Here is a 72,089-nt window from a genome sequence, read left to right as displayed (position 1 = left end):
TGAATCGCGACGCAATTTCTGTGTTGCATCGTCATTAGGATGGTGGGAATGTCGCAATTAACTGTCAAATTTGCGTCGGATTCCCGAAACTTTACTCGTAGGACAACGTTCATGTGGTGACCCAGGCAGTAATAGATGCTTGGAGATAAATCTGCTGGTAGACGATGTACTGAAAACCATCGCAGTATGTGTTCTATCGTCATTGAGAGGATGAGAGAAAATAAAATTAACTGTCAGTTTTGCGTCGGATTTGAAAACTAGATGACAAAACGCGACCATCCGGTGACCGAGGCACCAATAGACCCTTGTAGATAGTTACGCTGGACATCGATCTATTGAATCGCGACGCTATTTGTGTGTTCCATCGTCAATACCAGGATCTGACGGTAAGAATTAACTGTGTGTTATGAGAGGGAGAAAACAAACTTGACTGCCAAAGAGTACGTCCATCTGGTATGAGGCAGCGATAGACCCTCGGAGATAAGTCGGCTAGTGACCAATGTATTTAATCGCGACGCAATTTCTGTGTTGCAACGTCGTTAGGATGGTGGGAATGTCGCAATTAATTGTCAAATTTGCGTCGGATTTGAAAACTAGACTGACAAAGAGAGAACATCCGGTGACCGAGGCACCAATAGACCCTTGTAGATAGTTACGCTAGACATCGATGTACTGAATCGCGACGCTATTTGTGTGTTCCATGGTCGATACCAGGATCTGACGGTAAGAATTAACTGTGAGTTACGAGTCGCAGACAAGAAACTTGACAGCCAAATTGTACATCCATCTGGTATGAGGCAGCGTTAGACCCTCGGAGATAAGTCGGCTAGTGACCAATGTATTGAATCGCGACGCGATTTCTGTGTTGCATCGGCATTAGGATGGTGGGATAGTCGCAATTAACTCTCAAATTTGCGTCGGATCCCCGAAACATTACTCGTAGGACATCGATCATGTGGTGACCCAGGCAGTAATAGATACTTGGAGATAAATCAGCTGGAGGACGATGTTCTGGAAACCATCGCAGAATGTGTGTTCCATCGTCATTGAGAGTATGAGAGGAATAAAATTAACTGTCAGTTTTGCGTCGGATTTGAAAACTAGACTGACAAAGCGCGACCATCCGGTGACCGAAGCACAAATAGACTCTTCTAGATAGTTACGCTAGACATCAATGTACTGAATCGACACGCTATTTGTGTGTTCCGTCGTCCATACTAGGATCTGACGATGAGAATTAGCTGAGAGTTTTGAGTCGGAGACAAGAAACTTGACAGCCAAATTGTACATCCATCTGGTATGAAGCAGCGTTAGACCCTCGGAGATAAGTCGGCTACTGACCAATGTATTGAATCGCGACGCAATTTCTGTGTTGCATCGTCATTAGGATGGTGGGAATGTCGCAATTAACTGTCAAATTTGCGTCGGATTCCCGAAACTTTACTCGTAGGACAACGTTCATGTGGTGACCCAGGCAGTAATAGATGCTTGGAGATAAATCTGCTGGTAGACGATGTACTGAAAACCATCGCAGTATGTGTTCTATCGTCATTGAGAGGATGAGAGAAAATAAAATTAACTGTCAGTTTTGCGTCGGATTTGAAAACTAGATGACAAAACGCGACCATCCGGTGACCGAGGCACCAATAGACCCTTGTAGATAGTTACGCTGGACATCGATCTATTGAATCGCGACGCTATTTGTGTGTTCCATCGTCAATACCAGGATCTGACGGTAAGAATTAACTGTGTGTTATGAGAGGGAGAAAACAAACTTGACTGCCAAAGAGTACGTCCATCTGGTATGAGGCAGCGATAGACCCTCGGAGATAAGTCGGCTAGTGACCAATGTATTTAATCGCGACGCAATTTCTGTGTTGCAACGTCGTTAGGATGGTGGGAATGTCGCAATTAATTGTCAAATTTGCGTCGGATTTGAAAACTAGACTGACAAAGAGAGAACATCCGGTGACCGAGGCACCAATAGACCCTTGTAGATAGTTACGCTAGACATCGATGTACTGAATCGCGACGCTATTTGTGTGTTCCATGGTCGATACCAGGATCTGACGGTAAGAATTAACTGTGAGTTACGAGTCGCAGACAAGAAACTTGACAGCCAAATTGTACATCCATCTGGTATGAGGCAGCGTTAGACCCTCGGAGATAAGTCGGCTAGTGACCAATGTATTGAATCGCGACGCGATTTCTGTGTTGCATCGGCATTAGGATGGTGGGATAGTCGCAATTAACTCTCAAATTTGCGTCGGATCCCCGAAACATTACTCGTAGGACATCGATCATGTGGTGACCCAGGCAGTAATAGATACTTGGAGATAAATCAGCTGGAGGACGATGTTCTGGAAACCATCGCAGAATGTGTGTTCCATCGTCATTGAGAGTATGAGAGGAATAAAATTAACTGTCAGTTTTGCGTCGGATTTGAAAACTAGACTGACAAAGCGCGACCATCCGGTGACCGAAGCACAAATAGACTCTTCTAGATAGTTACGCTAGACATCAATGTACTGAATCGACACGCTATTTGTGTGTTCCGTCGTCCATACTAGGATCTGACGATGAGAATTAGCTGAGAGTTTTGAGTCGGAGACAAGAAACTTGACAGCCAAATTGTACATCCATCTGGTATGAAGCAGCGTTAGACCCTCGGAGATAAGTCGGCTACTGACCAATGTATTGAATCGCGACGCAATTTCTGTGTTGCATCGTCATTAGGATGGTGGGAATGTCGCAATTAACTGTCAAATTTGCGTCTGATTTGAAAACAAGACTGACAAAGAGCGAACATCCGGTGACCGAGGCACCAATAGACCCTTATAGATAGTTACGCTAGACATCAGTGTACTGAATCGCGACGCTCTTTGTATGTTCCGTCGTCCATACCAGGATCTGACGGTGAGAATTAGCTGAGAGTTTTGAGTCGGAGACAAGAAACTTGACAGCCAAATTGTACATCCATCTGGTATGAAGCAGCGTTAGACCCTCAGAGATAAGTCGGCTAGTGACCAATGTATTGAATCGCGACGCAATTTCTGTGTTGCATCGTCATTAGGATGGTGGGAATGTCGCAATTAACTGTCAAATTTGCGTCGGATTCCCGAAACTTTACTCGTAGGACAACGATCATGTGGTGACCCAGGCATGCTCGGAGATAAATCTGCTGGAAGACATTGTTCTGAAAACCATCGCAGTATGTGTGTTCCATCGTAATTGAGAGTATGGGAGGAATAAAATTAACTGCCAATCTTGCGTCGGATTTGTAAACTAGACTGACAAAACGCGACCATCCGGTGACCGAGGCACCAATAGATCCTTGTAGATAGTTACGCTGGACATCGATCTATTGAATCGCGACGCTATTTGTGTGTTCCATCGTCAATACCAGGATCTGACGGTAAGAATTAACTGTGTGTTATGAGAGGGAGAAAACAAACTTGACTGCCAAAGAGTACGTCCATCTGGTATGAGGCAGCGATAGACCCTCGGAGATAAGTCGGCTAGTGACCAATGTATTTAATCGCGACGCAATTTCTGTGTTGCAACGTCGTTAGGATGGTGGGAATGTCGCAATTAATTGTCAGATTTGCGTCGGATTTGAAAACTAGACTGACAAAGAGAGAACATCCGGTGACCGAGGCACCAATAGACCCTTGTAGATAGTTACGCTAGACATCGATGTACTGAATCGCGACGCTATTTGTGTGTTCCATGGTCGATACCAGGATCTGACGGTAAGAATTAACTGTGAGTTACGAGTCGCAGACAAGAAACTTGACAGCCAAATTGTACATCCATCTGGTATGAGGCAGCGTTAGACCCTCGGAGATAAGTCGGCTAGTGACCAATGTATTGAATCGCGACGCGATTTCTGTGTTGCATCGGCATTAGGATGGTGGGATAGTCGCAATTAACTCTCAAATTTGCGTCGGATCCCCGATACATTACTCGTAGGACATCGATCATGTGGTGACCCAGGCAGTAATAGATACTTGGAGATAAATCAGCTGGAAGATGATGTTCTGGAAACCATCGCAGAATGTGTGTTCCATCGTCATTGAGAGTATGAGAGGAATAAAATTAACTGTCAGTTTTGCGTCGGATTTGAAAACTAGACTGACAAAGCGCGACCATCCGGTGACCGAAGCACAAATAGACTCTTCTAGATAGTTACGCTAGACATCAATGTACTGAATCGAGACGCTATTTGTGTGTTCCGTCGTCCATACTAGGATCTGACGATGAGAATTAGCTGAGAGTTTTGAGTCGGAGACAAGAAACTTGACAGCCAAATTGTACATCCATCTGGTATGAAGCAGCGTTAGACCCTCGGAGATAAGTCGGCTAGTGACCAATGTATTGAATCGCGACGCAATTTCTGTGTTGCATCGTCATTAGGATGGTGGGAATGTCGCAATTAACTGTCAAATTTGCGTCGGATTCCCGAAACTTTACTCGTACGACAACGATCATGTGGTGACCAAGGCATGCTCGGAGATAAATCTGCTGGAAGACAATGTTCTGAAAACCATCGCAGTATGTGTGTTCCATCGTAATTGAGAGTATGGGAGGAATAATTTTAACTGCCAATCTTGCGTCGGATATGTAAACTAGACTGACAAAACGCGACCATCCGGTGACCGAGGCACCAGTAGACCCTTGTAGATAGTTACGCTATACATCGATCTATTGAATCGCGACGCCATTTGTGTGTTCCATCGTCAATACCAAGATCTGACAATAAGAATTAACTGTGAGTTATGAGAGGGAGAAAACAAACTTGACTGCCAAAGAGTACGTCCATCTGGTATGAGGCAGAGATAGACCCTCAGAGATAAGCCGGCTAGTGACCAATGTATTGAATCGCGACGCAATTTCTGTGTTGCAACGTCGTTAGGATGGTGGGAATGTCGCAATTAACTGTCAAATTTGCGTCTGATTTGAAAACAAGACAGACAAAGAGCGAACATCCGGTGACCGAGGCACCAATAGACCCTTATAGATAGTTAAGCTAGACATCAGCGTACTGAATCGCGACGCTCTTTGTATGTTCCGTCGTCCATACCAGGATCTGACGGTGAGAATTAGCTGAGAGTTTTGAGTCGGAGACAAGAAACTTGACAGCCAAATTGTACATCCATCTGGTATGAAGCAGCGTTAGACCCTCGGAGATAAGTCGGCTAGTGACCAATGTATTGAATCGCGACGCAATTTCTGTGTTGCATCGTCATTAGGATGGTGGGAATGTCGCAATTAACTGTCAAATTTGCGTCGGATTCCCGAAACTTTACTCGTAGGACAACGTTCATGTGGTGACCCAGGCAGTAATAGATGCTTGGAGATAAATCTGCTGGTAGACGATGTACTGAAAACCATCGCAGTATGTGTTCTATCGTCATTGAGAGGATGAGAGAAAATAAAATTAACTGTCAGTTTTGCGTCGGATTTGAAAACTATATGACAAAACGCGACCATCCGGTGACCGAGGCACCAATTGACCCTTGTAGATAGTTACGCTGGACATCGATCTATTGAATCGAGACGCTATTTGTGTGTTCCATCGTCAATACCAGGATCTGACGGTAAGAATAAACTGTGAGTTATGAAAGGGAGAAAACAAACTTGACTGCCAAAGAGTACGTCCATCTGGTATGAGGCAGCGATAGACCCTCGGAGATAAGTCGGCTAGTGACCAATGTATATAATCGCGACGCAATTTCTGTGTTGCAACGTCGTTAGGATGGTGGGAATGTCGCAATTAATTGTCAAATTTGCGTCGGATTTGAAAACTAGACTGACAAAGGGAGAACATCCGGTGACCGAGGCACCAATAGACCCTTGTAGATAGTTACGCTAGACATCGATGTACTGAATCGCGACGCTATTTGTGTGTTCCATGGTCGATACCAGGATCTGACGGTAAGAATTAACTGTGAGTTACGAGTCGGAGACAAGAAATTTGACAGCCAAATTGTACATCCATCTGGTATGAGGCGGCGTTAGACCCTCGGAGATAAGTCGGCTAGTGACCAATGTATTGAATCGCGACGCGATTTCTGTGTTGCATCGACATTAGGATGGTGGGATAGTCGCAATTAACTCTCAAATTTGCGTCGGATCCCCGAAACTTTACTTGTAGGACAACATCATGTGGTGACCCAGGCAGTAATAGATGCTTGGAGATAAATCTGCTGGAAGACGATGTTCTGGAAACCATCGCAGTATGTGTTCTATCGTCAATGAGAGGATGAGAGAAAATAAAATTAACTGTCAGTTTTGCGTCGGATTTGTAAACTAGACTGACAAAACGCGACCATCCGGTGACCGAAGCACAAATAGACTCTTCTAGATAGTTACGCTAGACATCAATGTACTGAATCGAGACGCTATTTGTGTGTTCCGTCGTCCATACTAGGATCTGACGATGAGAATTAGCTGAGAGTTTTGAGTCGGAGACAAGAAACTTGACAGCCAAATTGTACATCCATCTGGTATGAGGCAGCGTTAGACCCTCGGAGATAAGTCGGCTAGTGACCAATGTATTGAATCGCGACGCGATTTCTGTGTTGCATCGGCATTAGGATGGTGGGATAGTCGCAATTAACTCTCAAATTTGCGTCGGATCCCCGATACATTACTCGTAGGACATCGATCATGTGGTGACCCAGGCAGTAATAGATACTTGGAGATAAATCAGCTGGAAGATGATGTTCTGGAAACCATCGTAGAATGTGTGTTCCATCGTCATTGAGAGTATGAGAGGAATAAAATTAACTGTCAGTTTTGCGTCGGATTTGAAAACTAGACTGACAAAGCGCGACCATCCGGTGACCGAAGCACAAATAGACTCTTCTAGATAGTTACGCTAGACATCAATGTACTGAATCGAGACGCTATTTGTGTGTTCCGTCGTCCATACTAGGATCTGACGATGAGAATTAGCTGAGAGTTTTGAGTCGGAGACAAGAAACTTGACAGCCAAATTGTACATCCATCTGGTATGAAGCAGCGTTAGACCCTCGGAGATAAGTCGGCTAGTGACCAATGTATTGAATCGCGACGCAATTTCTGTGTTGCATCGTCATTAGGATGGTGGGAATGTCGCAATTAACTGTCAAATTTGCGTCGGATTCCCGAAACTTTACTCGTACGACAACGATCAAGTGGTGACCAAGGCATGCTCGGAGATAAATCTGCTGGAAGACAATGTTCTGAAAACCATCGCAGTATGTGTGTTCCATCGTAATTGAGAGTATGGGAGGAATAATTTTAACTGCCAATCTTGCGTCGGATATGTAAACTAGACTGACAAAACGCGACCATCCGGTGACCGAGGCACCAGTAGACCCTTGTAGATAGTTACGCTATACATCGATCTATTGAATCGCGACGCCATTTGTGTGTTCCATCGTCAATACCAAGATCTGACAATAAGAATTAACTGTGAGTTATGAGAGGGAGAAAACAAACTTGACTGCCAAAGAGTACGTCCATCTGGTATGAGGCAGAGATAGACCCTCAGAGATAAGTCGGCTAGTGACCAATGTATTGAATCGCGACGCAATTTCTGTGTTGCAACGTCGTTAGGATGGTGGGAATGTCGCAATTAACTGTCAAATTTGCGTCTGATTTGAAAACAAGACAGACAAAGAGCGAACATCCGGTGACCGAGGCACCAATAGACCCTTATAGATAGTTAAGCTAGACATCAGTGTACTGAATCGCGACGCTCTTTGTATGTTCCGTCGTCCATACCAGGATCTGACGGTGAGAATTAGCTGAGAGTTTTGAGTCGGAGACAAGAAACTTGACAGCCAAATTGTACATCCATCTGGTATGAAGCAGCGTTAGACCCTCGGAGAAAAGTCGGCTGGTGACCAATGTATTGAATCGCGACGCAATTTCTGTGTTGCATCGTCATTAGGATGGTGGGAATGTCGCAATTAACTGTCAAATTTGCGTCGGATTCCCGAAACTTTACTCGTAGGACAACGTTCATGTGGTGACCCCGGCTGTAATAGATGCTTGGAGATAAATCTGTTGGTAGACGATGTACTGAAAACCATCGCAGTATGTGTTCTATCGTCATTGAGAGGATGAGAGAAAATAAAATTAACTGTCAGTTTTGCGTCGGATTTGAAAACTAGATGACAAAACGCGACCATCCGGTGACCGAGGCACCAATAGACCCTTGTAGATAGTTACGCTGGACATCGATCTATTGAATCGCGACGCTATTTATGTGTTCCATCGTCAATACCAGGATCTGACGGTAAGAATTAACTGTGTGTTATGAGAGGGAGAAAACAAACTTGACTGCCAAAGAGTACGTCCATCTGGTATGAGGCAGCGATAGACCCTCGGAGATAAGTCGGCTAGTGACCAATGTATTTAATCGCGACGCAATTTCTGTGTTGCAACGTCGTTAGGATGGTGGGAATGTCGCAATTAATTGTCACATTTGCGTCGGATTTGAAAACTAGACTGACAAAGAGAGAACATCCGGTGACCGAGGCACCAATAGACCCTTGTAGATAGTTACGCTAGACATCGATGTACTGAATCGCGACGCTATTTGTGTGTTCCATGGTCGATACCAGGATCTGACGGTAAGAATTAACTGTGAGTTACGAGTCGCAGACAAGAAACTTGACAGCCAAATTGTACATCCATCTGGTATGAGGCAGCGTTAGATCCTCGGAGATAAGTCGGGTAGTGACCAATGTATTGAATCGCGACGCGATTTCTGTGTTGCATCGGCATTAGGATGGTGGGATAGTCGCAATTAACTCTCAAATTTGCGTCGGATCCCCGAAACATTACTCGTAGGACATCGATCATGTGGTGACCCAGGCAGTAATAGATACTTGGAGATAAATCAGCTGGAAGACGATGTTCTGGAAACCATCGCAGAATGTGTGTTCCATCGTCATTGAGAGTATGAGAGGAATAAAATTAACTGTCAGTTTTGCGTCGGATTTGAAAACTAGACTGACAAAGCGCGACCATCCGGTGACCGAAGCACAAATAGACTCTTCTAGATAGTTACGCTAGACATCAATGTACTGAATCGAGACGCTATTTGTGTGTTCCGTCGTCCATACTAGGATCTGACGATGAGAATTAGCTGAGAGTTTTGAGTCGGAGACAAGAAACTTGACAGCCAAATTGTACATCCATCTGGTATGAAGCAGCGTTAGACCCTCGGAGATAAGTCGGCTAGTGACCAATGTATTGAATCGCGACGCAATTTCTGTGTTGCATCGTCATTAGGATGGTGGGAATGTCGCAATTAACTGTCAAATTTGCGTCGGATTCCCGAAACTTTACTCGTACGACAACGATCATGTGGTGACCAAGGCATGCTCGGAGATAAATCTGCTGGAAGACAATGTTCTGAAAACCATCGCAGTATGTGTGTTCCATCGTAATTGAGAGTATGGGAGGAATAATTTTAACTGCCAATCTTGCGTCGGATATGTAAACTAGACTGACAAAACGCGACCATCCGGTGACCGAGGCACCAATAGACCCTTGTAGATAGTTACGCTATACATCGATCTATTGAATCGCGACGCCATTTGTGTGTTCCATCGTCAATACCAAGATCTGACAATAAGAATTAACTGTGAGTTATGAGAGGGAGAAAACAAACTTGCCTGCCAAAGAGTACGTCCATCTGGTATGAGGCAGAGATAGACCCTCGGAGATAAGTCGGCTAGTGACCAATGTATTGAATCGCGACGCAATTTCTGTGTTGCAACGTCGTTAGGATGGTGGGAATGTCGGTATTAACTGTCAAATTTGCGTCTGATTTGAAAACAAGACAGACAAAGAGCGAACATCCGGTGACCGAGGCACCAATAGACCCTTATAGATAGTTAAGCTAGACATCAGTGTACTGAATCGCGACTCTCTTTGTATGTTCCGTCGTCCATACCAGGATCTGACGGTGAGAATTAGCTGAGAGTTTTGAGTCGGAGACAAGAAACTTGACAGCCAAATTGTACATCCATCTGGTATGAAGCAGCGTTAGACCCTCGGAGATAAGTCGGCTAGTGACCAATGTATTGAATCGCGACGCAATTTCTGTGTTGCATCGTCATTAGGATGGTGGGAATGTCGCAATTAACTGTCAAATTTGCGTCGGATTCCCGAAACTTTACACGTAGGACAACGTTCATGTGGTGACCCCGGCTGTAATAGATGCTTGGAGATAAATCTGCTGGTAGACGATGTACTGAAAACCATCGCAGTACGTGTTCTATCGTCATTGAGAGGATGAGAGAAAATAAAATTAACTGTCAGTTTTGCGTCGGATTTGAAAACTAGATGACAAAACGCGACCATCCGGTGACCGAGGCACCAATTGACCCTTGTAGATAGTTACGCTGGACATCGATCTATTGAATCGAGACGCTATTTGTGTGTTCCATCGTCAATACCAGGATCTGACGGTAAGAATAAACTGTGAGTTATGAAAGGGAGAAAACAAACTTGACTGCCAAAGAGTACGTCCATCTGGTATGAGGCAGCGATAGACCATCGGAGATAAGTCGGCTAGTGACCAATGTATTTAATCGCGACGCAATTTCTGTGTTGCAACGTCGTTAGGATGGTGGGAATGTCGCAATTAATTGTCAAATTTGCGTCGGATTTGAAAACAAGACTGACAAAGAGCGAACATCCGGTGACCGAGGCACCAATAGACCCTTGTAGATAGTTACGCTAGACATCGATGTACTGAATCGCGACGCTATTTGTGTGTTCCATGGTCGATACCAGGATCTGACGGTAAGAATTAACTGTGAGTTACGAGTCGGAGACAAGAAATTTGACAGCCAAATTGTACATCCATCTGGTATGAGGCGGCGTTAGACCCTCGGAGATAAGTCGGCTAGTGACCAATGTATTGAATCGCGACGCGATTTCTGTGTTGCATCGACATTAGGATGGTGGGATAGTCGCAATTAACTCTCTAATTTGCGTCGGATCCCCGAAACTTTACTCGTAGGACAACATCATGTGGTGACCCAGGCAGTAATAGATGCTTGGAGATAAATCTGCTGGAAGACGATGTTCTGGAAACCATCGCAGAATGTGTGTTCCATCGTAATTGAGAGTATGAGAGGAATACAATTAACTGTCAGTTTTGCGTCGGATTTGAAAACTAGACTGACAAAGCGCGACCATCCGGTGACCGAAGCATAAATAGACTCATCTAGATAGTTACGCTAGACATCAATGTACTGAATCGAGACGCTATTTGTGTGTTCCGTCGTCCATACCAGGATCTGACGGTGAGAATTAGCTGAGAGTTTTGAGTCGGAGACAAGAAACTTGACAGCCAAATTATACATCCATCTGGTATGAAGCAGCGTTAGACCCTCGGAGATAAGTCGGCTAGTGACCAATGTATTGAAACGCGACGCAATTTCTGTGTTGCATCGTCATTTGGATGGTGCGAATGTCGCAATTAACTGTCAAATTTGCGTCGGATTCCCGAAACTTTACTCGTAGGACAACGATCATGTGGTGACCCAGGCATGCTCGGAGATAAATCTGCTGGAAGACAATGTTCTGAAAACCATCGCAGTATGTGTATTCCATCGTAATTGAGAGTATGGGAGGAATAAAATTAACTGCCAATCTTGCGTCGGATTTGTAAACTACACTGACAAAACGCGACCATCCGGTGACCGAGGCACCAATAGACCCTTGTAGATAGTTACGCTGGAGATCGATCTATTGAATCGCGACGCCATTTGAGTGTTCCATCGTCAATACCAGGATCTGACGGTAAGTATTAACTGTGAGTTATGAGAGGGAGAAAACAAACTTGACTGCCAAAGAGTACGTCCATCTGGTATGAGGCAGCGATAGACCCTCGGAGATAAGTCGACTAGTAACCAATGTATTGAATCGCGACGCAATTTCTGTGATGCAACGTCGTTAGAATGGTGGGAATGTCGCAATTAACTGTCAAATTTGCGTCGGATTTGAAAACAAGACTGACAAAGAGCGAACATCCGGTGACTGAGGCACCAATAGACCCTTATAGATAGTTACGCTAGACATCAATGTGCTGAATCGCGACGCTATTTGTGTGTTCCGTCGTCCATACCAGGATCTGACGGTGAGAATTAGCTGAGAGTTTTGAGTCGGAGACAAGAAACTCGACAGCCAAATTGTACATCCATCTGGTATGAAGCAGCGTTAGACCCTCGGAGATAAGTCGGCTAGTGACCAATGTATTGAATCGCGACGCAATTTCTGTGTTGCATCGTCATTAGGATGGTGGGAATGTCGCAATTAACTGTCAAATTTGCGTCGGATTCCCGAAACTTTACTCGTAGGACAATGTTCATGTGGTGACCCAGGCAGTAATAGATGCTTGGAGATAAATCTGCTGGTAGGCGATGTAGTGAAAACCATCGCAGTATGTGTTCTATCGTCAATGAGAGGATGAGAGAAAATAAAATTAACTGTCAGTTTTGCGTCGGATTTGAAAACTAGATGACAAAACGCGACCATCCGGTGACCGAGGCACCAATTGACCCTTGTAGATAGTTACGCTGGACATCGATCTATTGAATCGCGACGCTATTTGTGTGTTCCATCGTCAATACCAGGATCTGACGGTAAGAATTAACTGTGAGTTATGAGGGAGAAAACAAACTTGACTGCCAAAGAGTACGTCCATCTGGTATGAGGCAGCGATAGACCCTCGGAGGTAAGTCGACTAGTGACCAATGTATTGAATCGCGACGCAATTTCTGTGATGCAACGTCGTTAGGATGGTGGGAATGTCGCAATTAATTGTCAAATTTGCGTCGGATTTGAAAACTAGACTGACAAAGAGAGAACATCCGGTGACCGAGGCACCAATAGACCCTTGTAGATAGTTACGCCAGACATCGATGTACTGAATCGCGACGCTATTTGTGTGTTCCATGGTCGATACCAGGATCTGACGGTAAGAATTAACTGTGAGTTACGAGTCGGAGACAAGAAACTTGACAGCCAAATTGTACATCCATCAGGTATGAGGCAGCGTTAGACCCTCGGAGTAAGTCGGCTAGTGACCAATGTATTGAATCGCGACGCGATTTCTGTGTTGCATCGGCATTAGGATGGTGGGATAGTCGCAATTAACTCTCTAATTTGCGTTGGATCCCCGAAACTTTACTCGTAGGACAACGATCATGTGGTGACCCAGGCAGTAATAGATGCTTGGAGATAAATCTGCTGGAAGACGATGTTCTGGAAACCATCGCAGAATGTGTGTTCCATCGTAATTGAGAGTATGGGAGGAATAATTTTAACTGCCAATCTTGCGTCGGATTTGAAAACAAAACTGACCAAGAGCGAACATCCGGTGACCGAGGCACCAATAGACCCTTATAGATAGTTACGCTACACATCAATGTACTGAATCACGACGCTATTTGTGTGTTCCGTCGTCCATACCAGGATCTGACGGTGAGAATTAGCTGAGAGTTTTGAGTCGGAGACAAGAAACTTGACAGCCAAATTATACATCCATCTGGTATGAAGCAGCGTTAGACCCTCGGAGATAAGTCGGCTAGTGACCAATGTATTGAATCGCGACGCAATTTCTGTGTTGCATCGTCATTTGGATGGTGCGAATGTCGCAATTAACTGTCAAATTTGCGTCGGATTCCCGAAACTTTACTCGTAGGACAACGATCATGTGGTGACCCAGGCATGCTCGGAGATAAATCTGCTGGAAGACAATGTTCTGAAAACCATCGCAGTATGTGTGTTCCATCGTAATTGAGAGTATGGGAGGAATAAAATTAACTGCCAATCTTGCATCGGATTTGTAAACTAGACTGACAAAACGCGACCATCCGGTGACAGAGGCACCAATGGACCCTTGTAGATAGTTACGCTGGACATCGATCTATTGAATCGCGACGCCATTTGAGTGTTCCATCGTCAATACCAGGATCTGACGGTAAGTATTAACTGTGAGTTATGAGAGGGAGAAAACAAACTTGACTGCCAAAGAGTACGTCCATCTGGTATGAGGCGGCGATAGACCCTCGCAGATAAGTCGACTAGTGACTAATGTATTGAATCGCGACGCAATTTCTGTGATGCAACGTCGTTAGGATGGTGGGAATGTCGCAATTAACTGTCAAATTTGCGTCGGATTCCCGAAACTTTACTCGTAGGACAACGTTTATGTGGTGACCCAGGCAGTAATAGATGCTTGGAGATAAATCTGCTGGTAGACGATGTACTGAAAACCATCGCAGTATGTGTTCTATCGTCATTGAGAGGATGAGAGAAAATAAAATTAACTGTCAGTTTTGCGTCGGATTTGAAAACTAGACTGACAAAGCGCGACCATCCGGTGACCGAAGCACAAATAGACTCTTCTAGATAGTTACGCTAGACATCAATGTACTGAATCGAGACGCTATTTGTGTGTTCCGTCGTCCATACCAGGATCTGACGGTGAGAATTAGCTGAGAGTTTTGAGTCGGAGACAAGAAACTTGACAGCCAAATTGTACATCCATCTGGTATGAAGCAGCGTTAGACCCTCGGAGATAAGTCGGCTAGTGACCAATGTATTGAATCGCGACGCAATTTCTGTGTTGCATCGTCATTAGGATGGTGCGAATGTCGCAATTAACTGTCAAATTAGCGTCGGATTCCCGAAACTTTACTCGTAGGACAACGTTCATGTGGTGACCCAGGCAGTAATAGATGCTTGGAGATAAATCTGCTGGTAGACGATGTACTGAAATAATCGCAGTATGTGTTCTATCGTCATTGAGAGGATGAGAGAAAATAAAATTAACTGTCAGTTTTGCGTCGGATTTGAAAACTAGATGACAAAACGCGACCATCCGGTGACCGAGGCACCAATTGACCCCTGTAGATAGTTACGCTGGACATCGATCTATTGAATCGCGACGCTATATGTGTGTTCCATCGTCAATACCAGGATCTGACGGTAAGAATTAACTGTGAGTTATGAGAGGGAGAAAACAAACTTGACTGCCAAAGAGTACGTCCATCTGGTATGAGGCAGCGATAGACCCTCGGAGATAAGTCGGCTAGTGACCAATGTATTTCATCGCGACGCAATTTCTGTGTTGCAACGTCGTTAGGATGGTGGGAATGTCGCAATTAATTGTCAAATTTGCGTCGGATTTGAAAATTAGACTGACAAAGAGAGAACATCCGGTGACCGAGGCATCAATAGACCCTTGTAGATAGTTAAGCTAGACATCGATGTACTGAATCGCGACGCTATTTGTGTGTTCCGTCGTCCATACCAGGATCTGACGGTGAGAATTAGCTGAGAGTTTTGAGTCGGAGACAAGAAACTTGACAGCCAAATTGTACATCCATCTGGTATGAAGCAGCGTTAGACCCTCGGAGATAAGTCGGCTAGTGACCAATGTATTGAATCGCGACGCAATTTCTGTGTTGCATCGTCATTAGGATGGTGGGAATGGCGCAATTAACTGTCAAATTTGCGTCGGATTCCCGAAACTTTACTCGTAGGACAACGTTCATGTGGTGACCCAGGCAGTAATAGATGCTTGGAGATAAATCTGCTGGTAGGCGATGTAGTGAAAACCATCGCAGTATGTGTTCTATCGTCAATGAGAGGATGAGAGAAAATAAAATTAACTGTCAGTTTTGCGTCGGATTTGAAAACTAGATGACAAAACGCGACCATCCGGTGACCGAGGCACCAATAGACCCTTGTAGATAGTTACGCTGGACATCGATCTATTGAATCGCGACGCCATGTGAGTGTTCCATCGTCAATACCAGGATCTGACGGTAAGTATTAACTGTGAGTTATGAGAGGGAGAAAACAAACTTGACTGCCAAAGAGTACGTCCATCTGGTATGAGGCAGCGATAGACCCTCGGAGATAAGTCGACTAGTGACCAATGTATTGAATCGCGACGCAATTTCTGTGATGCAACGTCGTTAGGATGGTGGGAATGTCGCAATTAATTGTCAAATTTGCGTCGGATTTGAAAACTAGACTGACAAAGAGAGAACATCCGGTGACCGAGGCACCAATAGACCCTTGTAGATAGTTACGCCAGACATCGATGTACTGAATCGCGACGCTATTTGTGTGTTCCATGGTCGATACCAGGATCTGACGGTAAGAATTAACTGTGAGTTACGAGTCGGAGACAAGAAACTTGACAGCCAAATTGTACATCCATCAGGTATGAGGCAGCGTTAGACCCTCGGAGTAAGTCGGCTAGTGACCAATGTATTGAATCGCGACGCGATTTCTGTGTTGCATCAACATTAGGATGGTGGGATAGTCGCAATTAACTCTCAAATTTGCGTTGGATCCCCGAAACTTTACTCGTAGGACAACGATCATGTGGTGACCCAGGCAGTAATAGATGCTTGGAGATAAATCTGCTGGAAGACGATGTTCTGGAAACCATCGCAGAATGTGTGTTCCATCGTAATTGAGAGTATGGGAGGAATAATTTTAACTGCCAATCTTGCATCGGATTTGTAAACTAGACTGACAAAACGCGACCATCCGGTGACCGAGGCACCAATAGACCCTTGTAGATAGTTACGCTGGACATCGATCTATTGAATCGCGACGCCATTTGAGTGTTCCATCGTCAATACCAGGATCTGACGGTAAGTATTAACTGTGAGTTATGAGAGGGAGAAAACAAACTTGACTGCCAAAGAGTACGTCCATCTGGTATGAGGCAGAGATAGACCCTCAGAGATAAGTCGGCTAGTGACCAATGTATTGAATCGCGACGCAATTTCTGTGATGCAACGTCGTTAGGATGGTGAGAATGTCGCAATTAACTGTCAAATTTGCGCGGATTCCCGAAACTTTACTCGTAGGACAACGTTTATGTGGTGACCCAGGCAGTAATAGATGCTTGGAGATAAATCTGCTGGTAGACGATGTACTGAAAACCATCGCAGTATGTGTTCTATCGTCATTGAGAGGATGAGAGAAAATAAAATTAACTGTCAGTTTTGCGTCGGATTTGAAAACTAGACTGACAAAGCGCGACCATCCGGTGACCGAAGCACAAATAGACTCATCTAGATAGTTACGCTAGACATCAATGTACTGAATCGAGACGCTATTTGTGTGTTCCGTCGTCCATACCAGGATCTGACGGTGAGAATTAGCTGAGAGTTTTGAGTCGGAGACAAGAAACTTGACAGCCAAATTGTACATCCATCTGGTATGAAGCAGCGTTAGACCCTCGGAGATAAGTCGGCTAGTGACCAATGTATTGAATCGCGACGCAATTTCTGTGTTGCATCGTCATTAGGATGGTGCGAATGTCGCAATTAACTGTCAAATTAGCGTCGGAATCCCGAAACTTTACTCGTAGGACAACGTTCATGTGGTGACCCAGGCAGTAATAGATGCTTGGAGATAAATCTGCTGGTAGACGATGTACTGAAATAATCGCAGTATGTGTTCTATCGTCATTGAGAGGATGAGAGAAAATAAAATTAACTGTCAGTTTTGCGTCGGATTTGAAAACTAGATGACAAAACGCGACCATCCGGTGACCGAGGCACCAATTGACCCTTGTAGATAGTTACGCTGGACATCGATCTATTGAATCGCGACGCTATTTGTGTGTTCCATCGTCAATACCAGGATCTGACGTTAAGAATTAACTGTGAGTTATGAGAGGGAGAAAACAAACTTGACTGCCAAAGAGTACGTCCATCTGGTATGAGGCAGCGATAGACCCTCGGAGATAAGTCGACTAGTGACCAATGTATTGAATCGCGACGCAATTTCTGTGATGCAACGTCATTAGGGTGGTGGGAATGTCGCAATTAACTGTCAAATTTGCGTCGGATTTGAAAACAAGACTGACAAAGAGCGAACATCCGGTGACCGAGGCACCAATAGACCCTTATAGATAGTTACGCTAGACATCGATGTACTGAATCGCGACGCTATTTGTGTGTTCCATGGTCGATACCAGGATCTGACGGTAAGAATTAACTGTGAGTTACGAGTCGGAGACAAGAAATTTGACAGCCAAATTGTACATCCATCTGGTATGAGGCAGCGTTAGACCCTCGGAGTAAGTCGGCTAGTGACCAATGTATTGAATCGCGACGCGATTTCTGTGTTGCATCGGCATTAGGATGGTGGGATAGTCGCAATTAACTCTCAAATTTGCGTTGGATCCCCGAAACTTTACTCGTAGGACAACGATCATGTGGTGACCCAGGCAGTAATAGATGCTTGGAGATAAATCTGCTGGAAGACGATGTTCTGGAAACCATCGCAGAATGTGTGTTCCATCGTAATTGAGAGTATGGGAGGAATAATTTTAACTGCCAATCTTGCGTCGGATTTGAAAACAAGACTGACAAAGAGCGAACATCCGGTGACCGAGGCACCAATAGACCCTTATAGATAGTTACGCTACACATCAATGTACTGAATCACGACGCTATTTGTGTGTTCCGTCGTCCATACCAGGATCTGACGGTGAGAATTAGCTGAGAGTTTTGAGTCGGAGACAAGAAACTTGACAGCCAAATTATACATCCATCTGGTATGAAGCAGCGTTAGACCCTCGGAGATAAGTCGGCTAGTGACCAATGTATTGAATCGCGACGCAATTTCTGTGTTGCATCGTCATTTGGATAGTGCGAATGTCGCAATTAACTGTCAAATTTGCGTCGGATTCCCGAAACTTTACTCGTAGGACAACGATCATGTGGTGACCCAGGCATGCTCGGAGATAAATCTGCTGGAAGACAATGTTCTGAAAGCCATCGCAGTATGTGTGTTCCATCGTAATTGAGAGTATGGGAGGAATAAAATTAACTGCCAATCTTGCGTCGGATTTGTAAACTAGACTGACAAAACGCGACCATCCGGTGACCGAGGCACCAATAGACCCTTGTAGATAGTTACGCTGGACATCGATCTATTGAATCGCGGCGCCATTTGAGTGTTCCATCGTCAATACCAGGATCTGACGGTAAGTATTAACTGTGAGTTATGAGAGGGAGAAAACAAAGTTGACTGCCAAAGAGAACGTCCATCTGGTATGAGGCAGCGATAGACCCTCGGAGATAAGTCGGCTAGTGACCAATGTATTAAATCGCGACGCAATTTCTGTGATGCAACGTCGTTACGATGGTGGGAATGTCGCAATTAACTGTCAAATTTGCGTCGGATTTGAAAACAAGACTGACCAAGAGCGAACATCCGGTGACCGAGGCACCAATAGACCCTTATAGATAGTTACGCTACACATCAATGTACTGAATCACGACGCTATTTGTGTGTTCCGTCGTCCATACCAGGATCTGACGGTGAGAATTAGCTGAGAGTTTTGAGTCGGAGACAAGACACTTGACAGCCAAATTATACATCCATCTGGTATGAAGCAGCGTTAGACCCTCGGAGATAAGTCGGCTAGTGACCAATGTATTGAATCGCGACGCAATTTCTGTGTTGCATCGTCATTAGGATGGTGCGAATGTCGCAATTAACTGTCAAATTTGCGTCGGATTCCCGAAACTTTACTCGTAGGACAACGATCATGTGGTGACACAGCCATGCTCGGAGATAAATCTGCTGGAAGACAATGTTCTGAAAACCATCGCAGTATGTGTGTTCCATCGTAATTGAGAGTATGGGAGGAATAAAATTAACTGCCAATCTTGCGTCGGATTTGTAAACTAGACTGACAAAACGCGACCATCCGGTGACCGAGGCACCAATAGACCCTTGTAGATAGTTACGCTGGACATCGATCTATTGAATCGCGACGCCATTTGTGTGTTCCATCGTCAATACCAGGATGTGACGGTAAGAATTAACTGTGAGTTATGAGAGGGAGAAAACAAACTTGACTGCCAAAGAGTACGTCCATCTGGTATGAGGCAGCGATAGACCCTCGGAGATAAGTCGACTAGTGACCAGATGGATGTACAATTTGGCTGTCAAGTTTCTTGTCTCCGACTCAAAACTCTCAGCTAATTCTCACCGTCAGATCCTGGTATGGACGACGGAACACACAAATAGCGTCTCGATTCAGTACATTGATGTCTAGCGTAACTATCTAGATAAGTCTATTTGTGCTTCGGTCACCGGATGGTCGCGCTTTGTCAGTCTAGTTTTCAAATCCGACGCAAAACTGACAGTTAATTGTTGTTCCTCTCATACTCTCTATTACGATGGAACACACATTCTGCGATGGTTTCCAGAACATCGTCTTGCAGCAGATTTATCTCCAAGCATCTATTACTGCCTGGGTCACCACATGATCGTTGTCCTACGAGTAAAGTTTCGGGGATCCAACGTAAATTTGAGAGTTAATTGCGACTATCCCACCATCCTAATGCCGATGCAACACAGAAATCGCGTCGCGATTCAATACATTGGTCACTAGCCGACTTACTCCGAGGGTCTAACGCTGCCTCATACCAGATGGATGTACAATTTGGCTGTCAAGTTTCTTGTCTCCGACTCGTAACTCACAGTTAATTCTTACCGTCAGATCCTGGTATCGACCATGGAACACACAAATAGCATCGCGATTCAGTACATCGATGTCTAGCGTAACTATCTACAAGGGTCTATTGGTGCCTCGGTCACCGGATGTTCTCTCTTTGTCAGTCTAGTTTTCAAATCCGACGCAAATTTGACAATTAATTGCGACATTCCCACCATCCTAACGACGTTGCAACACAGAAATTGCGTCGCGATTAAATACATTGGTCACTAGCCGACTTATCTCCGAGGGTCTATCGCTGCCTCATACCAGATGGACGTACTCTTTGGCAGTCAAGTTTGTTTTCTCCCTCTCATAACTCACAGTTAATTCCTACCGTCAGATCCTGGTATTGACGATGGAACACACAAATAGCGTCGCGATTCAATAGATCGATGTCCAGCGTAACTATCTACAAGGGTCTATTGGTGCCTCGGTCACCGGATGGTCGCGTTTTGTCATCTAGTTTTCAAATCCGACGCAAAACTGACAGTTAATTTTATTTTCTCTCATCCTCTCAATGACGATAGAACACATACTGCGATGGTTTTCAGTACATCGTCTACCAGCAGATTTATCTCCAAGCATCTATTACTGCCTGGGTCACCACATGAACGTTGTCCTACGAGTAAAGTTTCGGGAATCCGACGCAAATTTGACAGTTAATTGCGACATTCCCACCATCCAAAGGACGTTGCAACACAGAAATTGCGTCGCGATTCAATACATTGGTCACTAGCCGACTTATCTTGGAGGGTCTATCGCTGCCTCATACCAGATGGACGTACTCTTTGGCAATCAAGTTTGTTTTCTCCCTCTCATAACTCACAGTTAATTCTTACCGTCAGATCCTGGTATTGACGATGGAACACACAAATTGCGTCGCGATTCAATAGATCGATGTCCAGCGTAACTATCTACAAGTGTCTACTGGTGCCTCGGTCACCGGATGGTCGCGTTTTGTCATCTAGTTTTCAAATCCGACGCAAGGCTGACAGTTAATTTATGTTCTCTCATCCTCTCAATGACGATGGAACACACATACTGCGATGGTTTTCAGAACATCGTATTCCAGCAGATTTATCTCCGAGCATGCCTGGTTCACCACATGATCGTTCTCCTGCGAGTAAAGTTTCGGGAATCCGACGCAAATTTGACAGTTAATTGCGACATTCGCACCATCCTAATGACGATGCAACACAGAAATTGCGTCGCGATTCAATACATTGGTCACTAGCCGACTTATCTCCGAGGGTCTAACGCAGCTCCATACCAGATGGATGTACAATTTGGCTGTCAAGTTTCTTGTCTCCGACTCAAACCTCTCAGCTAATTCTCACCGTCAGATCCTGGTATGGACGACGGAACACACAAATAGCGTCGCGATTCAGTACATTGATGTCTAGCGTAACTATCTATAAGGGTCTATTGGTGCCTCGGTCACCGGATGTTCGCTCTTTGTCAGTCTTGTTTTCAAATCCGACGCAAATTTGACAGTTAATTGCGACATTCCCACCACCCTAATGACGTTGCATCACAGAAATTGCGTCGCGATTCAATACATTGGTCACTAGTCGACTTATCTCCGAGGGTCTATCGCTGCCTCATACCAGATGGACGTACTCTTTGGCAGTCAAGTTTGTTTTCTCCCTCTCATAACTCACAGTTAATACTTACCGTCAGATCCTGGTATTGACGATGGAACACTCAAATGGCGTCGCGATTCAATAGATCGATGTCCAGCGTAACTATCTACAAGGATCTATTGGTGCCTCGGTCACCGGATGGTCGCGTTTTGTCAGTCTAGTTTACAAATCCGACGCAAGATTGGCAGTTAATTTTATTCCTCCCATACTCTCAATTACGATGGAACACACATACTGCGATGGTTTTCAGAACAATGTCTTCCAGCAGATTTATCTCCGAGCATGCCTGGGTCACCACATGATCGTTGTCCTACGAGTAAAGTTTCGGGAATCCGACGCAAATTTGACAGTTAATTGCGACATTCGCACCATCCAAATGACGATGCAACACAGAAATTGCGTCGCGATTCAATACATTGGTCACTAGCCGACTTATCTCCGAGGGTCTAACGCTGCTTCATTCCAGATGGATGTATAATTTGGCTGTCAAGTTTCTTGTCTCCGACTCAAAACTCTCAGCTAATTCTCACCGTCAGATCCTGGTATGGACGACGGAACACACAAATAGCGTCGTGATTCAGTACATTGATGTGTAGCGTAACTATCTATAAGGGTCTATTGGTGCCTCGGTCACCGGATGTTCGCTCTTGGTCAGTCTTGTTTTCAAATCCGACGCAAATTTGACAGTTAATTGCGACATTCGCACCATCCTAACGACGTTGCATCACAGAAATTGCGTCGCGATTCAATACATTGGTCACTAGCCGACTTATCTCCGAGGGTCTATCGCTGCCTCATACCAGATGGACGTACTCTTTGGCAGTCAAGTTTGTTTTCTCCCTCTCATAACTCACAGTTAATTCTTATTGTCAGATCTTGGTATTGACGATGGAACACACAAGTGGCGTCGCGATTCAATAGATCGATGTATAGCGTAACTATCTACAAGGGTCTATTGGTGCTTTGGTCACCGGATTGTCGCGTTTTGTCAGTCTAGTTTACATATCCGACGCAAGATTGGCAGTTAAAATTATTCCTCCCATACTCTCAATTACGATGGAACACACATACTGCGATGGTTTTCAGAACATCGTATTCCAGCAGATTTATCTCCGAGCATGCCTTGGTCACCACATGATCGTTGTAATACGAGTAAAGTCTCGGGAATCCGACGCAAATTTGACAGTTAATTGCGACATTCCCACCATCCTAATGACGATGCAACACAGAAATTACGTCGCGATTCAATACATTGGTCACTAGCCGACTTATCTCCGAGGGTCTAACGCTGCTTCATACCAGATGGATGTACAATTTGGCTGTCAAGTTTCTTGTCTCCGACTCAAAACTCTCTGCTAATTCTCACCGTCAGATCCTGGTATGGACGACGGAACACACAAATAGCGTCTCGATTCAGTACATTGATGTCTAGCGTAACTATCCAGATGAGTCTATTTGTGCTTCGGTCACCGGATGGTCGCGCTTTGTCAGTCTAGTTTTCAAATCCGACGCAAAACTGACAGTTAATTGTATTCCTCTCATACTCTCAATCACGATGGAACACACATTCTGCGATGGTTTCCAGAACATCGTCTTCCAGCAGATTTATCTCCAAGCATCTATTACTGCCTGGGTCACCACATGATGTTGTCCTACGAGTAAAGTTTCGGGGATCCGACGCAAATTTGAGAGTTAATTGCGACTATCCCACCATCCTAATGCCGATGCAACACAGAAATCGCGTCGCGATTCAATACATTGGTCACTAGCCGACTTATCTCCGAGGGTCTAACGCTGCCTCATACCAGATGGATGTACAATTTGGCTGTCAAATTTCTTGTCTCCGACTCGTAACTCACAGTTAATTCTTACCGTCAGATCCTGGTATCGACCATGGAACACACAAATAGCGTCGCGATTCAGTACATCGATGTCTAGCGTAACTATCTACAAGGGTCTATTGGTGCCTCGGTCACCGGATGTTCTCTCTTTGTCAGTCTTGTTTTCAAATTCGACGCAAATTTGACAATTAATTGCGACATTCCCACCATCCTAACGACGTTGCATCACAGAAATTGCGTCGCGATTCAATACATTGGTCACTAGTCGACTTATCTCCGAGGGTCTATCGCTGCCTCATACCAGATGGACGTACTCTTTGGCAGTCAAGTTTGTTTTCTCCCTCTCATAACTCACAGTTAATACTTACCGTCAGATCCTGGTATTGACGTTGGAACACTCAAATGGCGTCGCGATTCAATAGATCGATGTCCAGCGTAACTATCTACAAGGGTCTATTGGTGCCTCGGTCACCGGATGGTCGCGTTTTGTCAGTCTAGTTTACAAATCCGACGCAAGATTGGCAGTTAATTTTATTCCTCCCATACTCTCAATTACGATGGAACACACATACTGCGATGGTTTTCAGAACAATGTCTTCCAGCAGATTTATCTCCGAGCATGCCTGGGTCACCACATGATCGTTGTCCTACGAGTAAAGTTTCGGGAATCCGACGCAAATTTGACAGTTAATTGCGACATTCGCACCATCCAAATGACGATGCAACACAGAAATTGCGTCGCGATTCAATACATTGGTCACTAGCCGACTTATCTCCGAGGGTCTAACGCTGCTTCATTCCAGATGGATGTATAATTTGGCTGTCAAGTTTCTTGTCTCCGACTCAAAACTCTCAGCTAATTCTCACCGTCAGATCCTGGTATGGACGACGGAACACACAAATAGCGTCGTGATTCAGTACATTGATGTGTAGCGTAACTATCTATAAGGGTCTATTGGTGCCTCGGTCACCGGATGTTCGCTCTTGGTCAGTCTTGTTTTCAAATCCGACGCAAATTTGACAGTTAATTGCGACATTCCCACCATCCTAACGACGTTGCATCACAGAAATTGCGTCGCGATTCAATACATTGGTCACTAGCCGACTTATCTCCGAGGGTCTATCGCTGCCTCATACCAGATGGACGTACTCTTTGGCAGTCAAGTTTGTTTTCTCCCTCTCATAACTCACAGTTAATTCTTATTGTCAGATCTTGGTATTGACGATGGAACACACAAATGGCGTCGCGATTCAATAGATCGATGTATAGCGTAACTATCTACAAGGGTCTATTGGTGCTTCGGTCACCGGATTGTCGCGTTTTGTCAGTCTAGTTTACATATCCGACGCAAGATTGGCAGTTAAAATTATTCCTCCCATACTCTCAATTACGATGGAACACACATACTGCGATGGTTTTCAGAACATCGTATTCCAGCAGATTTATCTCCGAGCATGCCTTGGTCACCACATGATCGTTGTAATACGAGTAAAGTCTCGGGAATCCGACGCAAATTTGACAGTTAATTGCGACATTCCCACCATCCTAATGACGATGCAACACAGAAATTGCGTCGCGATTCAATACATTGGTCACTAGCCGACTTATCTCCGAGGGTCTAACGCTGCTTCATACCAGATGGATGTACAATTTGGCTGTCAAGTTTCTTGTCTCCGACTCAAAACTCTCAGCTAATTCTCACCGTCAGATCCTGGTATGGACGACGGAACACACAAATAGCGTCTCGATTCAGTACATTGATGTCTAGCGTAACTATCTAGATGAGTCTATTTGTGCTTCGGTCACCGGATGGTCGCGCTTTGTCAGTCTAGTTTTCAAATCCGACGCAAAACTGACAGTTAATTGTATTCCTCTCATACTCTCAATCACGATGGAACACACATTCTGCGATGGTTTCCAGAACATCGTCTTCCAGCAGATTTATCTCCAAGCATCTATTACTGCCTGGGTCACCACATGATGTTGTCCTACGAGTAAAGTTTCGGGGATCCGACGCAAATTTGAGAGTTAATTGCGACTATCCCACCATCCTAATGCCGATGCAACACAGAAATCGCGTCGCGATTCAATACATTGGTCACTAGCCGACTTATCTCCGAGGGTCTAACGCCGCCTCATACCAGATGGATGTACAATTTGGCTGTCAAATTTCTTGTCTCCGACTCGTAACTCACAGTTAATTCTTACCGTCAGATCCTGGTATCGACCATGGAACACACAAATAGCGTCGCGATTCAGTACATCGATGTCTAGCGTAACTATCTACAAGGGTCTATTGGTGCCTCGGTCACCGGATGTTCTCTCTTTGTCAGTCTTGTTTTCAAATCCGACGCAAATTTGACAATTAATTGCGACATTCCCACCATCCTAACGACGTTGCATCACAGAAATTGCGTCGCGATTCAATACATTGGTCACTAGTCGACTTATCTCCGAGGGTCTATCGCTGCCTCATACCAGATGGACGTACTCTTTGGCAGTCAAGTTTGTTTTCTCCCTCTCATAACTCACAGTTAATACTTACCGTCAGATCCTGGTATTGACGATGGAACACTCAAATGGCGTCGCGATTCAATAGATCGATGTCCAGCGTAACTATCTACAAGGGTCTATTGGTGCCTCGGTCACCGGATGGTCGCGTTTTGTCAGTCTAGTTTACAAATCCGACGCAAGATTGGCAGTTAATTTTATTCCTCCCATACTCTCAATTACGATGGAACACACATACTGCGATGGTTTTCAGAACAATGTCTTCCAGCAGATTTATCTCCGAGCATGCCTGGGTCACCACATGATCGTTGTCCTACGACTAAAGTTTCGGGAATCCGACGCAAATTTGACAGTTAATTGCGACATTCGCACCATCCAAATGACGATGCAACACAGAAATTGCGTCGCGATTCAATACATTGGTCACTAGCCGACTTATCTCCGAGGGTCTAACGCTGCTTCATTCCAGATGGATGTATAATTTGGCTGTCAAGTTTCTTGTCTCCGACTCAAAACTCTCAGCTAATTCTCACCGTCAGATCCTGGTATGGACGACGGAACACACAAATAGCGTCGTGATTCAGTACATTGATGTGTAGCGTAACTATCTATAAGGGTCTATTGGTGCCTCGGTCACCGGATGTTCGCTCTTGGTCAGTCTTGTTTTCAAATCCGACGCAAATTTGACAGTTAATTGCGACATTCCCACCATCCTAACGACGTTGCATCACAGAAATTGCGTCGCGATTCAATACATTGGTCACTAGCCGACTTATCTCCGAGGGTCTATCGCTGCCTCATACCAGATGGACGTACTCTTTGGCAGTCAAGTTTGTTTTCTCCCTCTCATAACTCACAGTTAATTCTTATTGTCAGATCTTGGTATTGACGATGGAACACACAAATGGCGTCGCGATTCAATAGATCGATGTATAGCGTAACTATCTACAAGGGTCTATTGGTGCCTCGGTCACCGGATTGTCGCGTTTTGTCAGTCTAGTTTACATATCCGACGCAAGATTGGCAGTTAAAATTATTCCTCCCATACTCTCAATTACGATGGAACACACATACTGCGATGGTTTTCAGAACATCGTATTCCAGCAGATTTATCTCCGAGCATGCCTTGGTCACCACATGATCGTTGTAATACGAGTAAAGTCTCGGGAATCCGACGCAAATTTGACAGTTAATTGCGACATTCCCACCATCCTAATGACGATGCAACACAGAAATCGCGTCGCGATTCAATACATTGGTCACTAGCCGACTTATCTCCGAGGGTCTAACGCTGCCTCATACCAGATGGATGTACAATTTGGCTGTCAAATTTCTTGTCTCCGACTCGTAACTCACAGTTAATTCTTACCGTCAGATCCTGGTATCGACCATGGAACACACAAATAGCGTCGCGATTCAGTACATCGATGTCTAGCGTAACTATCTACAAGGGTCTATTGGTGCCTCGGTCACCGGATGTTCTCTCTTTGTCAGTCTTGTTTTCAAATCCGACGCAAATTTGACAATTAATTGCGACATTCCCACCATCCTAACGACGTTGCATCACAGAAATTGCGTCGCGATTCAATACATTGGTCACTAGTTGACTTATCTCCGAGGGTCTATCGCTGCCTCATACCAGATGGACGTACTCTTTGGCAGTCAAGTTTGTTTTCTCCCTCTCATAACTCACAGTTAATTCTTACCGTCAGATCCTGGTATTGACGATGGAACACACAAATAGCGTCGCGATTCAATAGATCGATGTCCAGCGTAACTATCTACAAGGGTCAATTGGTGCCTCGGTCACCGGATGGTCGCGTTTTGTCATCTAGTTTTTAAATCCGACGCAAAACTGACAGTTAATTTTATTTTCTCTCATCCTCTCAATGACGATAGAACACATACTGCGATGGTTTTCAGTACATCGTCTACCAGCAGATTTATCTCCAAACATCTATTACTGCCTGGTTCACCACATGAACGTTGTCCTACGAGTAAAGTTTCGGGAATCCGACGCAAATTTGACAGTTAATTGCGACATACCCACCATCCTAATGACGATGCAACACAGAAATTGCGTCGCGATTCAATACATTGGTCACTAGCCGACTTATCTCCGAGGGTCTAACGCTGCTTCATACCAGATGGATGTACAATTTGGCTGTCAAGTTTCTTGTCTCCGACTCAAAACTCTCAGCTAATTCTCACCGTCAGATCCTGGTATGGACGACGGAACATACAAAGAGCGTCGCGATTCAGTACACTGATGTCTAGCGTAACTATCTATAAGGGTCTATTGGTGCCTCGGTCACCGGATGTTCGCTCTTTGTCAGTCTTGTTTTCAAATCAGACGCAAATTTGACAGTTAATTGCGACATTCCCACCATCCTAATGACGTTGCAACACAGAAATTGCGTCGCGATTCAATACATTGGTCACTAGCCGACTTATCTCCGAGGTTCTATCGCTGCATCATTCCAGATGGACGTATTCTTTGGCAGTCAAGTTTGTTTTCTCCCTCTTATAACTCACAGTTAATTCTTACCGTCAGATCTTGGTATTGACGATGGAACACAAAAATGGCGTCGCGATTCAATAGATCGATGTCCAGCGTAACTATCTACAAGGGTCTATTGGTGCCTCGGTCACCGGATGGTCGCGTTTTGTCAGTCTAGTTTACAAATCCGACGCAAGATTGGCAGTTAATTTTATTCCTCCCATACTCTCAATTACGATGGAACACACATACTGCGATGGTTTTCAGAACATCGTCTTCCAGCAGATTTATCTCTGAGCATGCCTGGTTCACCACATGATCGTTCTCCTGCGAGTAAAGTTTCGGGAATCCAACGCAAATTTGACAGTTAATTGAGACATTCCCACCATCCTAATGACGATGCAACACAGAAATTGCGTCGCGATTCAATACATTGGTCACTAGCCGACTTATCTCCGAGGGTCTAACGCTGCCTCCTACCAGATGTTGTACAATTTGGCTGTCAAGTTTCTTGTCTCCGACTCAAAACTCTCAGCTAATTCTCACCGTCAGATCCTGGTATGGACGATTGAACACACAAATAGCGTCGCGATTTAATACATCGATGTCTAGCGTAACTATCTATAAGGGTCTATTGGTGCCTCCGTCACCGGATTGTCGCGTTTTGTCAGTCTAGTTTACATATCCGACGCAAGATTGGCAGTTAAAATTATTCCTCCCATACTCTCAATTACGATGGAACACACATACTGCGATGGTTTTCAGTACATCGTCTACCAGCAGATTTATCTCCAAGCATCTATTACTGCCTGGGTCACCACATGAACGTTGTCCTACGAGTAAAGTTTCGGGAATCCGACGCAAATTTGACAGTTAATTGCGACATTCCCACCATCCTAAGGACGTTGCAACACAGATATTGCGTCGCGATTCAATACATTGGTCACTAGCCGACTTATCTCGGAGGGTCTATCGCTGCCTCATACCAGATGGACGTACTCTTTGGCAGTCAAGTTTGTTTTCTCCCTCTCATAACTCACAGTTAATTCTTATTGTCAGATCTTGGTATTGACGATGGAACACACAAATGGCGTCGCGATTCAATAGATCGATGTATAGCGTAACTATCTACAAGGGTCTATTGGTGCTTCGGTCACCGGATTGTCGCGTTTTGTCAGTCTAGTTTACATATCCGACGCAAGATTGGCAGTTAAAATTATTCCTCCCATACTCTCAATTACGATGGAACACACATACTGCGATGGTTTTCAGAACATCGTATTCCAGCAGATTTATCTCCGAGCATGCCTTGGTCACCACATGATCGTTGTAATACGAGTAAAGTCTCGGGACTCCGACGCAAATTTGACAGTTAATTGCGACATTCCCACCATCCTAATGACGATGCAACACAGAAATTGCGTCGCGATTCAATACATTGGTCACTAGCCGACTTATCTCCGAGGGTCTAACGCAGCTTCATACCAGATGGATGTACAATTTGGCTGTCAAGTTTCTTGTCTCCGACTCAAAACTCTCAGCTAATTCTCACCGTCAGATCCTGGTATGGACGACGGAACACACAAATAGCGTCGCGATTCAGTACATTGATGTCTAGCGTAACTATCTATAAGGGTCTATTGGTGCCTCGGTCACCGGATGTTCGCTCTTTGTCAGTCTTGTTTTCAAATCCGACGCAAATTTGACAGTTAATTGCGACATTCCCACCACCCTAATGACGTTGCATCACAGAAATTGCGTCGCGATTCAATACATTGGTCACTAGTCGACTTATTTCCGAGGGTCTATCGCTGCCTCATACCAGATGGACGTACTCTTTGGCAGTCAAGTTTGTTTTCTCCCTCTCATAACTCACAGTTAATACTTACCGTCAGATCCTGGTATTGACGATGGAACACTCAAATGGCGTCGCGATTCAATAGATCGATGTCCAGCGTAACTATCTACAAGGGTCTATTGGTGCCTCGGTCACCGGATTGTCGCGTTTTGTCAGTCTAGTTTACATATCCGACGCAAGATTGGCAGTTAAAATTATTCCTCCCATACTCTCAATTACGATGGAACACACATACTGCGATGGTTTTCAGAACATCGTATTCCAGCAGATTTATCTCCGAGCATGCCTTGGTCACCACATGATCGTTGTAATACGAGTAAAGTCTCGGGAATCCGACGCAAATTTGACAGTTAATTGCGACATTCCCACCTTCCTAATGACGATGCAACACAGAAATTGCGTCGCGATTCAATACATTGGTCACTAGCCGACTTATCTCCGAGGGTCTAAAGCTGCTTCATACCAGATGGATGTACAATTTGGCTGTCAAGTTTCTTGTCTCCGACTCAAAACTCTCAGCTAATTCTCACCGTCAGATCCTGGTATGGACGACGGAACACACAAATAGCGTCTCGATTCAGTACATTGATGTCTAGCGTAACTATCTAGATGAGTCTATTTGTGCTTCGGTCACCGGATGGTCGCGCTTTGTCAGTCTAGTTTTCAAATACGACGCAAAACTGACAGTTAATTGTATTCCTCTCATACTCTCAATCAGGATGGAACACACATTCTGCGATGGTTTCCAGAACATCGTCTTCCAGCAGATTTATCTCCAAGCATCTATTACTGCCTAGGTCACCACATGATGTTGTCCTACGAGTAAAGTTTCGGGGATCCGACGCAAATTTGAGAGTTAATTGCGACTATCCCACCATCCTAATGCCGATGCAACACAGAAATCGCGTCGCGATTCAATACATTGGTCTCTAGCCGACTTATTCCGAGGGTCTAACGCTGCCTCATACCAGATGGATGTACAATTTGGCTGTCAAATTTCTTGTCTCCGACTCGTAACTCACAGTTAATTCTTACCGTCAGATCCTGGTATCGACCATGGAACACACAAATAGCGTCGCGATTCAGTACATCGATGTCTAGCGTAACTATCTACAAGGGTCTATTGGTGCCTCAGTCACCGGATGTTCTCTCTTTGTCAGTCTTGTTTTCAAATCCGACGCAAATTTGACAATTAATTGCGACATTCCCACCATCCTAACGACGTTGCATCACAGAAATTGCGTCGCGATTCAATACATTGGTCACTAGTCGACTTATCTCCGAGGGTCTATCGCTGCCTCATACCAGATGGACGTACTCTTTGGCAGTCAAGTTTGTTTTCTCCCTCTCATAACTCACAGTTAATTCTTACCGTCAGATCCTGGTATTGACGATGGAACACACAAATAGCGTCGCGATTCAATAGATCGATGTCCAGCGTAACTATCTACAAGGGTCAATTGGTGCCTCGGTCACCGGATGGTCGCGTTTTGTCATCTAGTTTTCAAATCCGACGCAAGGCTGACAGTTAATTTATGTTCTCTCATCCTCTCAATGACGATGGAACACACATACTGCGATGGTTTTCAGAACATCGTATTCCAGCAGATTTATCTCCGAGCATGCCTGGTTCACCACATGATCGTTCTCCTGCGAGTAAAGTTTCGGGAATCCGACGCAAATTTGACAGTTAATTGCGACATTCGCACCATCCAAATGACGATGCAACACAGAAATTGCGTCGCGATTCAACACATTGGTCACTAGCCGACTTATCTCCGAGGGTCTAACGCTGCTTCATACCAGATGGATGTATAATTTGGCAGTCAAGTTTCTTGTCTCCGACTCAAAACTCTCAGCTAATTCTCACCGTCAGATCCTGGTATGGACGACGGAACACACAAATAGCGTCGTGATTCAGTACATTGATGTGTAGCGTAACTATCTATAAGGGTCTATTGGTGCCTCGGTCACCGGATGTTCGCTCTTGGTCAGTCTTGTTTTCAAATCCGACGCAAATTTGACAGTTAATTGCGACATTCCCACCATCCTAACGACGTTGCATCACAGAAATTGCGTCGCGATTCAATACATTGGTCACTAGCCGGCTTATCTCCGAGGGTCTATCGCTGCCTCATACAAGATGGACGTACTCTTTGGCAGTCAAGTTTGTTTTCTCCCTCTCATAACTCACAGTTAATTCTTATTGTCAGATCTTGGTATTGACGATGGAACACACAAATGGCGTCCCGATTCAATAGATCGATGTATAGCGTAACTATCTACAAGGGTCTATTGGTGCCTCGGTCACCGGATTGTCGCGTTTTGTCAGTCTAGTTTACATATCCGACGCAAGATTGGCAGTTAAAATTATTCCTCCCATACTCTCAATTACGATGGAACACACATACTGCGATGGTTTTCAGAACATCGTATTCCAGCAGATTTATCTCCGAGCATGCCTTGGTCACCACATGATCGTTGTAATACGAGTAAAGTCTCGGGAATCAGACGCAAATTTGACAGTTAATTGCGACATTCCCACCTTCCTAATGACGATGCAACACAGAAATTGCGTCGCGATTCAATACATTGGTCACTAGCCGACTTATCTCCGAGGGTCTAACGCTGCTTCATACCAGATGGATGTACAATTTGGCTGTCAAGTTTCTTGTCTCCGACTCAAAACTCTCAGCTAATTCTCACCGTCAGATCCTGGTATGGACGACGGAACACACAAATAGCGTCGCGATTCAATAGATCGATGTCCAGCGTAACTATCTACAAGGGTCAATTGGTGCCTCGGTCACCGGATGGTCGCGTTTTGTCATCTAGTTTTCAAATCCGACGCAAAACTGACAGTTAATTTTATTTTCTCTCATCCTCTCAATGACGATAGAACACATACTGCGATGGTTTTCAGTACATCGTCTACCAGCAGATTTATCTCCAAACATCTATTACTGCCTGGTTCACCACATGAACGTTGTCCTACGAGTAAAGTTTCGGGAATCCGACGCAAATTTGACAGTTAATTGCGACATACCCACCATCCTAATGACGATGCAACACAGAAATTGCGTCGCGATTCAATACATTGGTCACTAGCCGACTTATCTCCGAGGGTCTAACGCTGCTTCATACCAGATGGATGTACAATTTGGCTGTCAAGTTTCTTGTCTCCGACTCAAAACTCTCAGCTAATTCTCACCGTCAGATCCTGGTATGGACGACGGAACATACAAAGAGCGTCGCGATTCAGTACACTGATGTCTAGCGTAACTATCTATAAGGGTCTATTGGTGCCTCGGTCACCGGATGTTCGCTCTTTGTCAGTCTTGTTTTCAAATCAGACGCAAATTTGACAGTTAATTGCGACATTCCCACCATCCTAATGACGTTGCAACACAGAAATTGCGTCGCGATTCAATACATTGGTCACTAGCCGACTTATCTCCGAGGTTCTATCGCTGCATCATACCAGATGGACGTATTCTTTGGCAGTCAAGTTTGTTTTCTCCCTCTTATAACTCACAGTTAATTCTTACCGTCAGATCTTGGTATTGACGATGGAACACAAAAATGGCGTCGCGATTCAATAGATCGATGTCCAGCGTAACTATCTACAAGGGTCTATTGGTGCCTCGGTCACCGGATGGTCGCGTTTTGTCAGTCTAGTTTACAAATCCGACGCAAGATTGGCAGTTAATTTTATTCCTCCCATACTCTCAATTACGATGGAACACACATACTGCGATGGTTTTCAGAACATCGTCTTCCAGCAGATTTATCTCTGAGCATGCCTGGTTCACCACATGATCGTTCTCCTGCGAGTAAAGTTTCGGGAATCCAACGCAAATTTGACAGTTAATTGAGACATTCCCACCATCCTAATGACGATGCAACACAGAAATTGCGTCGCGATTCAATACATTGGTCACTAGCCGACTTATCTCCGTGGGTCTAACGCTGCCTCCTACCAGATGTTGTACAATTTGGCTGTCAAGTTTCTTGTCTCCGACTCAAACCCCTCAGCTAATTCTCACCGTCAGATCCTGGTATGGACGACTGAACACACAAATAGCGTCGCGATTTAATACATCGATGTCTAGCGTAACTATCTATAAGGGTCTATTGGTGCCTCCGTCACCGGATTGTCGCGTTTTGTCAGTCTAGTTTACATATCCGACGCAAGATTGGCAGTTAAAATTATTCCTCCCATACTCTCAATTACGATGGAACACACATACTGCGATGGTTTTCAGTACATCGTCTACCAGCAGATTTATCTCCAAGCATCTATTACTGCCTGGGTCACCACATGAACGTTGTCCTACGAGTAAAGTTTCGGGAATCCGACGCAAATTTGACAGTTAATTGCGACATTCCCACCATCCTAAGGACGTTGCAACACAGAAATTGCGTCGCGATTCAATACATTGGTCACTAGCCGACTTATCTCGGAGGGTCTATCGCTGCCTCATACCAGATGGACGTACTCTTTGGCAGTCAAGTTTGTTTTCTCCCTCTCATAACTCACAGTTAATTCTTACCGTCAGATCCTGGTATTGACGATGGAACACACAAATAGCGTCGCGATTCAATAGATCGATGTCCAGCGTAACTATCTACAAGGGTCTACTGGTGCCTCGGTCACCGGATGGTCGCGTTTTGTCATCTAGTTTTCAAATCCGACGCAAGGCTGACAGTTAATTTATGTTCTCTCATCCTCTCAATGACGATGGAACACACATACTGCGATGGTTTTCAGAACATCGTATTCCAGCAGATTTATCTCCGAGCATGCCTGGTTCACCACATGATCGTTCTCCTGCGAGTAAAGTTTCGGGAATCCGACGCAAATTTGACAGTTAATTGCGACATTCCCACCACCCTAATGACGTTGCATCACAGAAATTGCGTCGCGATTCAATACATTGGTCACTAGTCGACTTATCTCCGAGGGTCTATCGCTCCCTCATACCAGATGGACGTACTCTTTGGCAGTCAAGTTTGTTTTCTCCCTCTCATAACTCACAGTTAATACTTACCGTCAGATCCTGGTATTGACGATGGAACACTCAAATGGCGTCGCGATTCAATAGATCGATGTCCAGCGTAACTATCTACAAGGGTCTATTGGTGCCTCGGTCACCGGATGGTCGCGTTTTGTCAGTCTAGTTTACAAATCCGACGCAAGATTGGCAGTTAATTTTATTCCTCCCATACTCTCAATTACGATGGAACACACATACTGCGATGGTTTTCAGAACAATGTCTTCCAGCAGATTTATCTCCGAGCATGCCTGGGTCACCACATGATCGTTGTCCTACGAGTAAAGTTTCGGGAATCCGACGCAAATTTGACAGTTAATTGCGACATTCGCACCATCAAAATGACGATGCAACACAGAAATTGCGTCGCGATTCAATACATTGGTCACTAGCCGACTTATCTCCGAGGGTCTAACGCTGCTTCATACCAGATGGATGTATAATTTGGCTGTCAAGTTTCTTGTCTCCGACTCAAAACTCTCAGCTAATTCTCACCGTCAGATCCTGGTATGGACGACGGAACACACAAATAGCGTCTCGATTCAGTACATTGATGTCTAGCGTAACTATCTAGATGAGTCTATTTGTGCTTCGGTCACCGGATGGTCGCGCTTTGTCAGTGTAGTTTTCAAATCCGACGCAAAACTGACAGTTAATTGTATTCCTCTCATACTCTCAATCACAATGGAACACACATTCTGCGATGGTTTCCAGAACATCGTCTTCCAGCAGATTTATCTCCAAGCATCTATTACTGCCTGGGTCACCACATGATGTTGTCCTACGAGTAAAGTTTCGGGGATCCGACGCAAATTTGAGAGTTAATTGCGACTATCCCACCATCCTAATGCCGATGCAACACAGAAATCGGGTCGCGATTCAATACATTGGTCACTAGCCGACTTATCTCCGAGGGTCTAACGCTGCCTCATACCAGATGGATGTACAATTTGGCTGTCAAATTTCTTGTCTCCGACTCTTAACTCACAGTTAATTCTTACCGTCAGATCCTGGTATCTACCATGGAACACACAAATAGCGTCGCGAATCAGTACATCGATGTCTAGCACACTATCTACAAGGGTCTATTGGTGCCTCGGTCACCGGATGTTCTCTCTTTGTCAGTCTTGTTTTCAAATCCGACGCAAATTTGACAGTTAATTGCGACATTCCCACCATCCTAACGACGTTGCATCACAGAAATTGCGTCGCGATTCAATACATTGGTCACTAGTCGACTTATCTCCGAGGGTCTATCGCTGCCTCATACCAGATGGACGTACTCTTTGGCAGTCAAGTTTGTTTTCTCCCTCTCATAACTCACAGTTAATTCTTACCGTCAGATCCTGGTATTGACGATGGAACACACAAATAGCGTCGCGATTCAACAGATCGATGTCCAGCGTAACTATCTACAAGAGTCAATTGGTGCCTCGGTCACCGGATGGTCGCGTTTTGTCATCTAGTTTTCAAATCCGACGCAAAACTGACAGTTAATTTTATTTTCTCTCATCCTCTCAATGACGATAGAACACATACTGCGATGGTTTTCAGTACATCGTCTACCAGCAGATTTATCTCCAAGCATCTATTACTGCTTGGGTCACCACATGAACGTTGTCCTACGAGTAAAGTTTCGGGAATCCGACGCAAATTTGACAGTTAATTGCGACATACCCACCATCCTAATGACGATGCAACACAGAAATTGCGTCGCGATTCAATACATTGGTCACTAGCCGACTTATCTCCGAGGGTCTAACGCTGCTTCATACCAGATGGATGTACAATTTGGCTGTCAAGTTTCTTGTCTCCGACTCAAAACTCTCAGCTAATTCTCACCGTCAGATCCTGGTATGGACGACGGAACATACAAAGAGCGTCGCGATTCAGTACACTGATGTCTAGCGTAACTATCTATTAGGGTCTATTGGTGCCTCGGTCACCGGATGTTCGCTCTTTGTCAGTCTTGTTTTCAAATCAGACGCAAATGTGACAGTTAATTGCGACATTCCCACCATCCTAACGACGTTGCAACACAGAAATTGCGTCGCGATTCAATACATTGGTCACTAGCCGACTTATCTCCGAGGGTCTATCGCTGCCTCATACCAGATGGACGTACTCTTTGGCAGTCAAGTTTGTTTTCTCCCTCTCATAACTCACAGTTAATTGTTATTGTCAGATCTTGGTATTGATGATGGAACACACAAATGGCGTCGCGATTCAATAGATCGATGTATAGCGTAACTATCTACAAGGGTCTATTGGTGCCTCGGTCACCGGATTGTCGCGTTTTGTCAGTCTAGTTTACATATCCGACGCAAGATTGGCAGTTAAAATTATTCCTCCCATACTCTCAATTACGATGGAACACACATACTGCGATGGTTTTCAGAACACCGTCTTCCAGCAGATTTATCTCCGAGCATGCCTTGGTCACCACATGATCGTTGTAATACGAGTAAAGTCTCGGGAATCCGACGCAAATTTGACAGTTAATTGCGACATTCCCACCATCCTAATGACGATGCAACACAGAAATTGCGTCGCGATTCAATACATTGGTCACTAGCCGGCTTATCTCCGAGGGTCTAACGCTGCTTCATACCAGATGGATGTACAACTTGGCTGTCAAGTTTCTTGTCTCCGACTCAAAACTCTCAGCTAATTCTCACCGTCAGATCCTGGTATGGACGACGGAACACACAAATAGCGTCTCGATTCAGTACATTGATGTCTAGCGTAACTATCTAGATGAGTCTATTTGTGCTTCGGTCACCGGATGGTCGCGCTTTGTCAGTCTAGTTTTCAAATCCGACGCAAAACTGACAGTTAATTGTATTCCTCTCATACTCTCAATTACGATGGAACACACATACTGCGATGGTTTTCAGAACAATGTCTTCCAGCAGATTTATCTCCGAGCATGCCTGGGTCACCACATGATCGTTGTCCTACGAGTAAAGTTTCGGGAATCCGACGCAAATTTGACAGTTAATTGCGACATTCGCACCATCCAAATGACGATGCAACACAGAAATTGCGTCGCGATTCAATACATTGGTCACTAGCCGACTTATCTCCGAGGGTCTAACGCTGCTTCATACCAGATGGATGTATAATTTGGCTGTCAAGTTTCTTGTCTCCGACTCAAAACTCTCAGCTAATTCTCACCGTCAGATCCTGGTATGGACGACGGAACACACAAATAGCGTCTCGATTCAGTACATTGATGTCTAGCGTAACTATCTAGATGAGTCTATTTGTGCTTCGGTCACCGGATGGTCGCGCTTTGTCAGTCTAGTTTTCAAATCCGACGCAAAACTGACAGTTAATTGTATTCCTCTCATACTCTCAATCACAATGGAACACACATTCTGCGATGGTTTCCAGAACATCGTCTTCCAGCAGATTTATCTCCAAGCATCTATTACTGCCTGGGTCACCACATGATGTTGTCCTACGAGTAAAGTTTCGGGGATCCGACGCAAATTTGAGAGTTAATTGCGACTATCCCACCATCCTATTGCCGATGCAACACAGAAATCGGGTCGCGATTCAATACATTGGTCACTAGCCGACTTATCTCCGAGGGTCTAACGCTGCCTCATACCAGATGGATGTACAATTTGGCTGTCAAATTTCTTGTCTCCGACTCTTAACTCACAGTTAATTCTTACCGTCAGATCCTGGTATACACACAAATAGCGTCGCGATTCAATAGATCGATGTCCAGCGTAACTATCTACAAGGGTCAATTGGTGCCTCGGTCACCGGATGGTCGCGTTTTGTCATCTAGTTTTCAAATCCGACGCAAAACTGACAGTTAATTTTATTTTCTCTCATCCTCTCAATGACGATAGAACACATACTGCGATGGTTTTCAGTACATCGTCTACCAGCAGATTTATCTCCAAACATCTATTACTGCCTGGTTCACCACATGAACGTTGTCCTACGAGTAAAGTTTCGGGAATCCGACGCAAATTTGACAGTTAACTGCGACATACCCACCATCCTAATGACGATGCAACACAGAAATTGCGTCGCGATTCAATACATTGGTCACTAGCCGACTTATCTCCGAGGGTCTAACGCTGCTTCATACCAGATGGATGTACAATTTGGCTGTCAAGTTTCTTGTCTCCGACTCAAAACTCTCAGCTAATTCTCACCGTCAGATCCTGGTATGGACGACGGAACATACAAAGAGCGTCGCGATTCAGTACACTGATGTCTAGCGTAACTATGTATAAGGGTCTATTGGTGCCTCGGTCACCGGATGTTCGCTCTTTGTCAGTCTTGTTTTCAAATCAGACGCAAATTTGACAGTTAATTGCGACATTCCCACCATCCTAATGACGTTGCAACACAGAAATTGCGTCGCGATTCAATACATTGGTCACTAGCCGACTTATCTCCGAGGTTCTATCGCTGCATCATACCAGATGGACGTATTCTTTGGCAGTCAAGTTTGTTTTCTCCCTCTTATAACTCACAGTTAATTCTTACCGTCAGATCTTGGTATTGACGATGGAACACAAAAATGGCGTCGCGATTCAATAGATCGATGTCCAGCGTAACTATCTACAAGGGTCTATTGGTGCCTCGGTCACCGGATGGTCGCGTTTTGTCAGTCTAGTTTACAAATCCGACGCAAGATTGGCAGTTAATTTTATTCCTCCCATACTCTCAATTACGATGGAACACATACTGCGATGGTTTTCAGAACATCGTCTTCCAGCAGATTTATCTCTGAGCATGCCTGGTTCACCACATGATCGTTCTCCTGCGAGTAAAGTTTCGGGAATCCAACGCAAATTTGACAGTTAATTGAGACATTCCCACCATCCTAATGACGATGCAACACAGAAATTGCGTCGCGATTCAATACATTGGTCACTAGCCGACTTATCTCCGAGGGTCTAACGCTGCCTCCTACCAGATGTTGTACAATTTGGCTGTCAAGTTTCTTGTCTCCGACTCAAAACTCTCAGCTAATTCTCACCGTCAGATCCTGGTATGGACGACTGAACACACAAATAGCGTCGCGATTTAATACATCGATGTCTAGCGTAACTATCTATAAGGGCCTATTGGTGCCTCGGTCACCGGATTGTCGCGTTTTGTCAGTCTAGTTTACATATCCGACGCAAGATTGGCAGTTAAAATTATTCCTCCCATACTCTCAATTACGATGGAACACACATACTGCGATGGTTTTCAGTACATCGTCTACCAGCAGATTTATCTCCAAGCATCTATTACTGCTTGGGTCACCACATGAACGTTGTCCTACGAGTAAAGTTTCGGGAATCCGACGCAAATTTGACAGTTAATTGCGACATTCCCACCATCCTAAGGACGTTGCAACACAGAAATTGCGTCGCGATTCAATACATTGGTCACTAGCCGACTTATCTCGGAGGGTCTATCGCTGCCTCATACCAGATGGACGTACTCTTTGGCAGTCAAGTTTGTTTTCTCCCTCTCATAACTCACAGTTAATTCTTACCGTCAGATCCTGGTATTGACGATGGAACACACAAATAGCGTCGCGATTCAATAGATCGATGTCCAGCGTAACTATCTACAAGGGTCTACTGGTGCCTCGGTCACCGGATGGTCGCGTTTTGTCATCTAGTTTTCAAATCCGACGCAAGGCTGACAGTTAATTTATGTTCTCTCATCCTCTCAATGACGATGGAACACACATACTGCGATGGTTTTCAGAACATCGTATTCCAGCAGATTTATCTCCGAGCATGCCTGGTTCACCACATGATCGTTCTCCTGCGAGTAAAGTTTCGGGAATCCGACGCAAATTTGACAGTTAATTGCGACATTCGCACCATCCTAATGACGATGCAACACAGAAATTGCGTCGCGATTCAATACATTGGTCACTAGCCGACTTATCTCCGAGGGTCTAACGCAGCTTCATACCAGATGGATGTACAATTTGGCTGTCAAGTTTCTTGTCTCCGACTCAAAACTCTCAGCTAATTCTCACCGTCAGATCCTGGTATGGACGACGGAACACACAAATAGCGTCGCGATTCAGTACATTGATGTCTAGCGTAACTATCTATAAGGGTCTATTGGTGCCTCGGTCACCGGATGTTCGCTCTTTGTCAGTCTTGTTTTCAAATCCGACGCAAATTTGACAGTTAATTGCGACATTCCCACCACCCTAATGACGTTGCATCACAGAAATTGCGTCGCGATTCAATACATTGGTCACTAGTCGACTTATCTCCGAGGGTCTATCGCTGCCTCATACCAGATGGACGTACTCTTTGGCAGTCAAGTTTGTTTTCTCCCTCTCATAACTCACAGTTAATACTTACCGTCAGATCCTGGTATTGACGATGGAACACTCAAATGGCGTCGCGATTCAATAGATCGATGTCCAGCGTAACTATCTACAAGGGTCTATTGGTGCCTCGGTCACCGGATGGTCGCGTTTTGTCAGTCTAGTTTACAAATCCGACGCAAGATTGGCAGTTAATTTTATTCCTCCCATACTCTCAATTACGATGGAACACACATACTGCGATGGTTTTCAGAACAATGTCTTCCAGCAGATTTATCTCCGAGCATGCCTGGGTCACCACATGATCGTTGTCCTACGAGTAAAGTTTCGGGAATCCGACGCAAATTTGACAGTTAATTGCGACATTCGCACCATCCAAATGACGATGCAACACAGAAATTGCGTCGCGATTCAATACATTGGTCACTAGCCGACTTATCTCCGAGGGTCTAACGCTGCTTCATACCAGATGGATGTATAATTTGGCTGTCAAGTTTCTTGTCTCCGACTCAAAACTCTCAGCTAATTCTCACCGTCAGATCCTGGTATGGACGACGGAACACACAAATAGCGTCTCGATTCAGTACATTGATGTCTAGCGTAACTATCTAGATGAGTCTATTTGTGCTTCGGTCACCGGATGGTCGCGCTTTGTCAGTCTAGTTTTCAAATCCGACGCAAAACTGACAGTTAATTGTATTCCTCTCATACTCTCAATCACAATGGAACACACATTCTGCGATGGTTTCCAGAACATCGTCTTCCAGTAGATTTATCTCCAAGCATCTATTACTGCCTGGGTCACCACATGATGTTGTCCTACGAGTAAAGTTTCGGGGATCCGACGCAAATTTGAGAGTTAATTGCGACTATCCCACCATCCTAATGCCGATGCAACACAGAAATCGGGTCGCGATTCAATACATTGGTCACTAGCCGACTTATCTCCGAGGGTCTAACGCTGCCTCATACCAGATGGATGTACAATTTGGCTGTCAAATTTCTTGTCTCCGACTCTTAACTCACAGTTAATTCTTACCGTCAGATCCTGGTATCGACCATGGAGCACACAAATAGCGTCGCGATTCAGTACATCGATGTCTAGCAAACTATCTACAAGGGTCTATTGGTGCCTCGGTCACCGGATGTTCTCTCTTTGTCAGTCTTGTTTTCAAATCCGACGCAAATTTGACAGTTAATTGCGACATTCCCACCATCCTAACGACGTTGCATCACAGAAATTGCGTCGCGATTCAATACATTGGTCACTAGTCGACTTATCTCCGAGGGTCTATCGCTGCCTCATACCAGATGGACGTACTCTTTGGCAGTCAAGTTTGTTTTCTCCCTCTCATAACTCACAGTTAATTCTTACCGTCAGATCCTGGTATTGACGATGGAACACACAAATAGCGTCGCGATTCAACAGATCGATGTCCAGCGTAACTATCTACAAGGGTCAATTGGTGCCTCGGTCACCGGATGGTCGCGTTTTGTCATCTAGTTTTCAAATCCGACGCAAAACTGACAGTTAATTTTATTTTCTCTCATCCTCTCAATGACGATAGAACACATACTGCGATGGTTTTCAGTACATCGTCTACCAGCAGATTTATCTCCAAGCATCTATTACTGCTTGGGTCACCACATGAACGTTGTCCTACGAGTAAAGTTTCGGGAATCCGACGCAAATTTGACAGTTAATTGCGACATACCCACCATCCTAATGACGATGCAACACAGAAATTGCGTCGCGATTCAATACATTGGTCACTAGCCGACTTATCTCCGAGGGTCTAACGCTGCTTCATACCAGATGGATGTACAATTTGGCTGTCAAGTTTCTTGTCTCCGACTCAAAACTCTCAGCTAATTCTCACCGTCAGATCCTGGTATGGACGACGGAACATACAAAGAGCGTCGCGATTCAGTACACTGATGTCTAGCGTAACTATCTATTAGGGTCTATTGGTGCCTCGGTCACCGGATGTTCGCTCTTTGTCAGTCTTGTTTTCAAATCAGACGCAAATGTGACAGTTAATTGCGACATTCCCACCATCCTAACGACGTTGCAACACAGAAATTGCGTCGCGATTCAATACATTGGTCACTAGCCGACTTATCTCCGAGGGTCTATCGCTGCCTCATACCAGATGGACGTACTCTTTGGCAGTCAAGTTTGTTTTCTCCCTCTCATAACTCACAGTTAATTGTTATTGTCAGATCTTGGTATTGATGATGGAACACACAAATGGCGTCGCGATTCAATAGATCGATGTATAGCGTAACTATCTACAAGGGTCTATTGGTGCCTCGGTCACCGGATTGTCGCGTTTTGTCAGTCTAGTTTACATATCCGACGCAAGATTGGCAGTTAAAATTATTCCTCCCATACTCTCAATTACGATGGAACACACATACTGCGATGGTTTTCAGAACACCGTCTTCCAGCAGATTTATCTCCGAGCATGCCTTGGTCACCACATGATCGTTGTAATACGAGTAAAGTCTCGGGAATCCGACGCAAATTTGAGAGTTAATTGCGACTATCCCACCATCCTAATGCCGATGCAACACAGAAATAGTGTCGCGATTCAATACATTGGTCACTAGCCGACTTATCTCCGAGGGTCTAACGCTGCCTCATACCAGATGGATGTACAATTTGGCTGTCAAATTTCTTGTCTCCGACTCTTAACTCACAGTTAATTCTTACCGTCAGATCCTGGTATCGACCATGGAGCACACAAATAGCGTCGCGATTCAGTACATCGATGTCTAGCAAACTATCTACAAGGGTCTATTGGTGCCTCGGTCACCGGATGTTCTCTCTTTGTCAGTCTTGTTTTCAAATCCGACGCAAATTTGACAGTTAATTGCGACATTCCCACCATCCTAACGACGTTGCATCACAGAAATTGCGTCGCGATTCAATACATTGGTCACTAGTCGACTTATCTCCGAGGGTCTATCGCTGCCTCATACCAGATGGACGTACTCTTTGGCAGTCAAGTTTGTTTTCTCCCTCTCATAACTCACAGTTAATTCTTACCGTCAGATCCTGGTATTGACGATGGAACACACAAATAGCGTCGCGATTCAATAGATCGATGTCCAGCGTAACTATCTACAAGGGTCAATTGGTGCCTCGGTCACCGGATGGTCGCGTTTTGTCATCTAGTTTTCAAATCCGACGCAAAACTGACAGTTAATTTTATTTTCTCTCATACTCTCAATGACGATAGAACACATACTGCGATGGTTTTCAGTACATCGTCTACCAGCAGATTTATCTCCAAGCATCTATTACTGCCTGGGTCACCACATGATGTTGTCCTACGAGTAAAGTTTCGGGGATCCGACGCAAATTTGAGAGTTAATTGCGACTATCCCACCATCCTATTGCCGATGCAACACAGAAATCGGGTCGCGATTCAATACATTGGTCACTAGCCGACTTATCTCCGAGGGTCTAACGCTGCCTCATACCAGATGGATGTACAATTTGGCTGTCAAATTTCTTGTCTCCGACTCTTAACTCACAGTTAATTCTTACCGTCAGATCCTGGTATCGACCATGGAACACACAAATAGCGTCGCGATTCAGTACATCGATGTCTAGCAAACTATCTACAAGGGTCTATTGGTGCCTCGGTCACCGGATGTTCTCTCTTTGTTAGTCTTGTTTTCAAATCCGACGCAAATTTGACAGTTAATTGCGACATTCCCACCATCCTAACGACGTTGCATCACAGAAATTGCGTCGCGATTCAATACATTGGTCACTAGCCGACTTATCTCCGAGGGTCTATCGCTGCCTCATACCAGATGGACGTACTCTTTGGCAGTCAAGTTTGTTTTCTCCCTCTCATAGCTCACAGTTAATTCTTACCGTCAGATCCTGGTATTGACGATGGAACACACAAATAGCGTCGCGATTCAATAGACCGATGTCCAGCGTAACTATCTACAAGGGTCAATTGGTGCCTCGGTCACCGGATGGTCGCGTTTTGTCATCTAGTTTTCAAATCCGACGCAAAACTGACAGTTAATTGTATTCCTCTCATACTCTCAATTACGATGGAAGACATATTCTGCGATGGTTTCCAGAACATCGTCTACCAGCAGATTTATCTCCAAGCATCTATTACTGCCTGGGTCACCACATGAACGTTGTCCTACGAGTAAAGTTTCGGGAATCCGACGCAAATTTGACAGTTAATTGCGACATACCCACCATCCTAATGACGATGCAACACAGAAATTGCGTCGCGATTCAATACATTGGTCACTAGCCGACTTATCTCCGAGGGTCTAACGCTGCTTCATACCAGATGGATGTACAATTTGGCTGTCAAGTTTCTTGTCTCCGACTCAAAACTCTCAGCTAATTCTCACCGTCAGATCCTGGTATGGACGACGGAACATACAAAGAGCGTCGCGATTCAGTACACTGATGTCTAGCGTAACTATCTATTAGGGTCTATTGGTGCCTCGGTCACCGGATGTTCGCTCTTTGTCAGTCTTGTTTTCAAATCAGACGCAAATGTGACAGTTAATTGCGACATTCCCACCATCCTAACGACGTTGCAACACAGAAATTGCGTCGCGATTCAATACATTGGTCACTAGCCGACTTATCTCCGAGGGTCTATCGCTGCCTCATACCAGATGGACGTACTCTTTGGCAGTCAAGTTTGTTTTCTCCCTCTCATAACTCACAGTTAATTGTTATTGTCAGATCTTGGTATTGACGATGGAACACACAAATGGCGTCGCGATTCAATAGATCGATGTATAGCGTAACTATCTACAAGGGTCTATTGGTGCCTCGGTCACCGGATTGTCGCGTTTTGTCAGTCTAGTTTACATATCCGACGCAAGATTGGCAGTTAAAATTATTCCTCCCATACTCTCAATTACGATGGAACACACATACTGCGATGGTTTTCAGAACACCGTCTTCCAGCAGATTTATCTCCGAGCATGCCTTGGTCACCACATGATCGTTGTAATACGAGTAAAGTCTCGGGAATCCGACGCAAATTTGACAGTTAATTGCGACATTCCCACCATCCTAATGACGATGCAACACAGAAATTGCGTCGCGATTCAATACATTGGTCACTAGCCGGCTTATCTCCGAGGGTCTAACGGTGCTTCATACCAGATGGATGTACAACTTGGCTGTCAAGTTTCTTGTCTCCGACTCAAAACTCTCAGCTAATTCTCACCGTCAGATCCTGGTATGGACGACGGAACACACAAATAGCGTCTCGATTCAGTACATTGATGTCTAGCGTAACTATCTAGATGAGTCTATTTGTGCTTCGGTCACCGGATGGTCGCGCTTTGTCAGTCTAGTTTTCAAATCCGACGCAAAACAAACAGTTAATTGTATTCCTCTCATACTCTCAATTACGATGGAACACACATTCTGCGATGGTTTCCAGAACATCGTCTTCCAGCAGATTTATCTCCAAGCATCTATTACTGCCTGGGTCACCACATGATGTTGTCCTACGAGTAAAGTTTCGGGGATCCGACGCAAATTTGAGAGTTAATTGCGACTATCCCACCATCCTAATGCCGATGCAACACAGAAATAGTGTCGCGATTCAATACATTGGTCACTAGCCGACTTATCTCCGAGGGTCTAACGCTGCCTCATACCAGATGGATGTACAATTTGGCTGTCAAATTTCTTGTCTCCGACTCTTAACTCACAGTTAATTCTTACCGTCAGATCCTGGTATCGACCATGGAACACACAAATAGCGTCGCGATTCAGTACATCGATGTCTAGCAAACTATCTACAAGGGTCTATTGGTGCCTCGGTCACCGGATGTTCTCTCTTTGTTAGTCTTGTTTTCAAATCCGACGCAAATTTGACAGTTAATTGCGACATTCCCACCATCCTAACGACGTTGCATCACAGAAATTGCGTCGCGATTCAATACATTGGTCACTAGCCGACTTATCTCGGAGGGTCTATCGCTGCCTCATACCAGATGGACGTACTCTTTGGCAGTCAAGTTTGTTTTCTCCCTCTCATAACTCACAGTTAATTCTTACCGTCAGATCCTGGTATTGACGATGGAACACACAAATAGCGTCGCGATTCAATAGATCGATGTCCAGCGTAACTATCTACAAGGGTCTACTGGTGCCTCGGTCACCGGACGGTCGCGTTTTGTCATCTAGTTTTCAAATCCGACGCAAGGCTAACAGTTAATTTATGTTCTCTCATCCTCTCAATGACGATGGAACACACATACTGCGATGGTTTTCAGAACATCGTATTCCAGCAGATTTATCTCCGAGCATGCCTGGTTCACCACATGATCGTTCTCCTGCGAGTAAAGTTTCGGGAATCCGACGCAAATTTGACAGTTAATTGCGACATTCGCACCATCCTAATGACGATGCAACACAGAAATTGCGTCGCGATTCAATACATTGGTCACTAGCCGACTTATCTCCGAGGGTCTAACGCAGCTTCATACCAGATGGATGTACAATTTGGCTGTCAAGTTTCTTTTCTCCGACTCAAAACTCTCAGCTAATTCTCACCGTCAGATCCTGGTATGGATGACGGAACACACAAATAGCGTCGCGATTCAGTACATTGATGTCTAGCGTAACTATCTATAAGGGTCTATTGGTGCCTCGGTCACCGGATGTTCGCTCTTTGTCAGTCTTGTTTTCAAATCCGACGCAAATTTGACAGTTAATTGCGACATTCCCACCACCCTAACGACGTTGCATCACAGAAATTGCGTCGCGATTCAATACATTGGTCACTAGTCGACTTATCTCCGAGGGTCTATCGCTGCCTCATACCAGATGGACGTACTCTTTGGCAGTCAAGTTTGTTTTCTCCCTCTCATAACTCACAGTTAATACTTACCGTCAGATCCTGGTATTGACGATGGAACACTCAAATGGCGTCGCGATTCAATAGATCGATGTCCAGCGTAACTATCTACAAGGGTCTATTGGTGCCTCGGTCACCGGATGGTCGCGATTTGTCATCTAGTTTTCAAATCCGACGCAAAACTGACAGTTAATTTTATTTTCTCTCATCCTCTCAATGACGATAGAACACATACTGCGATGGTTTTCAGTACATCGTCTACCAGCAGATTTATCTCCAAGCATCTATTACTGCCTGGGTCACCACATGAACGTTGTCCTACGAGTAAAGTTTCGGGAATCCGACGCAAATTTGACAGTTAATTGCGACATACCCACCATCCTAATGACGATGCAACACAGAAATTGCGTCGCGATTCAATACATTGGTCACTAGCCGACTTATCTCCGAGGGTCTAACGCTGCTTCATACCAGATGGATGTACAATTTGGCTGTCAAGTTTCTTGTCTCCGACTCAAAACTCTCAGCTAATTCTCACCGTCAGATCCTGGTATGGACGACGGAACATACAAAGAGCGTCGCGATTCAGTACACTGATGTCTAGCGTAACTATCTATAAGGGTCTATTGGTGCCTCGGTCACCGGATGTTCGCTCTTTGTCAGTCTTGTTTTCAAATCAGACGCAAATTTGACAGTTAATTGCGACATTCCCACCATCCTAACGACGTTGCAACACAGAAATTGCGTCGCGATTCAATACATTGGTCACTAGCCGACTTATCTCCGAGGGTCTATCGCTGCCTCATACCAGATGGACGTACTCTTTGGCAGTCAAGTTTGTTTTCTCCCTCTCATAACTCACAGTTAATTGTTATTGTCAGATCTTGGTATTGACGATGGAACACACAAATGGCGTCGCGATTCAATAGATCGATGTATAGCGTAACTATCTACAAGGGTCTATTGGTGCCTCGGTCACCGGATTGTCGCGTTTTGTCAGTCTAGTTTACATATCCGACGCAAGATTGGCAGTTAAAATTATTCCTCCCATACTCTCAATTACGATGGAACACACATACTGCGATGGTTTTCAGAACGTCGTCTTCCAGCAGATTTATCTCCGAGCATGCCTTGGTCACCACATGATCGTTGTAATACGAGTAAAGTCTCGGGAATCCGACGCAAATTTGACAGTTAATTGCGACATTCGCACCATCCTAATGACGATGCAACACAGAAATTGCGTCGCGATTCAATACATTGGTCACTAGCCGACTTATCTCCGAGGGTCTAACGCAGCTTCATACCAGATGGATGTACAATTTGGCTGTCAAGTTTCTTTTCTCCGACTCAAAACTCTCAGCTAATTCTCACCGTCAGATCCTGGTATGGATGACGGAACACACAAATAGCGTCGCGATTCAGTACATTGATGTCTAGCGTAACTATCTATAAGGGTCTATTGGTGCCTCGGTCACCGGATGTTCGCTCTTTGTCAGTCTTGTTTTCAAATCCGACGCAAATTTGACAGTTAATTGCGACATTCCCACCACCCTAATGACGTTGCATCACAGAAATTGCGTCGCGATTCAATACATTGGTCACTAGTCGACTTATCTCCGAGGGTCTATCGCTGCCTCATACCAGATGGACGTACTCTTTGGCAGTCAAGTTTGTTTTCTCCCTCTCATAACTCACAGTTAATACTTACCGTCAGATCCTGGTATTGACGATGGAACACTCAAATGGCGTCGCGATTCAATAGATCGATGTCCAGCGTAACTATCTACAAGGGTCTATTGGTGCCTCGGTCACCGGATGGTCGCGATTTGTCATCTAGTTTTCAAATCCGACGCAAAACTGACAGTTAATTTTATTTTCTCTCATCCTCTCAATGACGATAGAACACATACTGCGATGGTTTTCAGTACATCGTCTACCAGCAGATTTATCTCCAAGCATCTATTACTGCCTGGGTCACCACATGAACGTTGTCCTACGAGTAAAGTTTCGGGAATCCGACGCAAATTTGACAGTTAATTGCGACATACCCACCATCCTAATGACGATGCAACACAGAAATTGCGTCGCGATTCAATACATTGGTCACTAGCCGACTTATCTCCGAGGGTCTAACGCTGCTTCATACCAGATGGATGTACAATTTGGCTGTCAAGTTTCTTGTCTCCGACTCAAAACTCTCAGCTAATTCTCACCGTCAGATCCTGGTATGGACGACGGAACATACAAAGAGCGTCGCGATTCAGTACACTGATGTCTAGCGTAACTATCTATAAGGGTCTATTGGTGCCTCGGTCACCGGATGTTCGCTCTTTGTCAGTCTTGTTTTCAAATCAGACGCAAATTTGACAGTTAATTGCGACATTCCCACCATCCTAACGACGTTGCAACACAGAAATTGCGTCGCGATTCAATACATTGGTCACTAGCCGACTTATCTCCGAGGGTCTATCGCTGCCTCATACCAGATGGACGTACTCTTTGGCAGTCAAGTTTGTTTTCTCCCTCTCATAACTCACAGTTAATTGTTATTGTCAGATCTTGGTATTGACGATGGAACACACAAATGGCGTCGCGATTCAATAGATCGATGTATAGCGTAACTATCTACAAGGGTCTATTGGTGCCTCGGTCACCGGATTGTCGCGTTTTGTCAGTCTAGTTTACATATCCGACGCAAGATTGGCAGTTAATTTTATTCCTCCCATACTCTCAATTACGATGGAACACACATACTGCGATGGTTTTCAGAACGTCGTCTTCCAGCAGATTTATCTCCGAGCATGCCTTGGTCACCACATGATCGTTGTAATACGAGTAAAGTCTCGGGAATCCGACGCAAATTTGACAGTTAATTGCGACATTCCCACCATCCTAATGACGATGCAACACAGATATTGCGTCGCGATTCAATACATTGGTCACTAGCCGGCTTATCTCCGAGGGTCTAACGCTGCTTCATACCAGATGGATGTACAACTTGGCTGTCAAGTTTCTTGTCTCCGACTCAAAACTCTCAGCTAATTCTCACTCTCAGATCCTGGTATGGACGACGGAACACACAAATAGCGTCTCGATTCAGTACATTGATGTCTAGCGTAACTATCTAGATGAGTCTATTTGTGCTTCGGTCACCGGATGGGCGCGCTTTGTCAGTCTAGTTTTCAAATCGGACGCAAAACTGACAGTTAATTGTATTCCTCTCATACTCTCAATTACGATGGAACACACATTCTGCGATGGTTTCCAGAACATCGTCTTCCAGCAGATTTATCTCCAAGCATCTATTACTGTCTGGGTCACCACATGATGTTGTCCTACGAGTAAAGTTTCGGGGATCCGACGCAAATTTGAGAGTTAATTGCGACTATCCCATCATCCTAATGCCGATGCAACACAGAAATCGGGTCGCGATTCAATACATTGGTCACTAGCCGACTTATCTCCGAGGGTCTAACGCTGCCTCATACCAGATGGATGTACAATTTGGCTGTCAAATTTCTTGTCTCCGACTCTTAACTCACAGTTAATTCTTACCGTCAGATCCTGGTATCGACCATGGAACACACAAATAGCGTCGCGATTCAGTACATCGATGTCTAGCAAACTATCTACAAGGGTCTATTGGTGCCTCGGTCACCGGATGTTCTCTCTTTGTCAGTCTTGTTTTCAAATCCGACGCAATTTGACAGTTAATTGCGACATTCCCCCCATCCTAACGACGTTGCATCACAGAAATTGCGTCGCGATTCAATACATTGGTCACTAGTCGACTTATCTCCGAGGGTCTATCGCTGCCTCATACCAGATGGACGTACTCTTTGGCAGTCAAGTTTGTTTTCTCCCTCTCATAACTCACAGTTAATTCTTACCGTCAGATCCTGGTATTGACGATGGAACACACAAATAGCGTCGCGATTCAATAGATCGATGTCAAGCGTAACTATCTACAAGGGTCAATAGGTGCCTCGGTCACCGGATGGTCGCGTTTTGTCATCTAGTTTTCAAATCCGACGCAAAACTGACAGTTAATTTTATTTTCTCTCATCCTCTCAATGACGATAGAACACATACAGCGATGGTTTTCAGTACATCGTCTACCAGCAGATTTATCTCCAAGCATCTATTACTGCCTGGGTCACCACATGTACGTTGTCCTACGAGTAAAGTTTCGGCAATCCGACGCAAATTTGACAGTTAATTGCGACATACCCACCATCCTAATGACGATGCAACACAGAAATTGCGTCGCGATTCAATACATTGGTCACTAGCCGACTTATCTCCGAGGGTCTAACGCTGCTTCATACCAGATGGATGTACAATTTGGCTGTCAAGTTTCTTGTCTCCGACTCAAAACTCTCAGCTAATTCTCACCGTCAGATCCTGGTATGGACGACAGAACATACAAAGAGCGTCGCGATTCAGTACACTGATGTCTAGCGTAACTATCTATAAGGGTCTATTGGTGCCTCGGTCACCGGATGTTCGCTCTTTGTCAGTCTTGTTTTCAAATCAGACGCAAATTTGACAGTTAATTGCGACATTCCCACAATCCTAACGACGTTGCAACACAGAAATTGCGTCGCGATTCAATACATTGGTCACTAGCCGACTTATCTCCGAGGGTCTATCGCTGCCTCATACCAGATGGACGTACTCTTTGGCAGTCAAGTTTGTTTTCTCCCTCTCATAACTCACAGTTAATTCTTATTGTCAGATCTTGGTATTGACGATGGAACACACAAATGGCGTCCCGATTCAATAGATCGATGTATAGCGTAACTATCTACAAGGGTCTATTGGTGCCTCGGTCACCGGATTGTCGCGTTTTGTCAGTCTAGTTTACATATCCGACGCAAGATTGGCAGTTAAAATTATTCCTCCCATACTCTCAATTACGATGGAACACACATACTGCGATGGTTTTCAGAACACCGTCTTCCAGCAGATTTATCTCCGAACATGCCTTGGTCACCACATGATCGTTGTAATACGAGTAAAGTTTCGGGAATCCGACGCAAATTTGACAGTTAATTGCGACATTCCCACCATCCTAATGACGATGCAACACAGAAATTGCGTCGCGATTCAATACATTGGTCACTAGCCGGCTTATCTCCGAGGGTCTAACGCTGCTTCATACCAGATGGATGTACAACTTGGCTGTCAAGTTTCTTGTCTCCGACTCAAAACTCTCAGCTAATTCTCACCGTCAGATCCTGGTATGGACGCCGGAACACACAAATAGCGTCTCGATTCAGTACATTGATGTCTAGCGTAACTATCTAGATGAGTCTATTTGTGCTTCGGTCACCGGATGGTCGCGCTTTGTCAGTCTAGTTTTCAAATCCGACGCAAAACTGACAGTTAATTGTATTCCTCTCATACTCTCAATTACGATGGAACACACATTCTGCGATGGTTTCCAGAACTTCGTCTTCCAGCAGATTTATCTCCAAGCATCTATTACTGCCTGGGTCACCACATGATGTTGTCCTACGAGTAAAGTTTCGGGGATCCGACGCAAATTTGAGAGTTAATTGCGACTATCCCACCATCCTAATGCCGATGCAACACAGAAATCGGGTCGCGATTCAATACATTGGTCACTAGCCGACTTATCTCCGAGGGTCTAACGCTGCCTCATACCAGATGGATGTACAATTTGGCTGTCAAATTTCTTGTCTCCGACTCTTAACTCACAGTTAATTCTTACCGTCAGATCCTGGTATCGACCATGGAACACACAAATAGCGTCGCGATTCAGTACATCGATGTCTAGCAAACTATCTACAAGGGTCTATTGGTGCCTCGGTCACCGGATGTTCTCTCTTTGTCAGTCTTGTTTTCAAATCCGACGCAAATTTGACAGTTAATTGCGACATTCCCACCATCCTAACGACGTTGCATCACAGAAATTGCGTCGCGATTCAATACATTGGTCACTAGTCGACTTATCTCCGAGGGTCTATCGCTGCCTCATACCAGATGGACGTACTCTTTGGCAGTCAAGTTTGTTTTCTCCCTCTCATAACTCACAGTTAATTCTTACCGTCAGATCCTGGTATTGACGATGGAACACACAAATAGCGTCGCGATTCAATAGATCGATGTCCAGCGTAACTATCTACAAGGGTCAATTGGTGCCTCGGTCACCGGATGATCGCGTTTTGTCATCTAGTTTTCAAATCCGACGCAAAACTGACAGTTAATTTTATTTTCTCTCATCCTCTCAATGACGATAGAACACATACTGCGATGGTTTTCAGTACATCGTCTACCAGCAGATTTATCTCCAAGCATCTATTACTGCCTGGGTCACCACATGAACGTTGTCCTACGAGTAACGTTTCGGGAATCCGACGCAAATTTGACAGTTAATTGCGACATACCCACCATCCTAATGACGATGCAACACAGAAATTGCGTCGTGATTCAATACATAGGTCACTAGCCGACTTATCTCCGAGGGTCTAACGCTGCTTCATACCAGATGGATGTACAATTTGGCTGTCAAGTTTCTTGTCTCCGACTCAAAACTCTCAGCTAATTCTCACCGTCAGATCCTGGTATGGACGACGGAACATACAAAGAGCGTCGCGATTCAGTACACTGATGTCTAGCGTAACTATCTATAAGGGTCTATTGGTGCCTCGGTCACCGGATGTTCGCTCTTTGTCAGTCTTGTTTTCAAATCAGACGCAAATTTGACAGTTAAGTGCGACATTCCAACCATCCTAACGACGTTGCAACACAGAAATTGCGTCGCGATTCAATACATTGGTCACTAGCCGACTTATCTCCGAGGGTCTATCGCTGCATCATACCAGATGGACGTATTCTTTGGCAGTCAAGTTTGTTTTCTCCCTCTTATAACTCACAGTTAATTCTTACCGTCAGATCTTGGTATTGACGATGGAACACAATAATGGCGTCGCGATTCAATAGATCGATGTCCAGCGTAACTATCTACAAGGGTCTATTGGTGCCTCGTTCACCGGATGGTCGCGTTTTGTCAGTCTAGTTTACAAATCCGACGCAAGATTGGCAGTTAATTTTATTCCTCCCATACCCTCAATTACGATGGAACACACATACTGTGATGGTTTTCCGAACATCGTCTTCCAGCAGATTTATCTCTGAGCATGCCTGGTTCACCACATGATCGTTCTCCTGCGAGTAAAGTTTCGGGAATCCGACGCAAATTTGACAGTTAATTGAGACATTCCCACCATCCTAATGACGATGCAACACAGAAATTGCGTCGCGATTCAATACATTGGTCACTAGCCGACTTATCTCCGAGGGTCTAACGCTGCCTCCTACCAGATGTTGTACAATTTGGCTGTCAAGTTTCTTGTCTCCGACTCAAAACTCTCAGCTAATTCTCACCGTCAGATCCTGGTATGGACGATTGAACACACAAATAGCGTCGCGATTTAATACATCGATGTCTAGCGTAACTATCTATAAGGGTCTATTGGTGCCTCGGTCACCGGATGTTCGCTCTTTGTCAGTCTTGTTTTCAAATCCGACGCAAATTTGATAGTTAATTGCGACATTCCCACCATCCTAAGGACGTTGCAACACAGAAATTGCGTCGCGATTCAATACATTGGTCACTAGCCGACTTATCTCGGAGGGTCTATCGCTGCCTCATACCAGATGGACGTACTCTTTGGCAGTCAAGTTTGTTTTCTCCCTCTCATAACTCACAGTTAATTCTTACCGTCAGATCCTGGTATTGACGATGGAACACACAAATAGCGTCGCGATTCAATAGATCGATGTCCAGCGTAACTATCTACAAGGGTCTACTGGTGCCTCGGTCACCGGATGGTCACGTTTTGTCATCTAGTTTTCAAATCCGACGCAAGGCTGACAGTTAATTTATGTTCTCTCATCCTCTCAATGACGATGGAACACACATACTGCGATGGTTTTCAGAACATCGTCTTCCAGCAGATTTAGCTCCGAGCATGCCTGGTTCACCACATGATCGTTCTCCTGCGAGTAAAGTTTCGGGAATCCGACGCAAATTTGACAGTTAATTGAGACATTCCCACCATCCTAATGACGATGCAACACAGAAATTGCGTCGCGGTTCAATACATTGGTCACTAGCCGATATATCTCCGAGGGTCCTACGCTGCTCATACCAGATGGATGTACAATTTGGCTGTCAAGTTTCTTGTCTCCGTTTCAAAACTCACAGCTAATTCTTACCTTCAGATCCTGGTATCTACTATGGAACACACAAATAGCGTCGGGATTCAATACATCAATGTCTAGCGTAACTATCTACAAGGGTCTATTGGTGCCTCGGTCACCGGATGGTCGCGCTTTGTCAGTCTAGTTTTCAAATCCGACGCAAAACTGATAGTTAATTTTATTCCTCAAGTACTCTCAATTACGATGGAACACACATACTGCGATGGTTTTCAGAACATCGTCTTCCAGCAGATTTATCTCCGAGCATGCCTGGTTCACCACATGATCGTTCTCCTGCGAGTAAAGTTTCGGGAATCCGACGCAAATTTGACAGTTAATTGAGACATTCCCACCATCCTAATGACGATGCAACACAGAAATTGCGTCGCGATTCAATACATTGGTCACTAGCCGACTTATCTCCGAGGGTCTAACGCTGCCTCATACCAGAAGGATGTACAATTTGGCTGTCAAGTTTCTTGTCTCCGACTCGTAACTCACAGTTAATTCTTACCGTCAGATCCTGGTATCGACCATGGAACACACAAATAGCGTCGCGATTCAGTACATCGATGTCTAGCGTAACTATCTACAAGGGTCTATTGGTGCCTCGGTCACCGGATGTTCTCTCTTTGTCAGTCTAGTTTTCAAATCCGACGCAAATTTGACAATTAATTGCGACATTCCCACCATCCTAACGACGTTGCAACACAGAAATTGCGTCGCGATTAAATACATTAGTCACTAGCCGACTTATCTCCGAGGGTCTATCGCTGCCTCATACCAGATGGACGTACTCTTTGGCAGTCAAGTTTGTTTTCTCCCTCTGATAACTCACAGTTAATTCTTACCGTCAGATCCTGGTATTGACGATGGAACACACAAATAGCGTCGCGATTCAATAGATCGATGTCCAGCGTAACTATCTACAAGAGTCTATTGGTGCCTCGGTCACCGGATGGTCGCGTTTTGTCATCTAGTTTTCAAATCCGACGCAAAACTGGCAGTTAATTTTATTTTCTCTCATCCTCTCAATGACGATAGAACACATACTGCGATGGTTTTCAGTACATCGTCTACCAGCAGATTTATCTCCAAGCATTTATTACTGCCTGGGTCACCACATGAACGTTGTCCTACGAGTAAAGTTTCGGGAATCCGACGCAAATTTGACAGTTAATTGCGACATTCCCACCATCCTAATGACGATGCAACACAGAAATTGCGTCGCGATTCAATACATTGGTCACTAGCCGACTTATCTCCGAGGGTCTAACGCAGCTTCATACCAGATGGATGTACAATTTGGCTGTCAAGTTTCTTGTCTCCGACTCAAAACTCTCAGCTAATTCTCACCGTCAGATTCTGGTATGGACGACGGAACACACAAATAGCGTCGCGATTCAGTACACTGATGTCTAGCGTAACTATCTATAAGGGTCTATTGGTGCCTCGGTCACCGGATGTTCGCTCTTTGTCAGTCTTGTTTACAAATCCGACGCAAATTTGACAGTTAATTGCGACATTCCCACCATCCTAACGACGTTGCAACACAGAAATTGCGTCGCGATTCAATACATTGGTCACTAGCCGACTTATCTCCGAGGGTCTATCGCTGCTATCTAACAAGACTGACCAAGAGCGAACATCCGGTGACCGAGGCACCAATAGACCCTTATAGATAGTTACGCTACACATCAATGTACTGAATCACGACGCTATTTGTGTGTTCCGTCAAATTTGCGTCGGATTCCCGAAACTTTACTCGTAGGACAACGATCATGTGGTGACCAAGGCATGCTCGGAGATAAATCTGCTGGTAGACGATGTTCTGAAAACCATCGCAGTATGTGTGTTCCATCGTAATTGAGAGTATGGGAGGAATAATATTAACTGCCAATCTTGCGTCGGATTTGTAAACTAGACTGACAAAACGCGACCATCCGGTGACCGACGCACCAATAGACCCTTGTAGATAGTTACGCAGGACATCGATCTATTGAATCGCGACGCCATTTGTGTGTTCCATCGTCAATACCAGGATCTGACAAAAACAATTAACTGTGAGTTATGAGAGGGAGAAAACAAACTTGACTGCCAAAGAGTACGTCCATCTGGTATGAGGCAGCGATAGACCCTCGGAGATAAGTCGGCTAGTGACCAATGTATTGAATCGCGACGCAATTTCTGTGATGCAACGTCGTTAGGATGGTGGGAATGTCGCAATTAACTGTCAAATTTGCGTCGGATTTGAAAACAAGACTGACCAAGAGTGAACATCCGGTGACCGAGGCACCAATAGACCCTTATAGATAGTTACGCTAGACATCAATGTACTGAATCGCGACGCTATTTGTGTGTTCCGTCGTCCATACCAGGATCTGACGGTGAGAATTAGCTGAGAGTTTTGAGTCGGAGACAAGAAACTTGACAGCCAAATTATACATCCATCTGGTATGAAGCAGCGTTAGACCCTCGGAGATAAGTCGGCTAGTGACCAATGTATTGAATCGCGACGCAATTTCTGTGTTGCATCGTCATTAGGATGGTGGGAATGTCTCAATTAACTGTCAAATTTGCGTCGGATTCCCGAAACTTTACTCGCAGGAGAACGATCATGTGGTGAACCAGGCATGCTCGGAGATAAATCTGCTGGAAGACGATGTTCTGAAAACCATCGCAGTATGTGTGTTCCATCGTAATTGAGAGTACTTGAGGAATAAAATTAACTATCAGTTTTGCGTCGGATTTGAAAACTAGACTGACAAATCTCGACCATCCGGTGAATGAGGCACCAATAGACCCTTGTAGATAGTTACGCTAGACATTGATGTATTGAATCCCGACGCTATTTGTGTGTTCCATAGTAGATACCAGGATCTGACGGTAAGAATTAACTGTGAGTTTTAAGACGGAGACAAGAAATTTGACAGCCAAATTGTACATCCATCTGGTATGAGCAGCGTTAGACCCTCGGAGATAAGTCGGCTAGTGACCAATGTATTGAATCGCGACGCAATTTCTGTGTTGCATCGTCATTTGGATGGTGGGAATGTCTCAATTAACTGTCATATTTGCGTCGGATTCCCGAAACTTTACTCGCAGGAGAACGATCATGTGGTAAACCAGGCATGCTCGGAGATAAATCTGCTGGAAGACAATGTTCTGAAAACCATCGCAGTATGTGTGTTCCATCGTCATTGAGAGGATGAGAGAACATAAATTAATTGTCAGTTTTGCGTCGGATTTGAAAACTAGATGACAAAACGCGACCATCCGGTGACCGAGGCACCAGTAGACCCTTGTAGATAATTACGCTGGAATCGATCTATTGAATCGCGACGCCATTTTTGTGTTCCATCGTCAATACCAAGATCTGACGGTAAGAATTAACTGTGAGTTATGAGAGGGAGAAAACAAACATGACTGCCAAAGAATACGTCCATCTGGTATGAGGCAGCGATAGACCCTCGGAGATAAGTCGGCTAGTGACCAATGTTTTGAATCGCGACGCAATTTCTGTGTTACAACGTCGTTAGGATGGTGGGAATGTCGCAATTAACTGTCAAATTTGCGTCGGATTTGAAAACAAGACTGACAAAGAGCGAACATCCGGTGACCGAGGCACCAATAGACCCTTCTAGATAGTTACGCTAGACATCAATGTACTGAATCGCGACGCTATTTGTGTGTTCCGTCGTCCATACCAGGCAGGATCTGACGGTGAGAATTAGCTGAGCGTTTTGAGTCGGAGACAAGAAACTTGACAGCCAAATTGTACATCCATCTGGTAGGAGGCAGCGTTAGACCCTCGGAGATAAGTCGGCTAGTGACCAATGTATTGAATCGCGACGCAATTTCTGTGTTGCATCGTCATTAGGATGGTGGGAATGTCTCAATTAACTGTCAAATTTGCGTCGGATTCCCGAAACTTTACTCGCAGGAGAACGATCATGTGGTGAACCAGGCATTCTCGGAGATAAATCTGCCTGAAGACGATGTTCTGAAAACCATCGCAGTATGTGTGTTCCATCGTAATTGAGAGTACTTGAGGAATAAAATTAACTATCAGTTTTGCGTCGGATTTGAAAACTAGACTGACAAAGCTCGACCATCCGGTGAATGAGGCACCAATAGACCCTTGTAGATAGTTACGCAGGACATCGATCTATTGAATCGCGACGCCATTTGTGTGTTCCATCATCAATACCAGGATCTGACAATAAGAATTAACTGTGAGTTATGAGAGGGAGAAAACAAACTTGACTGCCAAAGAGTACGTCCACCTGGTATGAGGCAGCGATAGACCCTCGGAGATAAGTCGGCTAGTGACCAATGTATTGAATTGCGACGCAATTTCTGTGATGCAACGTCGTTAGGATGGTGGAAATGTCGCAATTAACAGTCAAATTTGCGTCGGATTTGAAAACCAGACTGACAAAGAGTGAACATCCGGTGACCGAGGCACCAATAGACCCTTATAGATAGTTACGCTAGACATCAATGTACTGAATCGCGACGCTATTTGTGTGTTCCGTCGTCCATACCAGGATCTGACGGTGAGAATTAGCTGAGAGTTTTGAGTCGGAGACAAGAAACTTGACAGCCAAATTATACATCCATCTGGTATGAAGCAGCGTTAGACCCTCGGAGATAAGTCGGCTAGTGACCAATGTATTGAATCGCGACGCAATTTCTGTGTTGCATCGTCATTAGGATGGTGGGAATGTCTCAATTAACTGTCAAATTTGCGTCGGATTCCCGAAACTTTACTCGCAGGAGAACGATCATGTGGTGACCCAGGCATGCTTGGAGATTAATCTGCTGGAAGACGATGTTCTGAAAACCATCGCAGTATGTGTGTTCCATCGTAATTGAGAGTACTTGTGGAATAAAATTAACTATCAGTTTTGCGTCGGATTTGAAAACTAGACTGACAAAGCGCGACCATCCGGTGACCGAGGCACCAATAGACCCTTGTAGATAGTTACGCTAGACATTGATGTATTGAATCCCGACGCTATTTGTGTGTTCCATAGTAGATACCAGGATCTGACGGTAAGAATTAACTGTGAGTTTTGAGACGGAGACAAGAAACTTGACAGCCAAATTGTACATCCATCTGGTATGAGCAGCGTTGGACCCTCGGAGATAAGTCGGCTAGTGACCAATGTATTGAATCGCGACGCAATTTCTGTGTTGCATCGTCATTAGGATGGTGGGAATGTCTTAATTAACTGTCAAATTTGCGTCGGATTCCCGAAACTTTACTCGCAGGAGAACGATCATGTGGTAAACCAGGCATGCTCGGAGATAAATCTGTTGGAAGACGATGTTCTGAAAACCATCGCAGTATGTGTGTTCCATCGTCATTGAGAGGATGAGAGAACATAAATTAACTGTCAGTTTTGCGTCGGATTTGAAAACTAGATGACAAAACGCGACCATCCGGTGACCGAGGCACCAGTAGACCCTTGTAGATAGTTACGCTGGAAATCGATCTATTGAATCGCGACGCCATTTTTGTGTTCCATCGTCAATACCAAGATCTGACGGTAAGAATTAACTGTGAGTTATGAGAGGGAGAAAACAAACTTGACTGCCAAAGAATACGTCCATCTGGTATGAGGCAGCGATAGACCCTCGGAGATAAGTCGGCTAGTGACCAATGTATTGAATCGCGACGCAATTTCTGTGTTGCAACGTCGTTAGGATGGTGGAAATGTCGCAATTAACTGTCAAATTTGCGTCGGATTTGAAAACTAGACTGACAAAGAGAGAACATCCGGTGACCGAGGCGACAATAGACCCTTGTAGATAGTTACGCTGGACATCGATGTATAGAATCGCGACGCTATTTGTGTGTTCCATCGTCAATACCAGGATCTAACGGTAAGTATTAACTGTGAGTTATGAGAGGGAGAAGAGAAACTTGACTGCCACATTGTACATCCATCTGGTATGAGGCAGCGTTAGACCCTCGGAGATAAGTCGGCTAGTGACCAATGTATTGAATCGCGACGCAATTTCTGTGTTGCATCGTCATTAGGATGGTGGGAATGTCTCAATTAACTGTCAAATTTGCGTCGGATTCCCGAAACTTTACTCGCAGGAGAACGATCATGTGGTGAACCAGGCATGCTCGGAGATAAATCTGCTGGAAGACGATGTTCTGAAAACCATCGCAGTATGTGTGTTCCATCGTAATTGAGAGTACTTGAGGAATAAAATTAACAATCAGTTTTGCGTCGGATTTGAAAACTAGACTGACAAATCTCGACCATCCGGTGACCGACGCACCAATAGACCCTTGTAGATAGTTACGCTATACATCGATCTATTGAATCGCGACGCCATTTGTGTGTTCCTTCGTCAATACCGGGATCTGACAATAAGAATTAACTGTGAGTTATGAGAGGGAGAAAACAAACTTGACTGCCAATGAGTTTGTCCATCTGGTACGAGGCAGCGATAGACCCTCGGCTAGTGACCAATGTATTGAATCGCGACGCAATTTCTGTGATGCAACGTCGTTAGGATGGTGGGAATGTCGCAATTAACTGACAAATTTGCGTCGGATGTGAAAACAAGACTGACCAAGAGCGAACATCCGGTGACCGAGGCACCAATAGACCCTTATAGATAGTTACGCTAGACATCAATGTACTGAATCGCGACGCTATTTGTGTGTTCCGTCGACCATACCAGGATCTGACGGTGAGAATTAGCTGAGAGTTTTGAGTCGGAGACAAGAAACTTGACAGCCAAATTGTACATCCATCTGGTATGAAGCAGCGTTAGACCCTCAGAGATAGGTCGGCTAGTGACCAATGTATTGAATCGCGACGCAATTTCTGTGTTGCATCGTCATTAGGATGGTGGGAATGTCGCAATTAACTGTCAAATTTGCGTCGGATTCCCGAAACTTTACTCGTAGGACAACGTTCATGTGGTGACCCAGGCAGTAATAGATGCTTGGAGATAAATCTGCTGGTAGACGATGTACTGAAAACTATCGCAGTATGTGTTCTATCGTCATTGAGGGGATGAGAGAAAATAAAATTAACTGTCAGTTTTGCGTCGGATTTGAAAACTAGATGACAAAACGCGACCATACGGTGACCGAGGCACCAATAGACCCTTGTAGATAGTTACGCTGGACATCGATCTATTGAATCGCGACGCTATTTGTGTGTTCCATCGTCAATACCAGGATCTGACGGTAAGAATTAACTGTGAGTTATGAGAGGGAGAAAACAAACTTGACTGCCAAAGAGTACGTCCATCTGGAATGAGGCAGCGATAGACCCTCGGAGATAAGTCGGCTAGTGACCAATGTATTTAATCACGACGCAATTTCTGTGTTGCAACGTCGTTAGGATGTTGGGAATGTCGCAATTAACTGTCAAATTTGCGTCGGATTTGAAAACTAGACTGACAAAGAGAGAACATCCGGTGACCGAGGCACCAATAGACCCTTGTAGATAGTTACGCTGGACATCGATGTATAGAATCGCGACGCTATTTGTGTGTTTTATCGTCAATACCAGGATCTAACGGTAAGTATTAACTGTGAGTTATGAGAGGGAGAAAACAAACTTGACTGCCAAAGAGTACGTCCATCTGGTATGAGGCAGCGATAGACCCTCGGAGATAAGTCGACTAGTGACCAATGTATTGAATCGCGACGCAATTTCTGTGATGCAACGTCATTAGGGTGGTGGAAATGTCGCAATTAACTGTCAAATTTGCGTCGGATTTGAAAACAAGACTGACAAAGAGCGAACATCCGGTGACCGAGGCACCAATAGACCCTTATAGATAGTTACGCTAGACATCAATGTACTGAATCGCGACGCTATTTGTGTGTTCCGTCGTCCATACCAGGATCTGACGGTGAGAATTAGCTGAGAGTTTTGAGTCGGAGACAAGAAACTTGACAGCCAAATTGTACATCCATCTGGTATGAAGCTGCGTTAGACCCTCGGAGATAAGTCGGCTAGTGACCAATGTATTGAATCGCGACGCAATTTCTGTGTTGCATCGTCATTAGAATGGTGGGAATGTCTCAATTAACTGTCAAATTTGCGTCGGATTCCCGAAACTTTACTCGCAGGAGAACGATCATGTGGTGACCCAGACATGCTTGGAGATAAATCTGCTGGAAGACGATGTTCTGAAAACCATCGCAGTATGTGTGTTCCATCGTAATTGAGAGTATGGGAGGAATAATATTAACTGCCAATCTTGCGTCGGATTTGTAAACTAGACTGACAAAACGCGACCATCCGGTGACCGACGCACCAATAGACCCTTGTAGATAGTTACGCTATACATCGATCTATTGAATCGCGACGCCATTTGTGTGTTCCTTCGTCAATACCGGGATCTGACAATAAGAATTAACTGTGAGTTATGAGAGGGAGAAAACAAACTTGACTGCCAATGAGTTTGTCCATCTGGTACGAGGCAGCGATAGACCCTCGGCTAGTGACCAATGTATTGAATCGCGACGCAATTTCTGTGATGCAACGTCGTTAGGATGGTGGGAATGTCGCAATTAACTGACAAATTTGCGTCGGATGTGAAAACAAGACTGACCAAGAGCGAACATCCGGTGACCGAGGCACCAATAGACCCTTATAGATAGTTACGCTAGACATCAATGTACTGAATCGCGACTCTATTTGTGTGTTCCGTCGACCATACCAGGATCTGACGGTGAGAATTAGCTGAGAGTTTTGAGTCGGAGACAAGAAACTTGACAGCCAAATTGTACATCCATCTGGTATGAAGCAGCGTTAGACCCTCAGAGATAGGTCGGCTAGTGACCAATGTATTGAATCGCGACGCAATTTCTGTGTTGCATCGTCATTAGGATGGTGGGAATGTCGCAATTAACTGTCAAATTTGCGTCGGATTCCCGAAACTTTACTCGTAGGACAACGTTCATGTGGTGACCCAGGCAGTAGTAGATGCTTGGAGATAAATCTGCTGGTAGACGATGTACTGAAAACCATCGCAGTATGTGTTCTATCGTCATTGCGAAGATGAGAGAAAATAAAATTAACTGTCAGTTTTGCGTCGGATTTGAAAACTAGATGACAAAACGCGACCATCCGGTGACCGAGGCACCAATAGACCCTTGTAGATAGTTCCGCTGGACATCGATCTATTGAATCGCGACGCTATTTGTGTGTTCCATCGTCAATACCAGGATCTGACGGTAAGAATTAACTGTGAGTTATGAGAGGGAGAAAACAAACTTGACTGCCAAAGAGTACGTCCATCTGGTATGAGGCAGCGATAGACCCTCGGAGATAAGTCGGCTAGTGACCAATGTATTTAATCGCGACGCAATTTCTGTGTTGCAACGTCGTTAGGATGGTGGGAATGTCGCAATTAATTGTCAAATTTGCGTCGGATTTGAAAACTAGACTGACAAAGAGAGAACATCCGGTGACCTAGGCACCAATAGACCCTTGTAGATAGTTACGCTAGACATCGATGTACTGAATCGCGACGCTATTTGTGTGTTCCATGGTCGATACCAGGATCTGACGGTAAGAATTAACTGTGAGTTACGAGTCGGAGACAAGAAACTTGACAGCCAAATTGTACATCCATCTGGTATGAGGCAGCGTTAGACCCTCAGAGATAAGTCGGCTAGTGACCAATGTATTGAATCGCGACGCCATTTCTGTGTTGCATCGTCATTAGAATGGTGGGAATGTCTCAATTAACTGTCAAATTTGCGTCGGATTCCCGAAACTTTACTCGCAGGAGAACGATCATGTGGTGACCCAGACATGCTTGGAGATAAATCTGCTGGAAGACGATGTTCTGAAAACCATCGCAATATGTGTGTTCCATCGTAATTGAGAGTACTTGAGGAATAAAATTAACTATCAGTTTTGCGTCGGATTTGAAAACTAGACTGACAAAGCGCGACCATCCGGTGACCGAGGCACCAATAGACCCTTGTAGATAGTTACGCTAGACATTGATGTATTGAATCCCGACGCCATTTTTGTGTTCCATCGTCAATAGCAAGATCTGACAGTAAGAATTAACTGTGAGTTAAGAGAGGGAGACAACAAACTTGACTGCCAAAGAATACGTCCATCTGGTATGATGCAGCGATAGACCCTCGGAGATAAGTCGGCTAGTGACCAATGTATTGAATCGCGACGCAATTTCTGTGTTGCAACGTCGTTAGGATGGTGGGAATGTCGCAATTAACTGTCAAATTTGCGTCGGATTTGAAAACAAGACTGACAAAGAGCGAACATCCGGTGACCGAGGCACCAATAGACCCTTATAGATAGTTACGCTAGACATCAATGTACTGAATCGCGACGCTATTTGTGTGTTCCGTCGTCCATACCAGGATCTGACGGTGAGAATTAGCTGAGCGTTTTGAGTCGGAGACAATAAACTTGACAGCCAAATTGTACATCCATCTGGTATGAAGCAGCGTTAGACCCTCGGAGATAAGTCGGCTAGTGACCAATGTATTGAATCGCGACGCAATTTCTGTGTTGCATCGTCATTAGGATGGTGGGAATGTCGCAATTAACTGTCAAATTTGCGTCGGATTCCCGAAACTTTACTCGTAGGACAACGTTCATGTGGTGACCCAGGCAGATGCTTGGAGATAAATCTGCTGGTAGACGATGTACTGAAAACCATCGCAGTATGTGTTCTATCGTCATTGAGAGGATGAGAGAAAATAAAATTAACTGTCAGTTTTGCGTCGGATTTGAAAACTAGATGACAAAAGGCGACCATCCGGTGACCGAGGCACCAATAGACCCTTGTAGATAGTTACGCTGGACATCGATCTATTGAATCGCGACGCTATTTGTGGGTTCCATAGTCAATACCAGGATCTGACGGTAAGAATTAACTGTGAGTTATGAGAGGGAGAAAACAAACTTGACTGCCAAAGAGTACGTCCATCTGGTATGAGGCAGCGATAGACCCTCGGAGATAAGTCGGCTAGTGACCAATGTATTTAATCGCGACGCAATTTCTGTGTTGCAACGTCGTTAGGATGGTGGGAGTGTCGCAATTAATTGTCAAATTTGCGTCGGATTTGAAAACTAGACTGACAAAGAGAGAACATCCGGTGACCGAGGCACCAATAGACCCTTGTAGATAGTTACGCTAGACATCGATGTACATGAATCGCGACGCTATTTGTGTGTTCCATGGTCGATACCAGGATCTGACGGTAAGAATTAACTGTGAGTTACGAGTCGGAGACAAGAAACTTGACAGCCAAATTGTACATCCATCTGGTATGAGGCAGCGTTAGACCCTCGGAGATAAGTCGGCTAGTGACCAATGTATTGAATCGCGACGCAATTTCAGTGTTGCATCGTCATTAGGATGGTGGGAATGTCTCAATTAACTGTCAAATTTGCGTCGGATTCCCGAAACTTTACTCGCAGGAGAACGATCATGTGGTGACCCAGACATGCTTGGAGATAAATCTGCTGGAAGACGATGTTCTGAAAACCATCGCAGTATGTGTGTTCCATCGTAATTGAGAGTACTTGAGGAATAAAATTAACTATCAGTTTTGCGTCGGATTTGAAAACTAGACTGACAAAGCGCGACCATCCGGTGACCGAGGCACCAATAGACCCTTGTAGATAGTTACGCTAGACATTGATGTATTGAATCCCGCCGCCATTTTTGTGTTCCATCGTCAATACCAAGATCTGACGGTAAGAATTAACTGTGAGTTATGAGAGGGAGAAAACAAACTTGACTGCCAACGAATACGTCCATCTGGTATGATGCAGCGATAGACCCTCGGAGATAAGTCGGCTAGTGACCAATGTATTGAATCGCGACGCAATTTCTGTGTTGCAACGTCGTTAGGATGGTGGGAATGTCGCAATTAACTGTCAAATTTGCGTCGGATTTGAAAACAAGACTGACAAAGAGCGAACATCCGGTGACCGAGGCACCAATAGACCCTTATAGATAGTTACGCTAGACATCAGTGTACTGAATCGCGACGCTATTTGTGTGTTCCATGGTCGATACCGGGATCTGACGGTAAGAATTAACTGTGAGTTATGAGTCGGAGACAAGAAACTTGACAGCCAAATTGTACATCCATCTGGTATGAGGCAGCTATAGACCCTCGGAGATAAGTCGGCTAGTGACCAATGTATTTAATAGCGACGCAATTTCTGTGTTGCAACGTCGTTAGGATGGTGGGAATGTCGCAATTAATTGTCAAATTTGCGTCGGATTTGAAAACTAGACTGACAAAGAGAGAACATCCGGTGACCGAGGCACCAATAGACCCTTGTAGATAGTTACGCTAGACATCGATGTACTGAATCGCGACGCTATTTGTGTGTTCCACGGTCGATACCAGGTTCTGACGGTAAGAATTAACTGTGAGTTATGAGTCGGAGACAAGAAACTTGACAGCCAAATTGTACATCCATCTGGTATGAGGCAGCGTTAGACCCTCGGAGATAAGTCGGCTAGTGACCAATGTATTGAATCGCGACGCAACTTCTGTGTTGCATCGTCATTAGGATGGTGCGAATGTCGCAATTAACTGTCAAATTTGCGTCGGATTCCCGAAACTTTACTCGTAGGACAACGATCATGTGGTGACCAAGGCATGCTCGGAGATAAATCTGCTGGAAGACGATGTTCTGAAAACCATTGCAGTATGTGTGTTCCATCGTAATTGAGAGTATGGGAGGAATAATATTAACTGCCAATCTTGCGTCGGATTTGTAAACTAGACTGACAAAACGCGACCATCCGGTGACCGAGGCACCAATAGACCCTTGTAGATAGTTACGCTATACATCGATCTATTGAATCGCGACGCCATTTGTGTGCTCCATCGTCAATACCAGGATCTGACAATAAGAATTAACTGTGAGTTATGAGAGGGAGAAAACAAACTTGACTGCCAAAGAGTACGTACATCTGGTATGAGGCAGCTATAGACCCTCGGAGATAAGTAGGCTAGTGACCAATGTATTGAATCGCGACGCAATTTCTGTGATGCAACGTCGTTAGGATGGTGGGAATGTCGCAATTAACTGTCAAATTTGCGTCGGATTTGAAAACAAGACTGACAAAGAGCGAACTTCCGGTGACCGAGGCACCAATAGACCCTTATAGATAGTTACGCTAGACATCGATGTATTAAATCGCGACGCTATTTGTGTGTTCAGTCGTCCATACCAGGATCTGACGGTGAGAATTAGCTGAGAGTTTTGAGTCGGAGACAAGAAACTTGACAGCCAAATTGTACAACATCTGGTAGCAGGCAGCGTTACACCCTCGGATATAAGTCGGCTAGTGACCAATGTATTGAATCGCGACGCAATTTCTGTGTTGCATCGTCATTAGGATGGTGGGAATGTCTCAATTAACTGTCAAATTTGCGTCGGATTCCCGAAACTTTACTCGCAGGAGAACGATCATGTGGTGAACCAGGCATGCTCGGAGATAAATCTGCTGGAAGACGATGTTCTGAAAAAAATCGCAATATGTGTGTTCCATCGTAATTGAGAGTACTTGAGGAATAAAATTAACTATCAGTTTTGCGTCGGATTTGAAAACTAGACTGACAAAGCGCGACCATCCGGTGACCGAGGCACCAATAGACCCTTGTAGATAGTTACGCTAGACATTGATGTATTGAATCCCGACGCTATTTGTGTGTTCCATAGTAGATACCAGGATCTGACGGTAAGAATTAGCTGTGAGTTTTGAAACGGAGACAAGAAACTTGACAGCCAAATTGTACATCCATCTGGTATGAGCAGCGTAGGACCCTCGGAGATATATCGGCTAGTGACCAATGTATTGAACCGCGACGCAATTTCTGTGTTGCATCGTCATTAGGATGGTGGGAATGTCTCAATTAACTGTCAAATTTGCGTCGGATTCCCGAAACTTTACTCGCAGGAGAACGATCATGTGGTGAACCAGGCATGCTCGGAGATAAATCTGCTGGAAGACGATGTTCTGAAAACCATCGCAGTATGTGTGTTCCATCGTCATTGAGAGGATGAGAGAACATAAATTAACTGTCAGCCTTGCGTCGGATTTGAAAACTAGATGACAAAACGCGACCATCCGGTGACCGAGGCACCAGTAGACCCTTGTAGATAGTTACGCTGGACATCGATCTATTGAATCGCGACGCTATTTGTGTGTTCCATCGTCAATACCAGGATCTGACGGTAAGAATTAACTGTGAGTTATGAGAGGGAGAAAACAAACTTGACTGCCAAAGAGTACGTCCATCTGGTATGAGGCAGCGGTAGACCCTCCGAGATAAGTCGGCTAGTGACCAATGTATTGAATCGCGACGCAATTTCTTTGTTGCAACGTCCTTAGGATGGTGGGAATGTCGCAATTAACTGTCAAATTTGCGTCGGATTTGAAAACAAGACTGACAAAGAGCGAACATCCGGTGACCGAGGCACCAATAGACCCTTATAGATAGTTACGCTAGACATCGATGTATTAAATCGCGACGCTATTTGTGTGTTCAATCGTCCATACCAGGATGCGACGGTGAGAATTAGCTGAGAGTTTTGAGTCGGAGACAAGAAACTTGACAGCCAAATTGTACAACATCTGGTAGGAGGCAGCGTTAGACCCTCGGAGATAAGTCGG

This window comes from Schistocerca gregaria, unplaced genomic scaffold (genome assembly GCF_023897955.1).
Source record: "Schistocerca gregaria isolate iqSchGreg1 unplaced genomic scaffold, iqSchGreg1.2 ptg000391l, whole genome shotgun sequence".
NCBI classification, from domain to species: domain Eukaryota; kingdom Metazoa; phylum Arthropoda; class Insecta; order Orthoptera; family Acrididae; genus Schistocerca; species Schistocerca gregaria.
This window is presented reverse-complemented; position numbering follows the sequence as displayed.